This window comes from Papaver somniferum, chromosome 10 (genome assembly GCF_003573695.1).
Source record: "Papaver somniferum cultivar HN1 chromosome 10, ASM357369v1, whole genome shotgun sequence".
Classification (NCBI taxonomy): domain Eukaryota; kingdom Viridiplantae; phylum Streptophyta; class Magnoliopsida; order Ranunculales; family Papaveraceae; genus Papaver; species Papaver somniferum.
This window is the reverse complement of record NC_039367.1, coordinates 70,597,605-70,669,693: the sequence shown is the minus strand read 5'-3', so window position 1 is coordinate 70,669,693 and position 72,089 is coordinate 70,597,605. Positions and strand designations below refer to the sequence as shown.

The window sequence follows — 72,089 nt, the reverse complement described above, 5'->3', positions numbered from 1 at the left end:
AACATGAATGCCAGTGTAAATTAGAAAATTGATATTTGGTTACGGATTTTATTATGGGCGTCAGCTGTGAATAATGGTGCGGCCTTCAGTGAAGTTGGCTTTATTACATTGTTGGAAAAATGATTTTGTCTGTCTCTTGTTGAGAATTCACATGACAGACGAATTCTCCTTGGATATATATGTATATATAATACATTTAATCTCTTGCTGCAGGAAACTCCACAGCACGGAAAACCTCATAAGCAACCAGATCCAGTTTTAGATTTTGAGAAGAAATTGGACAGTGATAAACTGAATGAGGAGCACCTAGCAGTCAATCCACATTCGGGGAGTCATGCAGCCTATGAAAATCTTTCTCAAAAGACTAAAAAGGCGCAGAGAAGGTTATATACACCAACTGTGCAGAAGGCATACCAACTTTCAGATGGGAAACAGAGGAAGACAAGGTTTGGCGCGTCGAGAATGTCACAACCTGATCCATTGCATGCAGATACACCACCATCAAAAAAGTTGAAGAAAAACTGATGATTTTTGGATAAATGCTCTTTAATATTATTTTTTTGTGGACTCTTTGAAAGTTGTTTTCATTTCTTGTTTCGTTTACTAATTTTGTCATTTAGAAGAAGGTGATGTTTAAGAATTCTTTTATTATTTAGGTATTGGAATCATGAAACAAAACAGAAAATTATTTACAAGTTCACAGACTTTACAGAATGCAATATACTCTTGCAAATTTATTTATTTATGAGGTGTGCATTCTTTAGGAAAAATAAATATAATTAGCTGAAATAACGGAGGAAATGTAGAAACATACAGTTGTTCCCCCCCTGTAAACAATAATAATCAATTTATCACTTTAGGTCTGATCTTATTATCTCCTTGCCAATACTTTTAACAAAAATACGAGTTTGAACAAGTAAAGTGCTATTGAAAGTAAAGTACTGCTATACGACGATGTTAATGATAATGATCTTTGCGTGGATTTGGATGAGAATGAGGAACCAGACTAATCTGACAAAGAACCTGACTCATCTAACAAGTTCTTTGCTTTTTTTAAACAAGTTTTTTGATGTGTGAAATTTTAGTTTACGTATTTTTTAAGTACTGCACTAGATGCATGCTTCTTACGCTGATAGATAGGTTGACATTTATGTGATGAATAATTCACGCTGAATTTTTATGTTTTCTGGAAATGATGAACATGAAAATGGATGGGTTTAGTTTATTTATCTTTAGTAGCTTACTGTATGATTCGAATAATACGTTTCCTACATAGGTGCCACTAATAATTCATACGTTTCCTCCCTAAACCAAGAATAATATAGGAGACAACACAGCTTAAAATTTTTAAGGAAAATATTATTCGAAATAGGAAAGTAAATTTTTTCTATGGCTTCTTCTCGAGTTGGTTAGAGATAGGAAACTAAATTTCGAAAAATTTGGAAAACAATTTTATCGTAACTGTCTATGATATATTCTCTCATAAAATAAGGAAACTAACCATATTGGTTACACATCAAAAATTTTGAAATAAAAAAAGAAAAACACCAAAAGCTTTTGTTTGGCGGGTGATGAAAATGAATTTTACTGGGCGGGATGATTTCAAAAGGAAAATCAATTCCCGCCTGATGGTTTGGTTAAATTCCAAAAAGAAAAAGAAAGATGAGTTCGATATACTTTTTCAGTTTTTATTACTCGATTCATTCTCTCTATGAAATCATAATTCTGCTACTGTCTCTAATCTTTACAAGGAACCTACCTCTTCAGACTCGATCTTTGTTGTTGGTATTATTTCTACAACCCATTATCGAATGAATATTAAATTGATGTTAGATTTTTTATTCGATCTCATGGAATCAGATGTTAGATCATATAGGTTTACTAGTTAAAGCATGATTAGGGTTTTTATTCTATTTCTTCTTATAGGTTTACTAGTTAAAGCATGATTAGGGTTTTTATTCTATTTTTACTATCTCTAATCTTTACACAGAACCTACCTCTTCAGACTCGATCTTTGTTGTTGGTATTATTTCTACAACCCATTATCGAATGAATATTAAATTGATGTTAGATTTTTTGTTCGATCTCATGGAATCAGATGTTAGATCTTATAGGTTTACTAGTTAAAGCATGATTAGGGTTTTTATTCGGCTGTATCAAAGAACAAGTTAATGACAATCACGGGTTGTACGATGAGATGTGATTTTATTTTGATACAACAATACTGTTTTAGGCTTAATTTACATGCATGAACTATTATAAGACTTAGGTAAGGATCTTTCTTTCATGTTACTTAGTTAGGCTTTACTAGTTAGTTAGGTTTTACAAAACTTAACGATGCTAATTGTTTTCTAGGGTTTTTGTTATTGTTTGGGTTGGATTTAGATATAACTCTACTTTTATCGACGATGTTGTGTCAATCATATATATATATATATATATATATATATAAGGCTTCTCAAGATTTAATCATTTGAGTCTCTGTTACTTGGCGAGCCTGTAACGTCTGTATTTTAAGTTGCCACTTTTAATGATACCATGTTGCTGGTTGGACAATTTGACTAACATCTTCAAGCTAAAAATGGATAATCATTATGTGGTGCTTTAGTACTCTTTGCTTTTGTAACAAAAATTTATATAAGACCGTTTAACCGGTAACTTTCGCTTTGTGGATAACACAATATTCATGAGGATATTTTGTGTGTTGCAGTGATGTTTTAGCCTCAAGTTACATGTATCAATGAGTTCGTGTTTGTTTTCTTTTCATATAATACAAAATAGGTGTAACACATGTTGCCTATCATGTTAGGTTTAGCTAATATTTTCCAAAATAAGCTCAAACTCCTAACTGAGATGCACGTCCTTACACAACTTTTGTCATGGCAGAAGATAATTACAACGTGCCCCCAGAGGAGGACCAATGGGATGATGAGGTGGATTCTGATGGTGGCCATAGAATTGAATTCAATAGTTACCTAGGTTATTTGGCCCGTGATATGGTTGGCATAAAACATTTATGTTGGAAGGAAGTCCCTGCAACAACAAAACAAAATATGTGGGAGGAAATTCTGGTATGCATATGCGGTTATCAATTCGTCGTTTTTGTTGTCGAACTGTGAGTCTGTGATGAACATACATTAGTTGTTATTACAGTTTCATTATGAGGTGCCCCATGAATATAAGCGAGCGGTCATGAAGCGTCTAGCTGTTCAGCTGCGGGACTTCAGAAGGAAATTGTACAATAATCATGTAAAACCCTTCCTGGAAAGACGGACAAACTAAAAACTTTCCCCAAAAAGTACAAAACGGTAATGGACCAAGAAGACTGGGACGAATAACTTAAGTATGTACTAGAGTCGCCTATATTTAAGGTATGGAATACACATTGCTTTTTCTAATTTGTGTTTTGTTCTTATTGTCTATCCCAGCATACTAATGAAATTATTTTTATTTCCTCTGCAAGAAAAATTCGGAGAAGGGAAAAGAGGCAATATCACAATCCAAGTTCCCACATCGGACGGGACGAGGAGGATACTAGGGATTAAAACTAAAATTAGTAAGTCTGTTGTCTTAAACCAGTTACATGATCTTAAGACCATATGTATGAAATATGCTATCAACTATATGAATCATGGATGCTACGGTATATTTTGGATATCCTTGTATATTTGTTACCTATTCAATTCATCAGTGTCTTCGCATTCACAGTGGAATTTGGTATATTTGTTACCCGAATATGGTCTAAGAAGCAGTCTCCAAATCTTATGCAGAAATCTACCAGTAATTCCCAACCAAATCCTTTAATATCTCTAGAGAAGTCGTGCACATCTATGGCAGAACCTCTGGCTAAGACATCTAATGGAGTATGTTTTTATTTTATTTTATTTTCTTCGTAAATTTATATTGATAATCCTAGCATCTTTTTTTTATATGATGTTCATATGTTGTATCTCCGCAGAAAGCAAAATACGACTTTTAGAATGGATCTAGGGGAAACGTCGTTGCTAGAGGCAGTATTTTACCTACGGTGCCTAACAAGAAAATACATGGACAAGAGCTTCCTGAACACTGTTATGCTGCCAATATTCTGGAGGTCATAGATCCATCATTCGTGTTAACGGAACCAAGTGGTGAGTTTAAGTTATTAGGGGAAGCTAAAGATGGTTTTGTGGCATGGCCGAAAGATAATTGTTCCATCTCTGATGACATGGTTAGTTTCTTAGCTCTTTTGCTTTCTTAATCAAGTATATAAATTGTTTTACATAATTCGTGTATTCAGTTTGATTAAAGAATAAGTATGAGATATAAATATATTAACACCTAAATGGAACATGAATGCCAGTGTAAATTAGAAAATTGATATTTGGTTACGGATTTTATTATGGGCGTCAGCTGTGAAAAATGGCGCTGCCTTCAGTGAAGTTGGCTTTATTACATTGTTGGAAAAATGACTTTTATCTGTCTCTTGTTGAGAATTCACATGACAGAAGAATTCTCCTTGGATTTAGAATATATATATATATATATATATATATATATATATATATATATATATATATATATAATCTCTTGTTGCAGGAAACTCCACAACATGGAAAACCTCATAAGCAACCAAAACCAGTTTTAGATTTTGAGAAGAAATTGGACAGTGATAGACTGAATGAGGAGCACCTAGCAGTCAATCCACATTCGGGGAGTCATGCATGCAGCCTCTTAAAATCTTTCTCAGGAGACTAAAAAGGCGTAGAGAAGGTTATATGCACCAACTGTGCAGAAGGCATACCAACTTTCAGATGGGCAACAGAGGAAGACAAGATTTGGCGCGTCGAGAATGTCACAACCTGATCCATTGCATGCAGAGACACCACCATCAAAAAATTTGAATAAAAACTGATGATTTTTGGATAAATGCTCTTTAATAAATTTTTTTTGCAAAATGTTAGACCAAAGCTCAACATTTTTTACTGTGTTATTAATAATAATATGAATTTTTGGCATATATGAATTTCAGATTTAACCATAATTTATAAAGTATAAGAGAATTTTGATAGTGCCAGGTGGATGGTTTAGATGCGTCATATCTGAACGGCTTAGAGGCGTCACACGCATAATACACACGTTTCGAGATTAATTGGCGTGGCTAAACATAACATAAAGACACATTAAGCAGATATAAATTGGCGTGGATAAATATCATATAAATCCACGCTATATGGCATGTCTATAGGTTCTCCGATGAACGGCTCCCAACGTTACATGTGGACGGTCAACGATACATCTGAACGGTCAATATTGCATCATCTTAAACGAGATCCAATGGTTCCTAATACAACCACGTGGCTGAAGGCAATTTCAAATTGGCGTGGCAAAATATCACATATATCCACGCTATATGGCGTGTCTATAGGTTCTCCAATGAACGGCTCACAATATTACATGTGGACGGTGTAGGATGCATATAATTTAACGGTCAATATTGCATCATCTAAATGAGATCCAACGATTCCTAATATGGCCACGTGGATCAAGGTAATTGTAAATTGGCGTGGCTAAATATCACATATAGCCACGCTCTATGGGGCGTGTCTATAGGATATCCAATGAACGGCTCACAACGTTACATGTGGACGGTGAAAGATGCATATAATTTAACGGTCAATATTGCATCATCTTAAATGACATCCAACGATTCCTAACACGGCCACGTGGATCAAGGTAATTGGAAATTGGCGTGGCTAAATATCACATATAGCCACGCTCTATGGGGCGTGTCTATAGGATATCCAATGAACGTCTCACAACATTACATGTGGACGGTGAAGGATGCATATAATTTAACGGTCAATATTGCATCATCTTAAATGAGATCCAACGATTCCTAACACGGTCGTGGATCAAGGTAATTGGAAATTGGCGTGGCTAAATATCACATATAGCCACGCTCTATGGGGCGTGTCTATAGGATATCCAATGAACGGCTCAGAACGTTACATGTGGATGGTAATCAATGGTTCCTAATACAACCACGTGGATGAAGGTAAGTCCAATTGGCGTGGATAAAACATAACATATAACCACGTTAAACCTATATGGCGTGTCTATCGGATAACCAATGGTTACGCTAAAAAGTAATTTGCGTGTCTAAAGTGAACCAAATAGCCATGCCAAAAAGCAATTTGCGTGTCTATAGTAAAAAAAATAGCCACGCCAAAAGCAATTTGCGTGTCTATAGTGAACCAAATAGCCACGCCAAAACAATAAATCGTGTGTCTATAGAGTACCAGTACTTAATTTTTTGGGACACTAAATAACAACGCCTATATGGCTCTGGCTTGTCTATTTCATGCAGAAATAGACACGCATGGCAGGCGTGGCTATAAGCTACCTAAAGCCACGCCATTTTACCTAAATCCACGCAAACAGAAGCCACGCCAAGTCCAAACCAAAGTGGCGTGTCAAAACCCTATGGACACGCCAATTTGGCGTGGAAAAAGAGTCTGTTTGTACTAGTGTCCAGATTGAATACACACTGTATTAAGCCGCTACAGACACTAGCCTACTCCAAGCTAACTTCAGACTGGACCAAAGTTGAACCCCAATCAGTCTCCCACTGATCCAAGGTACAGTTGTACTCCATACGCCTCTGATCCCAGCAGGATACTGCACACTTGATTCCCTTAGATGATCTCACCCACAACTAAGAGTTGCTATTAACCAAAAATCGCAGGCTTTAACAATAAACAAATCTGTCTCACACAGACAATCTATCAAAGGATCAATCTGTCTCCCACAGAAAAACCCTAAAGTTTTTGTTCCGTCTTTTGATAATAATCAAGGTGAACATGAACCAATTGATAATCCGGTCTTATATTCCCGAAGAACAGCCTAGATTAATCAATCACCTCACAACAATCTTAACCGTATGGTAGCGAAACAAGATGTCGTGGAATCACAAACAATGAGACGAAGGTGTTTGTGATTACTTTTTATATCTTGCCTATCAGAGAAATCAAACAATCTCTAGCCAATCAATATGATTTTACTATTACGATAGAAGATGCAAGATCGGATCACACAACTACGATAAAAGTAGTATCGGTGTGGCTTCACAATCCCAATGAAGTCTTCAAGTCGTTAACCTGGTTTTAGAAGAAGAAAATCGAAGGTTAAAGGAGAACCGACTCTAGCACGCAAAATAGTAGCACACGTAAGGTGTGGGGATTAGTTTTGCAGAGTTGCTAGATGTCCCCTTATATAGTCTTTCAAATCAGGGTTTTGCCATAGTTACAAAGCAATCAATATCCACCGTTAGATGAAAACCTGATTTAGATTCAAGCTAATATTTCTCAACCGTTAGATCAAAAACTTAGCTTGTCATACACAAATGACTGTACGCTTCTAGGTTTGTAAACCGCACCTAAACGTGTACATTGTTGGTTCAATAGTAGTTTACCAAAAAGGTTAACCATAAGAGCATTTCATACCAACCATGTTCTTCTTCACCATAACTAGTTCAAATGACTCAAATGAACTAGTTAAGAGAGTTGTTCAATTGCAAGGAAATCTTATGTAACTACACAAGACACAATTGAAGCAAAGATGATTTGATTCACAAGAATCGGTTCATGAACTTTAACAGCCACGGTTTGCAAAAGCATTCCTTAGTCTTTTAAGATTAAGTTCAGAGATCATCTTTAGATATATAACCTTCTCAAGTTCGCAAACTAGGTTCGCGGACTTAAGACACCGGACAGAGTTTACAAACTCCAGCAGAAATTCTCGGGTTTGAGAACTTCGGCAGTTTGCGGACTGGGTTCGCGGACTTGGCACTTTCTATACTTCCGGTTCTCTTGATCAAACAAAGTTCGAGAACTTTGGTTCAAGGATTACATTGGTTATGTAATCTAAACTCTCATTACAATCATTGAAACATTCTTAGAGGACGTTATATATTTGTTATGCCATTTCTCGTCAAAGCAATTTTCAAAGTGATTGAAACATTCATGACTTTCGTCACTAGGTAAAGATAAACTTGGTCGAAGCGAAAATCTTACCAACACATATTTCGAGATATAGATAGGCGAGGTATACTCGGCTCGAAATACCAAATGCGTATGATCTAGTCTATATATATAACATACGACTTTTGTCTCAAAGAGTAGGAGATAGAATAGATAGACTTTTGAGTGACAGATAAGTTCAAGTCTCCACATACCTTTTTGTCGAGAAGTTCCACCGGTTCCTTGAGTAGTCCTTCTACTTGTATGATGAATCGTCATGAAGTCCTTGAGATCAACTAACCTTACTATCCTAGTCTGAGACTTAGCTATAAGAGACTAGAAATCAAGACTTATAGTTTTGATCACTAACATTGACAAACATGCTTGAGATAGAAACACATGCGAGTTTGACCGAGCAGTGCTCTAACAATAACCACAATCATTTGTAGATCAATGTGTCAATTGTTAGTGAAGAAAAAAGATTTGTCATAAATTTTATGAGACTTGTTAGAGTCTCTTCTTGCCCCCCGATAAGTGTTAAAACTCTTATTCACTCCATTTTGTTTCCAATTTTCTCATTTTTTTACATTAAAAATCTTCAAAATACTTTCAGGCACCTCTAACTCTTCACCTTTTTTCTTTTTATTAATCGGTAAAGAATTTGGTGCTGACGAGTAACTCTTCATCTTTATGTCTGTCAACATCAACATTCATATCATAGCGTGCAAAGAATGCTTCTGGGATTATGAACTCGTGAGTCTGAAAAAAAACTTACTTGAACAAAATCAATTGGGCTTCCACAGTGCTCATTTACCATATGCGCTAAAGCCATCGATTTTACTAATAAACACTAGATGTTAAAACAAGATTTTTCTGACCAAGTAATGTCTTTTGAATATCTTTGAAAGACATTAACTGCTTGTATATCTCCGATAACGGCTATTACTACAGTTCACCCGCAATGAAGAGATATTTTTGTAACACAATACTAGTAGGCTTTTGATAATTTTTCCATTTATCACTTTTGAATGCACCATTAGCTGCTCGATCAAGAAATCTTGAAAACTTCTCAAATCATAATCATAACCCTCTTAGATCCTATTTTAACCAAGTAATCAGACCTTACTTTACTAACGGCTAGATCGTCGAATTCACCATCATCCACTGGTAGTATAAAAAAAAGGACCTCATGTATGTACTTTAGCATAAAAATCACTCCTCCCGGTTATTAACAATGATGAGCATATTTCACTAGGCTTACTAAACTTTATCCTCAAGTCGGTGCAAAAGAAGGTCTCACCGGAAAGTATTTTTCGATATTGATTGTTCCTCGGAAATAATGTTTTCCCATAAGCTTACGAATGCTTGGTTACGCAGAATTTTGTTTGCATTATAATGTCATAATGTAGAAGTATACACACACTGTTGTATCATAATACTAAAATAAACTATGTTTTTTTCTTCTTAGAAATAAACTAAATGTCCACCGAATTTGTGTTGTGGTATCATAATATAGAAATAAACTAAAAAAAAATTCTCCAATATACCATATTTGCACTGTTTAAATCATAATGTGATAAAATCAACAACATATCATACAAAAAATAAAATGAACACCATAAATGGAACAAAAAGCAATAAGTAGTAAAAATAACCTAGGAGTTTTTACAGTATAGCATACATGCAGTGTTGCTTGTATCCTTATGTCTAAATAACCTATGTTATTTTCCAATATATTATTGTTAGAGCATTGCTCGGTCGAACTCGCATACGTTGCTATCTCAAGCATGTTTGTCAATGTTAGTGATCAAAACTATAAGTCTTGATTTCTAGTCTACTATAGCTAAGTCTCAGACTAGGATAGAAAGTGTAGTTGAGCTCAAGGACTACATGGCGATTCATCATACAAGAAGAAGAACTACTCAAGGAACCGGTGGAACTTCTCGACAAAAATGTATGTGAAGACTTGAACTTATCTATCACTCAAAAGTATATCTATTCTATCTCCTACTTCTTGAGACAAAAAGTCGTACGCTATATATAGACTTTGATTATACACAGTTGGTATTTCGAGTATACCTCGCCTATCTATATCTCAAAATATGTATTAGTAAGCTTTTCGCTTCGACCAAGTTTATCTTTACCTAGTGACGAAAGTCATGATATGTTTCAATCACTTTGAAAATTTCTTTGACGAAGAATGTTTCAATGATTGGAATGAGAGTTTAGATTACATAACCAATGGTGGACATAAGCATTGTTGTGGAAACACATTTATGTATAAGTCCTATTTCTTGAACCAAAGTTTGCGAACTTTGTTGATCAAGAGAACTGGAAGAATGGCGTGAGCCAAGTCCGCGAACTTAGTCCGCGAACTGCCAAAGTTCTCAAACCCGAGAATTTCTGCTGGAGTTGAAAAACTAGTGCGTGAAGCTAAGTCCGCGAACTCAGTCCGTAAACCCAGTCCGCGAACCGGCGAAGTTCTCATCCCGAGAATTTCTGCTGGAGTTTGTAAACTCTGTCCAGTTACTTAAGTCCGCGAACCAAGTCTGCGAACTTAAGAAGGTTATATATCTGAAGAAGATTTCTGAACTTAAACTTAAAAAGACTAAGGAATGCAGTTTGCAAACCGTGGCTATAAAAGTTCATGAACTGATTCGAGTGAATCAAATCATCTTTGATTCAATTATGTCTTGTGTAGTTACATAAGAATTCGTTACAATTGAACAACTCTCTAACTAGTTCATTTGAGTCATGTGAACTAGTTATGGTGAAGCAGAACATGGTTGATATGAAATGCTCATATGGCTAACCTTTTGGTTAACTATTATTGAAACAACAAGTGCATATGTTTGGGTAAGGTTAACAAACCTATAAGCGTGCATTTCAATTGTGTGTAACAAGCTAAGTTTTCGATCTAACGGTTGAGAAATATTAGCTTGAATAACGATGGATATTGATTGATTTGTTACCAAGATAACTTAATGGAAAACCCTGATTTGAAAGACTATATAAGGGGACATCTAGCATCAATGCAAAACTAATCCCCACACATTACGTGTGATACTATTTTGCGTGCTAGAGTCGGTTCTCCTTTAACCTTTCGTTTTCTTCTTCTAAAACCAGGTTAACGACTTAAAGACTTCATTGGGATTGTGAAGCCAGACCGATACTACTTTATCGTAGTTGTGTGATCTGATCTTGCATCTTCTATCGTACGAGTACAATCATATTGATTAGCTTGAGATTGATATCTCCGATAGGCAAGATATAAAAAGTAATCACAAACATCTTCGTCTCATTGTTTGTGATTCCGAAACATCTTCGTCTCATTGTTTGTGATTCCGCAACATCTTGTTTCGCTACCATACGATTAAGATTGTTGTGAGGTGATTGATAACTCTAGGATGTTCTTCGGGAATATAAGAACGGATTATCAATTGGTTCCTGTTCACCTTGATTACTATCAAAAGACGGAACAAAATATTTTAGGGTTTATCTGTGGGAGACAGATTAATCCTTCGACAGACTTGTCTGTGTGAGACAGATTTGTTTGTCATCAAGTCTTCGACTTTGGGTCGTAGCAACTCTTAGTTGTGGGTGAGATCATCTAAGGGAATCAAGTGCGCAGTATCCTGCTGGGATCAGAGGCGTAGGGTGTACAACTGTACCTTGGATCAGTGAGAGACTGATTGGGGTTCAACTACAATCCAGTCTGAAGTTAGCTTGGAGTAGGCTAGTGTCTGTAGCGGCTTAATACAGTGTGTGTTCAATCTGGACTAGGTCCCGGGGTTTTTCTGCATTTGCGGTTTCCTCGTTAACAAAATTTCTGGTGTCTGTGTTATTTCAGTTTCCGCATTATATTTTTTTATCTTTATAATTGAAATAATACAGGTTGTGCGTTAGATCATCAATTAGAGTAACCCAACCTTTGGTTGCTGATTGTCATTGATTGATCCTCGAATATTGGTTTTTGGTACCATCCGAGTTATTCCTTGTATTTGATTAGAACTCGCAGTTTCTGCTGAGTAAATCAAATCAAGAGAGAGATATAAACTCGTTGATATACTTTTAATTGATTGAGTCTTCTTGATTTTATAAAAAGTATTTCGGAGTTAGTCCATACAGATTTCTAAGCGAAATATTGGATGGTGTTGTTAGACCCACGCTTTTTCAATTGGTATCAGAGCAGGCAAACACGTTCAAGACCTTACAAGTCTGTGTTTGTAGCGATCTGACTCTATGGACAAGAGCATCTATAACGCAACATATGTTCAGAGCCACTCACGTGAATCTCAAAGGATTTCTTAGAAAAGCTCTAAAACTTGTCCAGTAACTGAATCCACCTTCAACTGGAAAAAATCTCTTGATGAACAGTTGGATGATCTTTCAGATGATAGTGATTCAGAAGAGGGACAAAGTATTGATGAGGAAGTATCTCAATATATCAAGTTGTTTGACCGTACTTTGAAGGAAAAGAAGTCAACATCCTTCTTGATAAAATATATGGGTCCTCTTTGTCAAGAAAACATAAATTTGAGAAAACTCTTTAAAGGTTACGATATTGGATATAAACTCTTACAATCTACCGTTAAAGATCATGAAGAAGATATTCACACAAAAAAATCTGAGTGTGACACTCTTTTTCGAAATCTCTTCGTGTTGAAAGAAAGACTTGCAGAAACTGAAGCAAGATATGAATCTCAACAAAAACGTCTTAGTGACAAAGAGCACAGTCTTCTCGCCAAAGAAAAATCCTTGAAGACTGATCTTGCAGCTGCTCTTAATAAAGTAAAATCACTGGAAGAGAGTCTGAGTAGATTCAATTCGAGCTCTACAAAATTATCTTCTATACTTGGAGCATGTAAAGAACACCGTGATACACGTGGTCTGGGCTATAAAGGAATAGATGCTCCAAAGCTAGTAAGATCAACTTTGTTAAAGCTACTAATAATTCTCCATGTGAAAAACCTTTGGCAGCCTTCAACGGTCCTAAAAAACAGGAGTCTACTTCTTCTAAATTTGCTCACAAGAGGACGGTTAAAAGTAATTCCTTTAACTGCTATTACTGCGGGAATAATGGACATTCTGAGCTAAGATGTCGTTTTCGGTTGAGGAATGAAAAGCTTGATAACATTCTTACTTGGATGTCTAAGGAAGTCATTAAACTGATTTCACACATTATTAGAAAAGGCACCTTCAACACTCAAGAAATGTACCGTGATAAGTCATTTCTCAATTGTGTGTTCGAAACAAAAAATGCCTACAATGGAAGAAGAAGAGTGGCGACAGGATGACTGACCCTATAAAGGAAAAAAGGCATAGGATAAAAAGGGAAAGGTTATGCTCCTCATCTCTCCCTGAAGGAAGCTGTAAATCCAAGACTTCTGCTCCAGACTTCTTGGATATCAACAATCGAGTATCAGATCTGAAAATCAACGTAAACAGACTCAAACGAAGCATCAAGAAAACATGGAAAGCAGTTGACTCAGGTATTCCTAACTTTTCTCTTGATAAAACTTCTTCAGCTTTGACGAGTAATATATCTCTAAATACCTTTAAAAAAGGAAAAGAAGAAGTGAATATTGATGAGCAAGATGCTCATCTTAATACACTATGACTTAAAGTTGCATCCTTCTTTTAAGCAAAAGATGGATGCTCTTTGTTCTCAGGATTTGCTTATCTTGAGAAAGATGTCAGAGTTGTATTGAGTTCTTTGTTAAGTTTTGTTTTCTTCCCTAGATTTCTTGTTCCTCTCCTTTTCCCGTGTCTCACATACGTGTTGACCAAGTACACGTACCAGGCCCATACGGACGTCATTGTGCCTAGGGTTTCCTGGAACACCATTTAAATACAATGTTCCATAAGGTCAAAAGATTCTACTTGATTATTTTTGTGTGGGCACAATGGATGGAAACAATAAGGTTGATGAAGTTTAGAAAGGAAATTTCTTGAGTTGAATCCTGTATCTATAACATACTTTCATGTTGTTGATCATGAAAACAAACTACCAGTTCAGATGTCATCACAACTGGTAGGAAATCTGCTTCGAGACTTTGAAGTAGTATGTGAACAACTCGGAATTGCAACAAGGAATCTTGATTTTCTGAAAAGCAAACTAAAGAAGGCAACTGATGAGCTCGTCCATGTTCAATCTCTCGTTGCTGACAGGGTTTAAGGTGTTTTAAATCAAGTTTCTTGTGCTATTTTTGTTTTGCCTAGTATGTCTTCTTTTTGGTTTAGTTGGAAGAATAACTAGTGCTTGAATAGCAATGATTGTGACTACACATAGCTATTATTTTTCATCTTCTTGTTATTTTTTAGGTTTTGGTAAAAATTCTAAAAATATTTGGAGGATGATGTTTTTGAAGTATTTAATCTTTATGATTTGTTATATTGCAACTTGTTATGGGATATTGGTGTTTACGTCCGTGAACTATGTTTGTCCCATACTTTGTCAAAAGTAAAGTCGTTTATGATCGATATTCATGTATTGGTTAAAAAATGAATGGACTTTTGACAATTACAAAAGTTAATATTGTCAATCTTTGACGGGAGATGGGTTAAAATCTTTTGTTTGCAAGGATTATGTCTATTGAATGTCTTTATGTGAATATTGATGGAAGATAGAATGAATCCTTATGTATTCCACAGTATTGATCTTTACTGATCCATATTTTATGTAATACTGTGAGGCTTCGTAATGTGTCTTATGTTGAGCACTAAACAACCAAGTTGATTATTTTTGATCGGCTTTGTTGTTGCTCCGTAAGGTACTATATGTCGAGCATTATGAACTAAATTAATCATCTTGTTTGGTTATTTAGTTATTACTCCATAATTTTTTTCTTCTGTTGAGTATATGAACGGTTAAGCTAATCATTCCTTATGGTTAAACTTAGTCGTAGCTCCGTAAGTTTACTTATGTTGAGCATAATCAATTAAATTGATCACTTTTTGTGTTTAATTTGGTTGTGTATTCCGATTAAATTAATCATGGGTTTACTTGTGATTAATTCGATTGAGTTTTTGGATATAAAAATCATTCTTATGGTTTTAGTGTCCAATAAAAATCCTTCTTTTCTTTTGAAATTAAGGTCGATGTTTTTGTTCTCTCGGGAATGACATCAAATGGGGGAGAGTTCTTTTGAACTTGTGCTTAATAGTCATATCTTGAGGGGTGTGCGGGAATTTTAGAGGGGTTATCTTGTATCTTTAAACTCCTTGACGAATGCATTTAGCTTTAGCTTTATGATTGCATCTAAATTAGTTGGTATGTATTTTTTCTTTTAGTCATGAAATATCTCTTACGGAAATTTCATTACGATTCCGTTCTTGTACCTTTGCCAATTTTATTGACAAAAAGGGGGAGAATTAATTTGTAGTTCACACTACAAATACATATGGTTTTCGGATCATTGTGTAAGGGGGAATGGTTTCCATGTGAGATGGAGTATTGACTAAGGGGGAGTGATACATATCACCATAGTATTGTTGTTGAAGTTGTGATACAATTGAACTTTGACACTGTGTAATAATACTATGACACTGTATAACAATGATCGAGAATTATGTTTTCTCATTGTTATAGCTACGGATTTTCAACAACGGTGATGCTAAACTTACAACCTTTGGGATCATTGGAGTACTTGGAAATGAAGAAGATTTCGAGGAACGATGAAGATTAGACATGTGGAATAGGAGCTACTAAAGTTTCATTATCTTTTTTGTATTCCATAGGTATTGATAGTTTTGTCACTAAAATTGACAAAGGGGGAGATTGTTAGAGCATTTCTCGGTCGAACTCGCATGCATTGCTATCTCAAGCATGTTTGTCAATGTTAGTGATCAAAACTATAAGTCTTGATTTCTAGTCTACTACAGCTACAGACTAGGATAGAAAGTGTAGTTGAGCTCAAGGACTTCATGACGATTCATCGTACAAGAAGAAGAACTACTCAAGGAACCGGTGGAACTTCTATACAAAAAGGTATGTGAAGACTTGAACTTATCTATCACTCAAAAGTCTATCTATTCTATCTCATACTTCTTGAGACAAAAAGTCGTATGATATATATAGACTTTGATTATACACAGTTGGTATTTCGATCCGAGTATACCTCGCCTATCTATATCTCGAAATATGTGTTGGTAAGCTTTTCGCTTCGACCAAGTTTATCTTTACCTAGTGACGAAAGTCATGATATGTTTCAATCACTTTGAAAATTGCTTTGATGAAGAATGTTTCAATGATTGGAATGAGAGTTTAGATTACATAACCAATGGTGGACATAAGCATTGTTGTGGAAACACATTTATATATAAGTCCTAATCCTTGAAACAAAGTTTGCGAACTTTGTTGATCAAGAGAACCGGAAGAATGGCGTGAGCCAAGTCCGCGAACTGCCGAAGTTCTCAAACCCGAGAATTTCTGCTGGAGTTGACAAACTAGTGCGTGAAGCTAAGTCCACGAACTCAGTACGCGAACCCAGTTCGCGAATCGACGAAGTTCTCATCCCGAGAATTTCTGCTGGAGTTTGTAAACTCTGTCCGGTAACTTAAGTTCGCGAACCAAGTCTGCGAACTTAAGAGGTTATATATCTGAAGATGATTTCTGAACTTAGACTTAAAAAGACTAAGGAATGCAGTTTGCAAACCGTGGCTATAAAATTTCATGAACTGATTCGAGTGAGTCAAATCATCTTTGCTTCAATTTTGTCTTGTGTAGTTAAATAAGAATTCGTTACAATCGAATAACTCTCTAACTAGTTCATTTGAGTCATGTGAACTAGTTATGGCGAAGAAGAACATGGTTGATATGAAATGCTCATATGGATAACCTTTTGATTAACTATTATTGAACCAACAAGTGCATACATTTGGGTACGGTTAAGAAACCTAGAAGCGTGTATTTCAATTTTATGTAACAAGCTAAGTTTTCGATCTAACGGTTGAGAAATATTAGCTTGAATCTAAATCAGGTTTTCATCTTACGGTGGATATTGATTGCTTTGTTACCAAGGTAACTTAATGGCAAACCCTGATTTGAAAGACTATATAAGGGGACATCTAGCATCAATGCAAAACTAATCCCCATACCTTACGTGTGATACTAGTTTGCGTGCTAGAGTCGGTTCTCCTTTAACCTTTGGTTTTCTTCTTCTAAAACCAGGTTAACGACTTAAAGACTTCATTGGGATTGTGAAGCCAGACCGATACTACTTTATCGTAGTTGTGTGATCTGATCGTGCATCTTCTATCGTACGAGTACAATCATATTGATTGGCTTGAGATTGATATCTCCGATAGGCAAGATATAAAAAGTAATCACAAACATCTTCGTCTCATTGTTTGTGATTCCGCAACATCTTGTTTCGCTACCATATGAATAAGACTGTTGTGAGGTGATTGATAACTCTAGGCTGTTCTTCGGGAATATATATAAGACGGGATTATCAATTGGTTCCTGTTCACCTTGATTGCTATCAAAAGACGGAACAAAACCTTTTAGGGTTTATCTGTGGGAGACAGATTAATCCTTCGATAGACTTGTCTGTGTGAGACAGATTTGTTTGTCATCGAGTCTTCGACTTTGGGTCGTAGCAACTCTTAGTTGTGGGTGAGATCGGCTAAGGGAATCAAGTGCGAAGTATCCAGCTGGGATCAGAGGCGTAGGGAGTACAACTGTACCTTGGATCAGTGGGAGACTGATTGGGGTTCAACTACAATCCAGTCTGAAGTTAGCTTGGAGTAAGCTAGTGTCTGTAACGGCTTAATACAGTGTGTATTCAATCTGGACTAGGTCCCGGGGTTTTTCTGCATTTGCGGTTTCCTCATTAACAAAATTTCTGGTGTCTGTGTTATTTCAGTTTCCGCATTATATTGTTTTATCTTTATAATTGAAATGATACAGGTTGTACGTTAGATCATCAATTAGAGTAATCCAACCTTTGGTTGTTGATTGTCATTGATTGATCCTCAGATATTGGTCTTTGGAACCATCCGAGTTATTCCTTGTATTTGATTAGAACTCGCAGTTCCTGCTTGAGTAAATCAAATCAAGAGAGAGGTATAAACTCGTTGATATACTTTTAATTGATTGAGTCTTGTTGATTCTCTTAAAAGTTATTCGAGTTTGCCCATACATATTGCTAAATGAAATATTGGGTGGTGTTGTTAGACCCCCGCTTTTTCAATTATATCAGCACTGTTGAATCAAAATGTGCAAGATTAATTGCATGTTGTAAAAAGTGAACTAAGCAGTACAAATGTGACATAAAATAGCTAAGTCTTTTCGGTATTGAGTGAACTTTTGGATTATATTGTCTGGATCCACATAATTTAGGTTTGTCAGTTAAGATATTAGCATTTTCGGATCATAATGTGCAAAATGAAATTGCATGTTATAAAAACTAAGTACGACGACGAATCTATGAAAAAAATAGTTTAGTACCTTTTATTGCTTTCTTGGAAATACGCCTTGTTTTTGGCATTGGTGATTCTTCAAAATCATCTTCTTCGGTTGATTTAGTGTTATATTCTTCTAATACTCCTTCTTCTGCGATTTTATTTTTTCCATTTCTTCTTGATTTTGGTATCGGTGATCATAATATTTATTGTTCGATTTTAAATATCTAGGGTTTATATTGTTTCAGTTGTGGGCATTGAAGAGATTCGGTATGTTATGGAAGTTTACCTAAATCTAGGGTTTGGTGATTTTGTTTTTGACTTTTTATTGATTTTTTTTGTCAATATGGTAGAATAGATTTAGATGTATCAGTGGCATATCGGTGTAGGGTTTTAAATAATTCGTTGTTGATCATGTGATATTTAGTGGAGGTATCTAACTGTTATAGGTTTTGACGGGGGAGAAGGAGGTCGTGTGATAATAGGTACACACTTCAACACCGGATATTATTTTGGTCATTTATTTATTTTTAAGTTTGAATCTCCTGATAAAATAAAATCAAGTTGGAGCCTACTATAACTATTTGTTTGGCCTAGACAAAACAATAAATCTCCCATATTTATCGATGCTATGTCCACTTGTGGAATGAGTATGTCGGGGATTAGGTAAAATTAATGAGATGATAAACAATAATGTCAAATTGGGAGCTTCAAGGATCGAGAAAAAAACGGAGTGGACTTAATACTAGAAAAAGAATCAAAATTCCATTCCACTACCTTCCGATGTTGATTTAATTTGTGATTTTGTCATAGTTGGCCTTTTAAATATGATTTTATTAATATGAGATCTCCTTTTTCTTTTATAATTTATTTGATGATATGTGGTATACTTGTTAGTACCAAAGATTGGCTACTAAATTCACCAGAAGGATCAATCTCATAAAATTTCTTTAATCTCCTTTTCTTTGGATCGTCTTTATTTTTCCTGGTGTCGTCCTTTGACCATGTTATTCTTCTTCTTCTATGTCATTTCTTATCTCATCCTCTCATGTTCTCTTGTTTTTTAATGTCTAAATAACTTGTTTCTTTCTCCCATGTCCTTGTTACAGAATGTTTAATCCACCATTAGTGTTTTCCATATATCAGGTTGGTCATATCACTTGTTGTTATCGTTGTTTTGCTTGTTGAAGTGATGCTTGTGGAAGATGTAGAAACCATGGTTGTTATCAAAAATATGTTGGATTTGATGGGATCGGACTGTGTCAACACCGTTTTACACAATTCAATTCAAATTTCTTCAATATGTGTACCTCACATGTACAAAACTTCAAACAACCGTTACAAAAATAGAGCCATTTTTCCTTTACTCTATTTGTTGGCATTTTCAAACATAAAGCTTACCATTTTTTCGGCCAAAAGTCATAATCAAAGGGATATACCGAAACCGTAGCAAGATATTATTCTCATGATCCCTCGAAACCATGATTTTTGAAAGAGTTTATAAAGTCAACCTGTTATTCTCAATTCATATTCAAATGAAATATTTTCAGCTATCAAACCTATCGATGGCTGCAAAAGACGAACCTGAGCACTTAATAACTGGTAATAAAATATCTAATATTACATCTCAATTCAAGAATGCAATTTGGAAGTGGGGGAAGCTTGAAAAGGAGAGGTATCAATTACAACACCAATTTTTTTGTTCGACAATGGATAAAACCTAATATAATCACAAGTAGGTCAAAATAAAGACCCTTGAATAAGATTGTATATAGAGTTTTTCTTTTTCTCTTCCATAGGAAGTATACGTTATTGCTTGGGCAATTTCCAGATGATAAACTTGAAACAAAAATAGTTTGTGAACAATAAACTGTTCCAACTAAGATTTTTAGGGATATACTAACATCCATTTTTTGAATCATATTTAGAGAGTTTAACCAAGACAAGCTTGAAATCAAAAATTCTTTTTTGCAATATTAAATCAAATAATCATACGAGATAGTCTCATAAAATAGAATGGTATATGCCATGAGTAAATAGGTAAGTCAGTCTAATACTCAACTACCATATTGTAATCCTAGTCTGAGACTTGACTTTAGTATACTAGAAATCAAGATATAGTTTTGTACATCTAACATTTCCAAAAATCTTGAGATAGTAAAACTTGTGAGTTCGGCCGAGCAATTCACAAAGCTATTGAAAGTTTTGTGTTGTATCAGACTCAATACCAGATGAGAATGAATCTTATATGGAAATATGTCTAATTGGGAAAATCATAATCGATGGTAACTATCTTTCAAAGTTGTTAAAAAGCAGGTAAAATTTACATTACCTTTTATTCCTCTTGAAGAGCTGAAAATCTTTGAATTGCAAACAAATGTCGGTACATTTTTAAGAACTGGATTCAACAAGGAGTTTGAAGAGAGACCATTGGGTATTGACGGGAATTTACTTGTGTTACATAACTACTATCCATCAATCATTCAAAAATAAATAGGAATGGGGAAACCACTGCTTCCAGATTCAATTGAAATTGAAATACATGTTACTATAACTTTTGTATCAAAAAGTGGTACACGAGATGGGTCAGATATGGGGGAAGTTCAGGCTATTAGGCCACCAAATGGCATTCCAGTATTAGAAATTTTTTGAAGGTTCATGTGAAGATTAACTTTAATCTCCATTACAGAGGGGTATAATGGTAGTACAGCTGGGTCCACAATACGAATGAGGTACTTCTATGAGAAGCATCCATGAAATATTTTCCCAAGTGTTACGTGATCAATCACTTTAAGAGAAAATGCAAGAAAATATCCATTTTTTTTAGGATGCTCACAAAAAACCGCATATTTTTGGGAGTATATGAAATATTAGAAGGAACTCTAATATTCAAATAAGAAACAATAGTCTAGCTCCTAAAAGTAGCAGTGAAAAATATATCAAGCCAACATCATTTGTCCCTCCAAAATATGGTACATATGGTATTCCATGAACTGGTTTGGAATTATGCTTAAGCTAATCAGACCGATGTCATTGTAGAGGATAGTGAAATGAATGCTAGACTGGGCCGGAAAGAGGCAAAGAAATGGTGTTGAGACTAGTTATTATGATCGTAATGATTCCAGACTTGTCAATGATACACAACCAACTTCAACATCAATAAACATGATCACAGCTGGAGAAAATCAAGTTTTTTTTTAAGGATTAAACCGAATGCTAACACTGTAAGGGAGGACCAAGTAGATCCTAGACATCACAAAATCCTTTTCACTCTCACTCATAGTCATCTTTCTTATATTAATCATTTTGGTACTATGAAAATCTTATCCAGAAATGTTTGTGGGTTTGGTAATAACGTGACTAGAAAATATTTGAAAGATCTTAGTTCAAATAAACCAGACATTATCTTCCTAATGGAATTAACCAAGAAAAAACTTAGGAAAATGATCAAGTTTGTAGCACCTTTTAACTATCCAAATACTTGGTTTTATGATCATATTGGTAACTCTGGTAGCTTACGCTATCTCTGGAAAGATGACATAAACCTTTAAATAATTGAATTTTAACTCAACATGATACAATGTAGCATTATAATGGATGCCAGAACAATTTTTTCTTTGGTAACTTTTCTTTATGATGTTCTCAATTTGGATGCTAAGAATGAACAATGGTCTTAAATGCATGATGTTTCAACTCGTTATAATTTTCCTTGGATAAGTTACTGGTGACCTGAACATCATCCTTATGCAGAAAGAAAACGAACATGGAAATCTCTTTAAGTTAGTTTCACTAAGATGACAATAATAGCCTGCTAAAGAGAAATAATTTGCATAGTTGGTCTTATATAGGCAATCCCTACACTCGGTCTAACAAAAGACGTGGGCATAAACTCATGATCCTAGAAAGACTAACCAAAGTAATAACTACTGTAGATTTACTAACCAATTTTCCAAATGCTATAATTTACCATCTGATAGCTTTAGCTAGTGATCACTGCCCTATTACACTTGTGATTTTTAGCAGGATACTACAACTCATGAGCCCTTTGTAGGGAATAAAATGTGGTTTAGAGCAACTGCAGTGGTGCGAGTATAACCAAAGACCAAAGAGGGAAAAAAAGACCAAATTTTGGGTTTAGTTTGGTGTGTGACGCTACGGTGGAAAGACTAAATTTGGTCAGACGTATATTATACGTTCGCCTGGTGTGGGGCATGAACTATACCAACGCCTGGTGTGGGACGGAGATTATACGTTCGCCCGGTGCAGAGAAATTCAAAAAAAAATTTAATAAAAAAAAATGGGGCGGAGGTATTAAGCCCGTCCCATGCAAATGCAAACTTTTAAAGAGTGGGGCGGAGGTATAAACCACGCCCCACACAGAAGAAAAAAAAAAACAGGCGAACATTATACGTCCGTCTGGGGTGGGGCGTGGACTGTATGTCCGCCTGGTGGTGGGGCGTGGATTATATAAACGCCCGACTGTATTTGGGTTTGGTCTTGGTCGCCGACCAAATTTGGTCTGGGTTTTAGTCTTTGATCAAATTTTGACCGATGGTCCATCTCACTACGCCTACCCACTGGACCAAATATTTGGGTTTAGTCGTCCATTGTGGACCCTCTTGGGACCCTAACAACAAAAAGTTGATTAAATAAAACTAGCACTCTCACATTCAAAGCTCTGCTACTTTTAGAATGACAAAAACTCTTTGCAATACTAAGTATATTTTTTAAAACTGGAACTATGTCCACTTTGGCAACATAATTACCAAATATCCAAAACTAAAAATCAACTGGAATGTGTTTTTAGGAAGTGACCCTAATGATCATAAAATCTAAAACCTATACTAGCTTATTAGTGTGATGTAGAATCTAATTTCTGGACGCAAAAAAGTAAAGATGATGAGCTTCTTTTAGGGAGAAGGAATATTGCTTAGATTCATCAGAATGCCAATTTAAGAAGGAAAAAACTCAAATTGACACCATGCAAAATGAGTTAGGAATCTCGTTAACAGATAAAGAGGAAATTGCTTCAAATCTTAAAGATCATTTCTTTAAAATGTCTAGAACTTCTAATCCTCCTCCTTTTAATGCTTATCATGATTTTATAACTCTTTGTATTTCAATTGAGGAAAATGTTATGCTTACTAAAATACTTACTCTTGATGAAATAAAAGCTGTTGTTTTTTATATGAAGGTTGGGACCACACCAGGGTCTGATGTTTTCTCCGTGGATTCTATAAGATCATCTGGGATATTGTTGGTATAAATCTTGTTAATATGGTTCAAAGGTTTTTATATTCCAAGCACATGTTGAAACAAATGAACCATAATTTTATTTCTGTGATTTCTAAAAACAACTGTTTTAAAAATGTTGTTGACTTCAGATCCATAGGACTTTGTAATACATCTTACAAGGTTATTCCAAAACTGCTAGCCACTAGAATCAAGTTTATTCTTCACAAGACTATAACTTATTTTCATACTGCACATGAGTTGGTTGATTCCATGGAAGAAAAATAAATAAATTTTGGATGCCTATTAAGTTAGATATGCCTAAGGTTTTTGATAGGACGGTGGAATATATTTTTTTTAAGTATATTAAGTAAGCTTGGATTTTGTTGAAGATTTATGTAAAATGATTCAACAATGCATTGGTATTGTCACCACTTCTATCTTTTTAAATAATTCTCCAGGAGAGATTTCACTCCACAAAGAGGCTTGAGACATGGAGACCCACTCTCTCCTTATCTCGTTGTTATTTGTACAAAATCCTTTTCAAGAGCTTTACTTAAAGTTGAACAGGAAAATCTTATTCATGGCATTAAGGACAACAAATTTTGTCATGCCTTGTCTCACCTTTTATTTGCAGATGATTAATTGGTGTTATCTAACGGGAATGTTAATTCCGAAGCTAGACAAATTAATAGAATCATTAAGTCGTTTAGCAAATTATCAGGTCATTCTGTCATCGTTCAAAAATCTGGTTTAGCTTTCAGTTCATGAACTACTAATCAAGTTAAGAATGACATTTACAATCATATAAACATTAAGAAGCTTGGTCTCAATGATAAGTACCTAAAAGTCCTACTTCTCCTTTAAAGAAGCAAAGTTCAATCCCTTAATTAGTTCACTCATAGACAAGTATGGTGATATATTAGCAAATTAGAAATCTAAGGTTCTTAATCAGGCTGATAGAATTTTGCTAGCCTAGTCAGTCCTTGGTAGCCTGGCTACCTATCATGGAAGTATTTTGTATTTTTTAGGAACTAAGTGATAAGTTGGATTCCATATAGATGTGATTCCGGTGGAATAATAAAAAAAAGGTAAAAAAGTAATTTACTTTAGGAAATGGGAAAAAGTTACTCAACCAAAATCTACGGGAGGTATGAACATCAAACGGAAATAAATTTTGAATAAAGCATTGCTTACTTAGAGAATACTGCATTCCTCTAAAGCACTATGGGTGCAAACACTGAAAGGTATGTATTTACACAATCTCAAACCTTTTTTATGGGTCTTGGATATAAAAAGGGAGTCTGTACAGGATTGGATGTTCTCAACAAATACTCTTGTTGGGAACCTAGTTAGTAAGTTCGCGAATGATTCGCGAATCATTCGCGAATTTTTCCGTATCACGAATTTTACCGTCTTATTCGCGTACGTTTGCAACTCCGAACCCAAGTCGCGTATTATGTGGCATTCCCGGATTATTCGCGAACCGTTCACGAATTTTACGTATTCCGAATGATACGTCCGCTTAATTCGCCATAAATTCTTTAGCTTTTACTTTTCAAAGACTCCACTTTTTGGGCTTTACTGCCTTCCGAGCATACACGACCGAATATTAGACGTGTTGTAATTTTTATGAAACAAAAACGACTGAAGAGATTTGAAGGTGAAGGTGAGAGAGATCTCAAACTCACTAACCAAGCATCTAAACCACCATACGACGTCCTCTTGGATAACTAATGTTGTATATATTATTGATATCATCATATTAAGTTTATTTTTTCTTTAAATAACTCACATATATGCATAAAAATTGGTCTATGACCTTATAAATACAAATTATTTGTTATATATAGATACCGAATTTTCAGAGCCGAACTCACATTTATAAATCGAATTATACACGTACGTATGCCGTTCCGAATTACTGACGAATCACGTCCCGTTGACCGAATTTTGGACCGAATCTGGATTTTACAAAACCGTATAATACTCGTACGTTTGCCGTTCCGTACGTTTGCCGAATCCCGAATTGCTAACTAGGGTTGGGAAGTGGTAGATGGAGAAAATATACACATATGGAGACACAAATGGGTCCCTTCAATCCCTTCTACTATTAGTTCTTTAAATTATTCCTCTAATATTATGTATGTTTCTCAACCAATTAATGCGAATATGAGAAATTGGAATGTGCACGTCCTTACTTCCATATTTGACAACGATACAATGAATTTTTTATTTTTTTTTACAAATTAGAGTTCATTTTAATGGCTAGGATACCCTTAGATGCAACCTAACTCCAATAGGGTTTTCTATATGAAAATTGCCTATAAGACAATCCTAAATGATAGTAATTTCGTAACTGGCATTAGTAACCAAACCCAACTATCCTGGAAATAATTCTGAAAAACTAGACTACCAGTTAACATTCTCCACTTTTTATGGAAATGCATACGAAACTTCTCGCCAACAAGTGATATATTAGCTAGGTTTTGTCAGAATATCAACACCCAAAGTTTTTTTTTTGTGACAATGATTTGAGTAGTATGCACCACATTTCTTTAACTATTCCTTTGCTAAGGATATTGGAAGTTCCAAGGTGTCTTGAATGTAAATGTTAATAGCATGCTTACAACTTATCAGTCTGCTTAAGGTGAACATTCTGAATCCCGGAAATAGCAAAATGTTTGAGTGGTTTGGTTTTGTTATGTGGAAATTTCATAAAGCTAGGTGTACTTAAATATTTTAGAATGTTAAACCACGGGTCAACAAAGTTGTGCACATGATTAAAATTGACTTTGCAGATTGGAGCAAAGACCAATTTCCTAATAGTATTTCTCCCGGGATGACTGAAAATAGAGACAGAGATAAATAGACTATTATTGTTGAACCATTTGTTAAATTAATTTTTAATGGTGCATTTAGAGATTCTACTAAGGATGTTGGTGTAGGTCTAGTTTTGTGTTTTGCTGCAGGAGATTGTGATGCAGTTACATACAGACATTCCAAAGCACTAGACCCAGAACAAGATGAGGCTAGTTGTTGGAGGCAGTTCGATAAGACAAACAGAAGGGAGGAGACACCTGCATCTAGAAGGAGATTACTCCAATGTGATCTTAGTTGTTAATGAAAGTCTTGAGTGAATAAATTGGATTACTAGGAACATTGTAGTTGATTATTTCAACATTCCGTCTGAATTTGATAGTTGGATTTGCTCTTTTAGTAGAGATTTTAACATGTGGCAGAATCTTTAGCCAAACATGGTATTTACAAAACGGCCCATAAGAATTGAGTGATAATATCTCTCTGTGGATATAAAATTATGTATTCAAGAGGATTACACTATGTGACGACGACCTTTATTGATAAAAGTCCTTTCTTATTTAAAAAAATAAAATAAAATAATGAGTTTACTGGTTTTTGGTGCTGCAAGCGGCAAAGTATCAGTCACAAAGCGCATCCAAAATGTTGCACCTGTTGTTGGTATCGAGATTCACAGTTTACAAAACCAAGTAGGGAATACCAATAAGTCCTAGGAATAATATGTTAGAGAGAGTTTGGTCCAGTTGACCTAGTGAACTGTCTGTTTGGTCCATTTTCAAAATATATATTACTATTTGGTCCTAGAAATTATAGTTTGGTCTTCGGATGACGTCATGCATGATGTAATTATCATTTGGTAGGGACAAAAATATCCTTTTGGGACCATATATATAGAAAAAATCTAGAAAATATCTTATTTTTCAGATTCACTTTCTCTCTCTTCTTTAGTTTCAGATCTAGTTTCTCTCTTTTTCTCTCTTTTTTCCATTTTTTTCTGCTAATGATGAAGAAGATAAAGATGATGATGAGCGATTCTCTCTTCTCTCCATTTTTTTCTCTGCTAGTGATGAAGAAGATGAATGATGAATGATGATGATGATGAATACGATGAAGTTTTCCGTTTTTTTTTTATGTTTGTTGTTATTTTGATGATGAAGACGATGATGTTAAAGATTCTGCTGCTATTTATGATGATGATGAACCTTTGTCATCTTCACATGCTTGGGTAAGTTTCGGATCTACAAAAGAACCTTGAAATCCTTTGATTTCTTCATCTTTTTCTTTTTCTTCATCATCACTTTGGATCTTCTGTTCTTGATTTTTGGATCTGCTGCTGTTGTTGTTCGTGTTGCTGTTGAAGATGAAGACGAAGATGAACTTTGTTGATGTTGAAGATGAAGATGAACTCCGTTGCTGCTCGTGTTGAAGATGAAGATGAACTATGTTGTTGTTGTTGTTGAAGATGAAGAATGATGAAGACGATGAAGTTCATCAAACAAAATGAACTCGTGTTTGATGAAGATTGAACTTTGATTTTCATGGATTTTTTTTGTGTGTTCATGTAAAGAATGAACTCTGTTTTTAGATCTAGAATTACTAGGTGTTCATGTAAAGAATGAACTCGTGTTGAAGATGAACTCTGTTTTTTTGTGTGTTCATATAAAGAATGAAATCTGTTTTTTTTTTGTGTGTGTGTTCATGTAAAGAATGAACTCATTTCTAGGTTTGAAATAGTCAGTTTTTGATAGGTGTTCATTTTGTCGAAGGAACTATGTTTTCTTATAGGTTCTATCAGGTGTTCATTTGAAGAATGAACTCTGTTTCCTTATAGGTTTTAATAGGTGTTCATTTGAAGGAATGAACTCCGGAGTTTATCAGACATACTGAACTGCTACAAAAAATAAGTAGGAAATTTAGTTTGGTTTTATTAGGTGTTCATTTGAAGGAATGAACTCCGGAGTTCATCAGACAGAATGAACTGCTACAAAAAAAATAAGTAGGAAATTTAGTTTGGTTTTATTAGGTGTTCATTTGAAGGAATGAACTCCGGAGTTCATCAGAAAGAATGAACTGCCACAAAAAATAGGTAGGAATTAACACAGAAGGATACTTTCGTCCATTTAATATTTTTAAATAATTATGGACGAAATGGAAAAGGTGATTTCTGAAAGGACCAAACAGACTTGGGACCACCTAAAAAAGGACCAAATGATATTTTCCCCCGAAAACAAATAGATATTTTTTTCCTTGGAAACAAAAAACTAATAGATGTTAATCGGTCTATAATCGAAAGAAAAAGCATCTCGAGGTGAAGCTGTAATGACTTCAGAATTGGCAAACATTTGAGTTATACTCAACCAGATTCCTCCGCTTACTCTGACGTGAACGATATATGGGGGACCAAAAATGTTTGATTTTTCATTTATTTTTGAACCCTTGAATTGTTTGTTGGACAACATTTGTTGAGTTCATCTTTGAGGGAAGATCCCTTCATATTTTGGACGCCTTTTTAGTGAATAAAAATCAAATGGTATCGACTTGCAGCTAATATTTTGGGTATATAGTCATCTTAGAAAGCTTTACATACCTAATAAAAATGAATGCATTCTGAAATACTAAACCTCACGATCTACCAATCTTAATTTCAATGGTTAAAAATCCGTTGATTTTCAATGACTTATTTTCAAAGTACCAAATGGAGGTGTCATGCGTCTCAAAATACGCTCATTTCCAGTAGGAACCTAGAACTTTATAAGAGTAATGTATTCACAAAATATTAGTTTCAAATCTATTAGTGTTTAGTTTTTATTCACAAAAATAACGTCCAAAATATAAGATAGCGTGAGAATAAAATCGTGAGGGAATCCACCCACTACATCTTTTGGAAAACACTTGTATCGCATTCATAGTTCAAAAATCTTGCTGGTTTTATAAAGTAACATCGACCGAATAAAATCCAATTCTTCTCGTCATGATTAAGATTGCAGCTAACTTATCATGTGCTTGGTTACTCTGAGGTGGTCGTGGTCGTGGTACTGCTGGAAGTATGGGTAGTGTTGGAGGGCCCTAAGTAATTCCAAGCTCTTTAGTCCTTGTCAACTTTATCAGTTCCGGTGTATTTTTTAACAACTGTATTCTAGGTCTTATCCATCTAGAAAATATACCTCCGTTTCTGAAAAAATATGGATTAAAATGAAAAATTGATAGTGTCTCATTTCCAGAAATTGGAAAATAATAGTATTTATTAAGGGTGTTCCTCTATATACCTCCAGAAATACTAATAGTACCCCTTTATCTACCTACCCTCAGATTTTATCTACCTACCTCATGGTCCTCATCACATCTGTAAATTTATATACCCCTGCCAGAAAGGAAAAAACAAAAACCCATGTCGTCTCCTCCGTTTGAAATTGATGAAAAAGCATGGAGTTCATCTTTTTCTCTCCTCTATTCATGGAGAAAAACCCATATTTTGAACAAGTCTAATTAAACTAATCTTAAATTTCCTTGGACCTCACAAACAGAAACTATAGAAACTTAGTTTTCATCTTGAATTCTTCTCTTCTTATTACAGCTGAGAGGAAGAGCGGAAAAATGGCATCTATAAAGGGTTAGCAGTAGCAGAGATAAAGTAAGTCAAATTTTAAAAAGCTTATGCGAAGAAAACCTAAGCAGAAACATTATGTGTCGAAACCCAAACACTATAAACAGAAGGAAGCTTAATATTAGGTGGTAATGTAATTCCAACAAGCCTAATTGTTCTCTTAATACCCGTATCTATTCTCGGTTTGGTTTTTCATCTTAAAATCATTTATTTAAAAAACCCTAATTTTACATTCAAAGATAAGATTGATTAAAATCCATAAATGGGGCATCATGTATAGACGCTTCTTAGGTTGGTACGGTGGCCATTGACTCTGTGTTTTTTAATATTGTAGCCCAATCACTCATCAAAACATCCAATAGATTTATGGGAAAACAATCAATGGTTTGTTAGTTTTTTTCTACACTTATGCCTGTACAACTCGTCATAAGTGTAAAAAAAGAAGAAGCAAAAGGCAATTCTATCTTTACTACTGATCTTCAAATTTAGAAGAAGTCTGTAGAAAAAAGAGGAAAAGGATGAAATTTTTTTGGGTCATGCGTCTTCCGTTTACGTATGTATAGGGATTTTCTGCCTGTTAAAAGAAGGGGTATCTCTATCAAAAATTTCAATTTTTTTTTACAATTTTCATGTTAATCGAAGTGCAACTAACCTAACTGACTTTTGGGGGTATCCTTAGTATTTTAACTAACTTTTGGGGTTATCTTAATATTTCTAGGGATATATAAAGGAACGCTCTTTATTAATAGATTATTTTTTTCGTGGTTTAATTAGCGTCGTCAAATATAAAGAGAAAATTCATCTTGAGATGTACAATGATTAATTATGGAACAACTAATAATGTCTTGAAAAAAATTGGAATTCTTCGAGGATACAGCATATAATAAACATTTGGTATATCATCAGGAAGAATCAAAATATTGTACTATACAATTAATATGAACAGCAAGGAAAGACCAGTATCAACTATCAAGTCTCATCAGAAGAGCTTGCTAGCAAATTCTTTAGGTTGCTCATCTCTTGAAGATGAAGACCTAGCCGCAAAGCTTCTGAGGTCAGATAAACTTCTCCCCAGCTTTAAAGCCACCATCTTTCAAATATTTCTCCATTCTCTCTTTTTTCAACTTCTTTTTCTTTCAATGTAGAATCTATAGTCTCTTCTAGTAATTGGAATGAACCAGCAGAAGCTTTATACATTTCTAACACTATTCCTACTTGTCCACCATGTTCCAATGTATTTACAAGGGTGGCCAATGCTCCAGCAAGGACGCCACAAAACACGGCTGTTGATCCCTGAGAAGGCGAGCCAATGAAAGCTGAACCTATTGCACCAATACCTGTTAGCAATGGACCTGAAATAGCTAAAATCTTGTTGATTTTTAAGACCATGTTACTTAATCTAACGTATTCTTCAGTATCTCTACTCTTCAATGCTTCGACTATGTATCTCATTTCCCTCTCAAGCTTATTACTCCAGCCGTTCTTTTCTACTGTACCATTAGCGAACTGTTTTTCTTCTTGGTCTTGTTTCCGTTGTGGCCACCAAATTGCTGGTTTGGCGTTCTTTGGGAATTTTTCAATCATTACACCTCCAAGCAGTGGAAGTGGGTAAGCTTTATCAAGAGCCAAAACACTCTCCATTGCTTGTTTCACATCCATTTGAGTAATAGCACTATTAGAAGATAGAGAAAGTTCGGTTTTGATCTGTTCATGAAGTTGTTTGAACAATCTTGTTGCATTTCTTTGTTCTTCTGCAAGTTGCGAAGGTTGAATTGTGTTCATCACCACCATCATCCCTGTTGCTGCTGAATATAATAAAGTAGAAGATATTTTAAGAGCCAAAAGGTGGGATGGTGATGATCCAATGACACCAGTTGATGCAAGTCCTGACATAGTTGTAGCAGCGATAGTGATTGCATTAATGGAGTTCAAAAGAAGGGTATTCCAATTGTTTCTCTGTTCTCCAATATTTTTATGCATCTCTATTCTTTCTGCAACAACTTCCATGATCATATATAGCTCGGCAGCCACTGTTCTCGGACTAGTATCACCACTACGATCTTTAGGGCTATTAGCACTTGTCTTCATAACTTCTTTAAAGCTAATGGTTGTGGTTTCATTTGTAGGTAGTGTAGGAAGAGACAAATGAGAAAGTGCTGGAAATTTTAGGACTCGAAGGATGACACTGACGCCATTTCTTGGCTTGGAAATCGATGAATAGGAAGTAGAACACAATAGATTTAAGGCTGTAAGAGCTGCCATATATAACTCCTTAAGTTTGTTTTTGTCTTGGTGGCTGTTTCTTGCTATGGTGGTGGGATTTTGCGGTAGTGGTTGGAATTGAATGAGATTGGATATGGTGTTTCATTTTACATTTATAGGGAGAGATGATGAGGGTCAAGAATATAGAGTTTTGACTCTTGACTTTTAATAGACTCGCTATGTTGTTCAACAATTTGATTGGTTCTTAGTCGACAGTTTCTTCATTTGGAATTGTTGTACTGGTGACTTTCAATGAAGACCGGTAAAAACCCTTGAATCAAGAAACAATAAGATCTGATTTTTTTGATTTTCCTTGTTCAGGGTTTTGGGCATAACCAAGGACTTTGGAGGAACATGGCATTTTTTTGTTTTGGATAATTTTTGAACTTACTGAAAATAGAGACATAACGCAGAAGCCACTGGCCGTTATACTACAGGTTGCAACTTTTAAAGATAAAGATAATGGGGTAGGCGGCTGCTGGTTAGGATAAGCAGACAGGCCTATATCTAGACTCTAAATAAGTTGAAACAAGGCTTTTTGAGTTAGGCGAAGAATTATAGCCACAACATTTGAATAGTAAATGCCATTGGAGCTTTCTGTGCATTCCTGTCTCCTTCCCCCTTAAGGAAACATGCACAAAGTAAAGCCATCGAAATCTCTCCTCAAGTAGAGCTCAGAGAGACTGGATAATTGATAAGCAGGGTCCATATCAAAAGTTTCCGCAAAAGGAAACCTAGTGGATGGCTCGGTGCTTTTCCACACTAAACAAATTAAGCATTTTTGTAAGAGGAAAAGGGCCAGTGGCATCTCATTAAGTAACATTTTAGTTCAGATGGCATCTTTGTACCCAAGTTGATTTGTGTGACTAACAGTGGTTGAGGCTGCGAGTCCACGAGACTCTACGTTAGATACTAATCAGACCATTGTTTTAAATGATCCGAGCCATATCTGATTTGAGCTTCATTTGTTCTCAAAACTCTTTTTCTTCTTTCGGGTATCACTTCACAATACATTGAACCTGTTTAAACAATGCAAAAACATCCCGAGGACTGACAAGTTAAAGCTCATTTCCTTACAAAGAATTATAGATTAACTAAAACAACAAAAAAGATTTGAGGAACACAGAAACAAATTACCAGCAATATGCAATGAAGCTGTGAAAGATGACGGAAATGGAATTGTAGTGGCAAATATTGGTGATATACCAATCCAACGATCAGACAACCGTTGATCCATAAATTTAGATAAATTCGGACAGTTTACAGCCAATTCTAGTGACATCAATTATTCCATTTTTATATGCTTCACAATCCCAAAATTGGTTGTAAAAGAGAAAGGATCCTTAAATACCATCCAAGATGTCAACTCTGTAAGGATGGCTAATCCTTCTTGACTTTTTTCCTGAGACAATAATCTTCCTGTATTAATAAGATAACAGCCAACAAGCCCCATATTATTACTTCTTTGTTGCAGGAAACAATAAAGTCTTTCTGATTCTCCATACCAAATGAGATCAACTTAGCCATATATTGAACACGCTACTCATGGCTACCCTCAGCAACCAATCCATAGGAAAAACAAGAAAAGAAGATTAGTAGATTATTCTAAGATGAAGAAGAAAACTGCTCAAATAGAAACTGGAAAGAACATAAGCATAGTAGACAGTACAAAATAACCATGAGTATTCCTCTATACACTTTGCGAACCAATTTCACTTTCGATTCCAGAGACATGTCTTCACTAACAATCCTGTGCTAAACTTTAACCTACTAAACTGCAAGTTCAACTTTCGATGAATGTCCTCTTGCAAAGTCTTAGAGCCATGCACCAAAATAGTTTTTGGGTGGGTGCAAAACTTGTCGGGCCATGTTTCTTGGTTCAATCTTCAAAGTCCAAATGAAGTCGCAAACAACAGAAGCAGCGGGAATAAAGAGATTTAATACAGGGAAAATACTAGACAGGCAAAACTTGACCTAAGAGGGTTGAAAAGGATGGGGTGAACAGTTAAATTTTGGGTGCATGTCTAAACTATTAGTGTCAACTTATCAACCTTAGCGTGTGTCTACAGCTAGCAAAGAAACCGAATCTGAAGAATAGAATGATTCCTCAACTGACTGAAAATCAGGCTATTTTATCTCCTCCTTATTTTATTATTTGTTTGTATATTCAAAATTCAAATCAACTCTAACATAATGTATACTAAACATTATAAAAGCTGCAAGAGCATGACTTGCAACATGCCATCCTAAGAGGTCACCTAATCGTCAGTAACAGGTTTCCCATAAGCTGAGAGAGCATCAAAAAGCTGTTTAGTATTAGAAAAAACATTGTTGCACAGTGTTGTTACCTTTCTTCAGTTGATGAAGTTCTCGACGGAAATGCAGCTGGTGAGCTCAGGTTTGTGGAGCAAATCTCTTTTCAAGAGCTTCCCATACTTCAAGAGATGTTTGCAATCCTGCAACGCAAGACATTACACTTTCAGTTAATGAAGATAACAGTCAGCCAAGAAGGATCTGCTCTTGTTCTTCCTACTGGATATATGCAGGATTAATATCAGTAGAGTCAGGTAGGGTACATGTGCGACCTGGAAACCTTCCATCAGAAGTTTATAACCTTTCAGTAAGGGCTTGAATTGAGTTATCCATAACAGATAATTGTTGTCATTGAGCTTCACATTAGTTAGGTGATTGATGTGGAGCTGTTGTAGGGTTTGTGTTGAAGCTGTTTGAAGGAGAACAGGAGAGAAAAAAGACAAGGGTTTCTGTCGTTTTAGGATCCTGGCTGATACCAAAACAAGATAGATATTTTTAGGTGCATGTCTGAACTATTAGTCCTGGCGTTTGGAGAATGATGAGTTTTAGGTGCAAAATACGTGAACTGGACAAAAGAATGCATCAAGGGTTAGTGAAAGAACCTTCTGGGCTACTGTTTCTTTGTGCTTTCCCTTGTTAATCTTATCCATTAGTGTCTGCAAGAACTGCCCAAACGGACCTCTGTAGGCATAACCAAAAAGCTGCAAGGGAATCATGTCAAGGCTACAGCAAAACAATATATACATAAGTCGGCATGCAAGGTTCAGTAACATCATTTGATTGCAGTATTTTAGAAACCGAGATAATCATGAAACACAACATTTAAGATGCTAAAGACAAAACCAAATAAAACTCCTGGACCTTTGGATTTCAACTGATTGTCAGACGTCTGCTCCTCGAGCTCTTTGCAAGAAAAATATGTCAGATACTGTGGATTAGCTAAAAATAGCACAGAACATTCCTTTAGAAAGGACAAAAATACTGATGATTCGCTCTAGGCTAACAGTACTGTGAAACAAGAGGGAACCCAGGGAAATTTATGGCAGCGAGCTCCTAAATATGTCAGACGGGTAGGCTTAATGTCCAAATATCCTGCAGAGCTGGGTTTCTGTGGGATAATCCATCTGTTAAATCTCGGTATGGAATGCATTTTCCTATCAACGTCAACAAATTAGATTATCTGTTTCCTTGTTTTCATTCAACCATATCGCCTGGAGTTTTCTTATCAATCAATTATTTCACATGCTGAGGAAGTAAAACGTTACATAGCACAAGTTCGATAACAACAGAAAAATTATGCAGTATGTATAATCAGATGGCAAACGATTTCTTTCTTCTGATTGTAGTAGATTGATTCATGGAATCAACCACCATAGCGGGTCTTGAGTAGCTCTGGAGGCTCCTCTTCCATGATTGTCGAACCTCCTTTGGTAGCCAAATACTCACGAATGGTTGTCCTCCTGTCGCCGAGGAAAGTGTGATCCAAGAAGTTGTTATAAGCGACATCACCCAGATTCTTTGCTGCCAAAACACTAAGGACAAAAAGAAATGAATAAAAGTAAGCATCTTTCGGATTTGTTTAACAAACACGTTTTAAGTTGAAAAAACTGCACAGTCATAGAATGAATTAAGATCCAAGACAATGAATTGAGCTGTAAGCACTCACACAGGCATAAACACTGGACAAGAAGTAGAAAGATGATGATGACAAAACTCAACACAAAGTACAAACTAAAAGGTAGTTCATTGCTACGCACCAGTGTCGAAGGTAAACACGGCAAGGTAAGATATCATCCCTCCATATCTTCTCAATACCATATCGTCCATATCGCTCATGATATATCTCCTTGCTTCCTGCAGATAGTGAAAGAAAGTTGCACATAGCAAAGTAAGTCGACCATAAATAGCCCTCGGGCCCTATACATAACAGAGGGAATGTGTAATCCTCTAGCTAAATACATAACAAAGTGAAAGCGTCAATGGCCCTCCATAACAAAAAAAAAAAAATCGCATAACAACTGCTAGAATGCGCCTATATACCCCCCTAGTTCTCCAATAGCCAGAACTTAAATATAGAGAGAGATTATAAAACAATAAAGAAGCAAGAAAATGCTGAAATTTAAATCCATTGAATCTTGGCTGAATATGGTCCACATTTAGAATGTGAGCTAATACAAACCAATATACCTACTCTCAAACCGATGAAAAAAACATTTCAAGTTGTTGAAGATATTATACCTTTGCATCTAAACTCAAAATACTCTTTGTCACTGTAACGACCACAAAGCACCTGACAATGTCGAAAACGCAAGAGTTAAATCAAATGATCACCGTATGAACCCATAAAGAATTAGCTCGAAGAGGTATAGTTCTAGTGAAACTTACAGCGGGTTGATGAAACAAGGTCCCTTCTAGTGTTTGAGGTACCACCTAAACATACAATTCCACTCAGTTCCATTATTTTACTATCCAAGCATCCATTATAAACGAAACAGTGAAGTAAGAATACTTACAGCTAGAAACCGAAATTCGTGTTCTCTTTCAATAAAAGATGGAATCTACATTAAAAGTGGAGAATGGTAATTGATGTAAAACATGAACAGTAGTTACAACTAGTAGTATCCATCATGAATGTAGAGAAAATTGAGTTTACCTCGGATTCTTTGATTTCGAAGACAGTTACTACAAGTGTTTCACCTTCACATGGTTCTACACTTAAACTCGAAATCTCCTGAAATTAATTCAAATTTCAGTCTAGGAATAAATCAAATGCGAAAATGCTCGTTTCTGCTAACTCCACATCTGGATTTGAGTCCCAAGGTTACACAGACACACTAAAAGAGGGAAAACTGAGATGAACTGTAAACCTGGGTTTGAGGATTGGCGATTCCGCGTTCAAAGAAAATCGGAGCAGTGTGAGCAAATACACGTCGAAACCCGATTAATTTAGCAATCCTGAAATTGATGAGATCCGGAAATGTACTCCTGGAACTTCTCTCGGAGAGAAGAGAACCAAATCCACATATGGAGAGATAACCATTATCATCCGGGGAGATAAGAGATTTGAAGTCGGACTCGGTATTGAGTTCGATTAACTCTTTGGGTTGACTGGGAATTTCCATGGCACAATACGGTCTGATGTTAATTTTGTTCTTCTTGTTAATTTGATGGTAAGGACGGAAAGAAATTTGGGTTGGGATTTCGTTTGTGAAATGACGATGACTGTGTCTGAATGTGGTTAGAGATGATGAAATTGAAAGTTGGGTAGCAGAAAAAGAAGATATCATCATCAACAACAATTCATCATTCCCTCACTTACTCACTCATCATACTACTAGAGTTAAACTACTGGAGTTAGAGTGAACTAGAGGTGTCGTATATTATCTGAGTTTGGTTTTATTTATTTGCTTCCACGAACCCCAGAGTAACTTGGTTGCTGCAGGGTGCCAATTTGCTTAGAATCCTATTACCATTGGGCTGGTAAGGAACGATTTTTGGAAGGACGGGGACCATGATTTTCATTTTATTAGGTCATTTGGAAGTATTTTGAAACACCCCTTATCCACATATTTCAGTTAATGGCTACAATGCCTTATATTGTTTTAATTATTTGTTTATTATTTATTTAACAAAATGTTATTATTTTATTCGGAAATGCTATTCTTCTCACCTTCTAACGCTCTAATCACCACTCAACCAACGTGTCACAAAATCTGGACGAAAACGTGGGAGAGAAAAAACTTACTCGGTCAAAATATTCTCTGCAACTTTTAATATTATATTACTATATATTCACCGTCTCTCTATTTATTAACGTTGTTGGAGAGAGACTCTTGGAGAGATAACTAAGGGAACAATAAGTGGAACAATTCTAAATCTATGAACCAAACTAGATCTCACTTCTGAGTCTACATTTGAGCCCAGAGAGAAAATATGCGAAAAGAGTACGATTATGTTGAAATTTTCTTTCTTTATTTGTTGAAGGGTGATTGAAATCAGTAAGTAATTCTACCGATTTTTTTAGATTGATATCTTGTATTTCATTTACAATAAATAATTCTACCGAGTTTTATTAGATCCATAGCTATAATTGAAATCGTTTGATAATCTTTTCATCATGGAAACTTGAAGAAGAAGAGTTGGGTTTCTTAAATTTGATCAACATAGTCGAAAATTAAGCAAATCTTAAATTATTTTATCTGTGCCTTCATGTATATTTCATTCATTTTCTTTAGTGCTTAATTATTTCTCACTGTTTTCGTTGTTTTCGTTGATTTAGCGCAAGAGTTTCATATTTTGTTGACAATTATGAGAGATATCATGTGTTCCTGAATCCTTTTATGATGATATGCAGATATGGATGTAGATGTGGGAACAATTAATGAATATGAAGATGTTGAGATTTTGGATGTTATTAACAGCAAAGACCAAAAATTTGAAGTTATTGAAGTTACAAAATGTCAGAAAGTTGAAATGAAAATTTGAGTGGAATTTGGTAAGGTAAAGCACAAAACGGGAATCAAAATCCACAAAAGATTCAATGCATCAGTGGTTCAAGCAGCTGGATATAAGAAAGATGTGTAACTTATACAAATCTTATTGTTACCAATAATTAAATTCCTTTATTATAATTTTGAATGTAAATTGTAAGCTTTGCTTGTAGACTTTGAGTAAGTTCTTTTGTATTCAAATTCAGAGATCTTTGTTAGCTACTTTCCGCATATTGTTTGTACATTAGTGCGTTTCCGTATACCAAATGTCATAAAACATAATTGAATTCTGAAGCAGTATTCTAGAAAATTACAGCGAGAACTTACAAAAAAGAGCTGCATATTTCCAAAATAAGATTGTAAGTGTTCAATCCACATTTAGTCCAAAACAAAATGCAGATGGGTTTTACATTTACTCCATTTTCCCAGTAAACTTCTGTCAGTCTAAAAAAGATGTAGTTGAGTATACATTATACATTTACTCTATCTACTCACTAAACATTATACATTTACTCTATCTACTCACTAAACTTCTGCAGTTTGGTAGTTGTACTGCCAAATTGAGTTACACATTTACTCTATTTAACCAGTAAACATCTGCATATTAGGCGTTGTAAGCAGTACGACAATAGACTCTTGCATATGGAAAGAATTTACCCCATTTAAACCCTACGACAGCCATAACGACAAATTAATAACCGAGATAAGTCGCAATATGATTAAAGATCTTCGTGGAAACAAGCCGTAAAAAAATTACCAAATTTACTTACCATCGGCAATCCTACATAATGAGGAGGTGGATGCTGATAGAATCCCCAAGGTTGGTACATAGGCACTTGGGGTGCTAATAGATTAACTTGATACTGATGAGTTTGTCCTGCTACTCCATTATATTGGCACATAGGAACTTGAGGATATAAATGTGACGGTGGTGCTATTCCATTAGATTCTTGTTGTGGCACAACTTAAATATCATTCCAACTATATTTGTCATTCCATTGTGAGATCAGGAAAAAAAATGAACAGTAGAGATGATGGAAATAAGTTACCTGCACACTTTTGTTTTTGCTGCCTAGTGGTCTGCCTCGTTTCTTAGTTTTTGGAATAGGCACATCAACAGCTACTAGTCCAGCTTCATTACATGCATTCCCATTATTGTTAGTTGTAGGATTCTTTTTGGTACTTTTCCATATAGTTTTATATGTATTAGTTCGTGGTCTGCCTAACGTGATTCTATCGTTAGGATTCAGTACATCCACGACATCCATGGGTACAATATCCATAATCTCATCTCCTGCCGAATCTTTTTCGTGTACTTCAGGAATCTTCGCTTCAATCTGAATCGCGTTATTTTTTTAGTAACTCTAACTGTAAAGCTAATAATTGCTTAACATCATTGAAAATAGGTTCTGATTTTACTGCCATATCTGCAACCTCGCTGAAAAGAATATTTAAATTATTATAACGATCACGCTCAACGGTGTTTCACCAAAATCCCTTTTTAGCTTTCATACTTGTGTGAGACCTTTTCAAATCTTTCCTCCATCTTTCTTTTATGTATTTATCAGGAACCAACTTAAATCCATGTCGGATTAATACATTAAGAGCATGTCTACATAGTATCCCTTCAAACTCAAACATCCGGCAACTACAAGAAACTTCGCATTCATTTGAATAAAAAAATCACATCGAAGTTCATCTGTTTTTGAATTCTTTGCTGATCAACCCCCTCAATCCACACACTAGCACGAGTAACATACTTAAATGTTCCAAGAGGATCCTCTTCTTGTTTGATAAGTTCACAATACATTTTTGAAGTCAATTTATTTTGAAACTCTTTAAACCTTGACAGAGTATACAGTCCTTGCATCTGTTTTTCCATTTCAAAAAATGTGGCAGTTGGAATCAGTTTGGAACACGATTATGTATCAGCACTAGTCTCTTTCTCTTCCTTATCCCTTGATGCTCGTTCATATTGCTCTACAAATTGCTTCAAAGTTGTCTTCGGACCAAGATATCCATCGAAAAATGAGTTCATACTTTCGCTTCTTTGTGTAGATTGCGTTCCAGCCCAAAAAATGTCATTTAGATAACAAGGTACCCGACGCGGACTTTCTTCATATAATCCTCGAAGCCATTCATTTTATAACAATTCATACTTTTGTAACATCTCCATCCATTTTGTTTCAAATTCTGATGGATATTGAGAATTATAAACAACGTTTTTCATTATATATGTAATTCTCAAATACTTACTATGACTCTTAAACTTCTCTGGCAATTTTTTCATCGCATGCCATATGCACCACCTATGTCTATTGTTCGGGAATACTATTTCAATGGCGTTTTGCATAGCCTTGTCTTAGTCAGTAGTTCTTGCAGGAGGAGCGCATCCAGACATACAATCAAGCCACTTCGTAAACAACCATACAAAAGAATCTTCATTTTCATGTGTTACCAACCCACATCCCAATAATATTGATTCTCCGTGGTGATTTACACCAACAAATGGAGCAAACGGCATATCATACCGATTAACCAAGTATGTGGTATCAAAAGAAATAACCTCGCCAAACTCTTTATATTCTTCTCTTGACCTACCATCTGCCTAAAACACACTTCTGAAATGACCAGTCTCATCTATATCGACACTTGAATAAAATCCAGAACCTTCTGAAGTCATCTTTGCAAAATATGTTAGAATGGCAACTGCATCTCCTTCTCCTAATCGTGAATTTCGCAACTTATTAATTAGATTTCTACAATCTTTTTTAGAACACGTCATATTCTCATGACCACCATCTTCATTTACACAAACATCATAACCTTTACACAACCTCACACCAGATTGATCAAGAAGATCAAGTTGATTCTTTACCCGGGAATTAATGAAGCGATTACAACGAAAATATCTAGCGTTTTCCGGCTTCTTTTCATGATTATGTTCCAAATTGAGCTGGTGGATTACATAACCAACTAAGCAATCTAACCGTAATACTAGCTTGGCTTGACATCCACATTTTATCGTTGCTTGAGGCCTTAATGGATTTTCAAAGACGGAGTTACACTTACCTGCTCGAGCACAAGTAAATGTGTAACTTCTTATATGCCCGGCAGCATTCTTCACAGATGTGCTTTTCACCACAGGAAATCCAGTCGCTTTCCCAAATGCCTTGTAAACTCCCATGCATCATCTATAGACTCAAACCCCATACCAATAGCAAGTTGTATATTAGGTTTGATTCCACTACTATCAAAGCAATCTGAATTTTGAATTGTATCCTCCTGCAACAACAAAGATAATTCTTAATCAAATACTTCATATAACATAAACAAAACTACTTTTGGTCACTGACAACTTTCATCAAACAACTCTTAAGCACGATTTGTTTCATATAGTTAGCAAGAAATAACATTGTTCTATGATACTACAAATTGAGCACACAAATCCCCAAAACCAAATTTAATTTATTTTCAAACAAAAAGAAGAATTAAGGATTTTAGATAGGTTTCACACCATGCCATTTACATTAGAGGACTCTTCTTCTACTTCGTTTATATGCATCTTCCTGTGGGTTGACTATTTATTTCCCAACCTTTTAAAGAACCATTTTGGTGAAAATGTACCCAAAAAGTTCCTATAAAATTTATTTTAACTCTATTTTCAAAATTCCAAAATTCAATTTTCCCGCGAATTTTCATTAGAAAAGCCAAAGAGAGGGAAAATGTTATTTAAATATTATATTGAAGTTGCAGAAGTGATTTTGACCGAACAGTTTTTCTCTCTCCCACGTTTTTATCCAGATTTGTTGACTCGTAGGATGAGTGGTGAGTAGTGCTATATATGGTGAGGGGAATAGCATTGTCGTTATTTTAAATTTCTTTTTTAAAATTATTTTATTACTTTATTAAAAAAATTCCATTTTTTTTCTTTTTTTTACGAGGCTCTGATTCTATTAATATGTAAAGTCGCGGGTATTTTCCCACAAACCCATTATTTTTAATTTGTTTTTGATTAAAAAAGAAATAGAGTGAAAGTTATAGTAGTAAGTTCGGTTTGTAGAAATTTTTAAAAAACCCTAATTTGGTAGCCGAACTTTCTGAAACCAAGAATACGAAGAACATTTTGGTTATACTGAATCTTTTTGTGCATAACCGAACTTTTGTATAGAACACCAAATGCAGAGTTCGGTTAGTTCACAAAAAATTTCTCCTTAGCGGAACTCTTCTCTGCAAACCCATATGTTGAGTTCGGTTAGTTCACATTTTTTCCCCTAACCGAACTTTTTTTTCATGTAGTTCCGCTACGTTTTATTTATTTTTTCCTAACCGAATCTCAAGTCGACTAGATTTGTTTTGTTTTTTTTCTGCTTAGCTGAACTCTTCTTTGTAAACCCATATGTTTAGTTAGGTTAGTTCACCTTTTTTTTCTCCTAGCCGATCTTTTCTGTTTATGTAGTTAGGGCTAACATAAACAAAAACTACGATTTTTAGAGTATATATATGTTGTACTGAAAGTACTTATTGGCAGTACTAAAAAAAAATATTGTCAAATTTGATAGTCAAATGTCAGTACATATCAACTGACAGTATGTATTCACCTTATGAAATGACAGTATATATAGGACTGGGAAAAAAAAAGATTAACGTTGATAAAAACTAGATCGAATTTGATATTATCAAATTTCAATACATATTGTCTATACTGAAAATATTAATCAACTTATTATAAACTGACCGTACATAGTGGTTGTACTGCACACAAAAATAAGTAACTAAAATAGATATTATCCACTACCTGAACATATTGGTGTTTCTACTTGATGGATTGGAACATCAAGGGAACTCCTCTGCCTTTTTCCTTCCCTTTAATCATTCAAAGTGTTTAGAATAAACTAAAAATGACATGCTTCAAAAGAAAGAAAAAAATGGCAATTCAAAAATTTGGCTAATATGCCAAGTTCAAGCTTGTGTGCTTATCAGATGATTTGCGAAATTCTTTAGATAATAATTCCTACATTTTAACGACTGAGTTTTTTCCTGCGATGAGATTTACATCTTTTAGGTGAAACTTCGGGGGGATATGCGGTTGATTTTTCTCCTTGAGTGTCTTTAAATGCTTAAATTAGCAACCAAAAGGGTATGTCGAGACTTCAACACTGGATTTCATCTGCAATATCGAGTACATATCCGCTACATTCTTACAAATTTGAGTACATACCCCTACAAATCAAGTACATATACCGATATCTGCTGCACTGCTTACAAATCAAGTACGTACCCTTACAGTGGTTACGAATTCGAGTACATATCCGCTTTACTGCTTACATATTCATAGTAGTCCTTACAAATTCAAGTATATATCCATTCACAGTATCAATGGGTAACAAACAAACTAGATATGGAGATATCCATACCTACGAACAATCCACCTTCCATGCAAACTTGCCTATGAGACTTAAAATACATGAAAAGTTACAACCCATCTTGTTGCAGCTTCTTGATTGATCCAAGGTCACTCCAACCATAAACAAGACTGAAATGACGAGGGTACCAAGTACACCACAATTTTTTTGATATCAACCTATAAATCTGATACCTTGAGTGATCGTCTATGAACAAAGTCGAGACAATACAACACCAAGGTAATCACTTGATAATAGTTGCAGTACAAGACCAATATACTATAGGATCAATATCAAGTACTTTGGATTAACGTACAATGTTATTTACTTTATTATAACTAAACAATTATAATGCGGAAGTAAAGTAAATGACACAACAATATTTTTTAACGAGGAAACCGCAAATGATGAAAACCCCCGAGACCTAGTCCAGTTTTGAATACTCTCAGAATTAAGACGCTATACAAAGACACTATCAACGTCGTATAGTTGAGACCAAGTAAACAACCCTTAGTTACTTAGTTTCCTTATTGTCCCTGCGCCTACAACCAATATGGCAAACACACATGAATCCTAAGATAAAGTCCATTATCTTAAGTTGCTTCAGTCTCTCTAAAGACTTTAAGCACACAACCCTTTGGATCGTCTTCCAAACAATAAAAGACTAATCTGTTTGGTAACCAATATTCTATCTCAAGAAATCAGAGATAATAATGTTGAGTGTGGCAAAGGTGTTAGAGCATAGCTCGGTCAACCTCGCATGCGTTGTTATCTCAAGCATGTTTGTTAATATTAGTGATCAAAACTATAAATCTTGATTTCTAGCCTACATAGCTAAGTCTCGGACTAGGATAGAAAAGTGTGGTTGAGATCAAGGATTTCATGGCGATTCATCATACAACGACGAAGATCTATACAAGGAACCGTGGAACTTCATCGAAAAAAAGGTATGTGGAGACTTGAACTTATCTATCATTCAAAAGTCTATCTCTTATATCTCCTACTTCTTAAGAGACAAAAGTCGTATGCTATATAGACTAGATCATACACATTTGACATTTCGAGCTGAGCATTCATTGCTTATCTTTTATCTCGAAATCGTGTGTTGGTAAAGCGTTTCACTTTGATCAAGTTTATCTTCACCTAGTGACGAAAGTCATGAAAAGTTTCAATCACTTTGAGAATTGCTCTGACGTGAATCGGTCTGTGAATAACGGATACATAGCATCCTCTGAGAATGTATCAATGATTAAAATGTGAGTTTAGATTACATAACCATGTATTCCTTGAACCGAAGTTTTCAAACTTTGTTGATCAAGAGAAATCGGGAGGATTGTGGAGTTGGCTTGCCAAGTCCGCGAACCTAGTTCGCAGACTCAGTCCGCGAACTGTCGGAAGTTCTCGACCGAGAATTTCTGCTGGGATTTTCCAAAACTCGTTTGTGTGCTAAGTCCGTGAACTCAGTCCGCGAACTGGCGGAAGATCTCTTTTCGAGAATTTCTGCTGAGTTTGGAAAACTCAACCGATTAACTTAAGTCCGCGAACTTGTTTGTGAACTTAAGAGGTTATAATCTAAAGATGTGCTCTGAACATGAAACATTAAATTACTAAGGAATGCTTTATGCAAACCGTGGCTATAATGTTCATGAGTCGATTCAATCGAATCGAATCATCTTTGTTTCAATTGTGTCTTCTGTAGTTACATAAGATCTCATAGCAATTGAACAACTCTGTAACTAGTTTGTTTGAGTCAATTGAACTAGTTATGGTGAAGAAGAACAAGGTTAATATGAAATGCTCATATGGTTAACCTTTTGGGTTACTATGTTGAACCAACATACACGTACACGTTTGGGCATGGTTTTCACGAACCCAGTAAACGTCTACCCAAGTGTGTGTGACAAGCTAAGTTTTCGATCTAACGGTTGAGAAATATTAGCTTGAATCTAAATCAGGTTTTCATCTAACGGTGAATAAGGATTGCTTTGTAACTAAGGCAAAACCCTGATTTTAAGGCTATATAAAGGAGACATCTAGCATTGTGCAAAACTAATCCCCACACGTCTGTGTGCTGCTAGTGCGCCCGCTAGAGTCGATCTCCATTAGCCTTTGATTTTCTTCTCTAAAATCAGGTTAACGACTTAAAGAATGAATTGGGATTGTGAAGCCAGACCGATACTACTTTATCGTAGTTGTGTGATCTGATATAACATCTTCTATCATACGAGTACAATCGATTGATTGGCTTGAGATCGTGAGAGTTCTCCAATAGGCAAGATAAAGAAGTCACAAACATCTTCGTCTCACTGTTTGTGATTCCTCGACAATCCGCGTGTGTAGTCAGGAAGGATTGTAGAGAGGTGATTGATTAATCTAGGCTGTTCTTCGGGAATATAAGACCGGATTATCAATTGGTTCATATTACCTTGATTTTATATCCAAAGACGGAACAAAACCTAGGGTTTATCTGTGGGAGACATATTTATCCTCTTATAGACTATTATGTATGAGACAGATCTGTTTATTATCAAGTCTGTGATTTTGGGTTACAAAAAATCTTGGTTGCGGGTGAGATCAACTAAGGGCATAAGAGGCGTAGGAGTACAAATGTACCTTGGATCGGTGGGAGACTGATTGGGGTTCAACTATAGTCCAGTCCAAAGTTAGTTTGCAGTAGGCTAGTGTCTGTAGCGGCTTAATACAATATGTATTCAATCTGGACTAGGTCCCGGGGTTTTTCTGCATTTGCGGTTTCCTCGTTAACAAAATTTCTGGTGTCTGTGTTATTTCTTTTCCGCATTATATTTTATATAATTGAAATAATACAGGTTATACGTTCGTGATCATCAATTGGAAATCCAACCTTTGGTTGTTGATTGATATTGATTGATCCTTGGACATTGGTATTTGGTACCGTCCAAGTAATCCTTGTATTTGATAAAGAATCGCTATTATTTTTAGCTTGAGTAAAAATCAAATTAAGAGAGAGATATTAACTCCTTGAGATACTTTTATCCAGATTGAGTCTGACTGTCTAGTTGATTCTCTAGCAAAGCATTTCGGAGTTAGTCCATGCAGATTGCTAATCGAAATATTGGGTGGTGTTGTTAGACCCCCGCTTTTTCAATTGGTATCAGAGCAGGCAAACACGGTAAACCTAATAAGTTTGCGTTTGTTCGTTCCATATAAGTTGCCCTGTGGGATATTTCTTTGGAAAACTTGCTCCTGGCATCTGTAACGCACGCCAGAATTCCGTTAAGATTTTTCAAAGATTGTTATGGTTAAAACCTCTGGGTTCTCATGATAATCTTACTTCATCTAAAAGGGGAGATTTAGATATTAAGAAGCAATCTGAAGGAAAAAATAAAAAGAAGGAACAATTGGGAAAACGTTCAATACACTCAAGGATATGGAACCTCACTAGATTAACTCTTGATCTCTATGAGGAATACTATCGTAATGGATCAATTGATAAAGATCTGTTTAAAGCGTTCGAAGGCGTTTTCAAATTCTTAGAAAAACTTAATTCGGTTAAGTCTAAGAATCATTCCGAAAAGGGTTTCGTATGTATTAAACTTGTTGATACTGTACAACCCAGAAATGGGAAGAATCCTTCTTCTAGCCAGAATAAACAAAGGATAGGAAGCTCTAACTGCCCTGACTATCATCATTATTTTGATTATACTACAGGGACTGTTCATACTTATCAACCAGACATATCGCATGAGAACTCCTCTGCGCATTATGCCTCTTGGTAACAAGATTGGCATTTACCCCATTTGTACATATATTGAAGTGGGGCAAGAAATAGTTTGTGTTGTGTACAGTTGTGTTGTGCTTAGTTAGCTTTATATTGCTTCTGTTAGATATTGGTTGCATACCCTTAATGTGAAAAGGGCTAAGAATATCCCCTAAGTCTTGTGGGTCACCGTTCGTGTACACACCAAGCCCATGAATGAGGGATATATATATATATATATATGTTGGTGGTCCGCGAACCTTTGTCTCTGTCTCATATTCCGTCCGCGTACGAGAACTAGGGTTTGTACTTCTCCACCATTAAAGCTTCTTTGAAGAAATCAAAAGGAAGGGTGTTTGAGGTTCTCTTCAAGTAAGTAATTTTTCTCTCGTATATCTCTTTATGATGGGTTCTAGAAGCATGAAAAAGAGTTCTAAAAGCTGAAAATCCTCTAGTTTGAATCCTCCTTGTGATCAAAATTCTCTTAGAATTAGGTTTGTGAATGATTCTTGTGCTAGAACTTTTGATAGAATTGCTTCCAAAGGTTTTATTTTAGAAAAGAAGTTGGAAACCTTTAGTGGACATGAAGAAGATTTAGGTTGCTTCAAAAAGTTCAATCTTGGGAATATCTTTAATGGTCTTGGTGAAGGTTTTGATTCTCTAACAAGGATTTTCTATGCCAACATTCATGATGTTGATTTTAAGAAGATGGAATTTAAATCCATGATAAATAGAGAAAGGTTCCTCGTTAATAGAGAGTTAGTTTCAAGGGTCACCGAAATTCTGTTGGGGAACGTACGGTTACCTAGACCAAGTGATGAACGTCCATCATATGATGATATCTCTATTGGACTTTGTGGAAAGAAGGTTGTTTGGAGTCAAGGAAAGTTTCCTACTAATGATCTTAGTATTTCTTTAATGGCGTTTGGAAAACTCGGTATCTCTAACCTTTGTCCCTCCACAATTGAGAATTCTTGGTGGAATTATGAATTTGCGGAATTAGTCTACTTCCTTGAATCCGGCAATACAAATCTTGACATTTGTGGTTTTATCATCTTTCAAATGATGACGATGACTTCTCACATCAAGATGCTAGGCTATCCTTGTTTGATTAGCCAAATTTGTTGTGATCGTGGACTTTATTTTATTGGAAATGCTCTTGGGGACCCCAAACTTGTTCGTCCATGTACCTTTCGGCATATAAGGGAAAATGTTCGCAAGCGACAAAGAGGTACTACTCTTGATGTTGAAGACCCTACCACCTTGAGGCTTATTCAAAAAGTTTACAAGGGTGTGTGCAAGGTATAATGCAAGAGTAAAGTGCTTAAAAGATCAAGTGTCGTTAATTGGAACCAAGTGTCCTGAGATCAAGGAAGAGTTTGATTCAATTCAAGCTACTTGGAAATTGTCCGATGATGAAGGTGATGAGTAATGCATCTTTTTATATGCCTAGTAAGTCTTCTTTTTGGATTAGTTGGAAGAATAACTAGTGCTTTGAATAGCGATGATTGTGACTACACATAGCTATTTTTGTTTTCATCTTCTTATGTTATTTTTTAGGTTTATTGGTATTTAAATTCTAAAAATATTTGGAGAATGATGTTTATTGCAGTATTTTAATGGTTTGTGATATTGCAATATTTTTATGGGATATGTATTGTTTACGTCCGTGAACTTGAAGGTCCCATATTGCGGTCAAAAGTAAAGTCGTTTATGAATCGATATTCGTATTGATGAAAGGACGAATGGACTTTTGACATATACAAAAGTTATGCCTATGCAATCATGTATTTGATGGAAAATAGGATAAAATCTTTTGTTCTACAAGGATAAAGTCTATTATGTCGTTATGATGGAAAATAAAATAGATCCTTGTATATTATCCACCGTATTGATCCATCTTATTATGTTTTACCGTGAAGGCTCCATTGTGTGTCTTATGTTGAGCACCTTACAACTAAGTCGATTTACCTTGGCTTTGTTGGTTGTTCCATAAGATGATATATGTCGAGCATTAAGAACTAAATTAATCAACCTGTTTGGTTATTTAGTTTGTACTCCATAAGTTTTCTTTCTTATGTCGAGTACATGTACGGTTAAGGTTGTCATATTCTATGATGAACTTAGTCGGGGTTCCATAAGTTCTTTTATGTTGAGCCCAAAATAATTAAATTGGTTACTTCGGTGATTAGTTTGGTTATTCGTATTCCAATTAGATTAATTATAGGTTCTCTTGTAATTAATCTAGTTGAGATTTCATATATTCCACAAATTCTTGTGTTGAGTATATGAAAGGCTACACTATCATGCTCTTTGATTAATGTAGTCATATATTCCGTAAGGTTTTCCTTATGTTGAGTATTTAAACGGTTAAGTTAGTCATCTCCGTGTGATTGACTTAGTCGTAGCTCCGTGAGTTTACTTATGTTGAGCACTTTCAGATAAATTGATCACTTTTGCGGTTTGATTTAGTTGCGTATTCCAATTGAATTATTCATGGGTTTACTTGTGGTTAATTTGGTTGAGCTTTGGATATAGAAAATCATTCCTATGGTTTTTGGTGTCTAATAAAAAATCCTTCTTTTCTTTCGAAATTAAGGTCGCTCTTGTTGTTCTCTCGGGAATGATTTCAAATGAGGGAGAGTTCTTTTGAACTTGTGTTTAATGGTAATATCTTGCGGGGAGTGCGGCTATGGAATTTTATACGGGTTATCTTGTATCTTAAAACTCCTTGATGAATGTTGTTAGCTTCGGCTATTAGATTGCATCTAAATTAAGTTGGTATGTATTTTTCTTTTAGTCATGAAATGTCTCTTGTGAAAATTTCATTATGATCCTATTCTTGTACCTTTGCCAATTTTATTGACAAAAAGGGGGAGAAATATTGTAGTTCACACTACAAATACATATGGTTTTCGGATCATTGTGTAAGGGGGAGTGGTTTCCATGATCGAGATGGAGTATTGACTAAAGGGGGAGTGATACATATCACCGTAGTATAATTGTTAAAGTCGTGATATAATTGGACTTTGATGTATAATTGTTATAATACTATGACACTGTATAATAATGATCGAGAATCTCAATTTCTCTCATTGTTATAACTACGGATCTTCAACAACGATGGTGCTAAACTTACAACCTTTGGAATCATTGGAGTGCTTGGAAGGACGAAGATTTCAAGGAACGTTGAAGATTATACTATGGAATAGGAGCCACTAAAGTTTATCTTTATTGTATTCCATATGTGTTAATAGTTTTGTCACTAAAATTGACAAAGGGGGAGATTGTTAGGGCATAGCTCGGTCAACCTCGCATGCGTTTCTATCTCAATCATGTTTGTCAATATTAGTGATCAAAACTATAAGTCTTGATTTCTAGCCTACATAGATAAGTCTCGGACTAGGATAGAAAAGTGTAGTTGAGCTCAAGGACTTCATGTAGATTCATCATACAACGACGAAGATCTATACAAGGAACCGTGGAACTTCATCAACAAAAAGGTATGTGGATACTTGAACTTATCTATCACTCAAACGTTTATCTCTTCTATCTCCTAATTCTTATGAGACAAAAGTCGTATGCTATATAGACTAGATCATACATATTTGACATTTCGAGTTGAGCATTCATTGCTTATATTTTATCTTTAAATTGTGTGTTGGTAAAGCATTTCGCTTTGATCAAGTTTATCTTCACCTAGTGACGAAAGTCATGAAAAGTTTCAATCACTTTACGAATTGCTCTGACGTGAATCGGTCTGTGAATAACGGCTACATAACGTCCTCTGAGAATGTCTCAATGATTGAAATGTGATTTTAGATTACATAACCATGTATTCCTTGAACTGAAGTTTTCGAACTTTGTTGATCAAGAGAAATCGGGAGGATTGTGGAGTTGTCATGCCAAGTCCGCGAACTGTCGGAAGTTCTCGACCGAGAATTTCTGCTGGGATTTTCCAAAACTCGTTTGTGTGCTAAGTCCGCGAACCCAGTCCGTGAACTGGCATAAGTTCTCTTTCCGAGAATTTCTGCTGAGTTTGGAAAACTCAACCGATTAACTTAAGTCCGCGAACTTGTTTGTGAACTTAAGAGGTTATGATCTAAAGATGTGCTCTGAACATAAAACATTAAATTACTAAGGAATGCTTTATGCAAACCGTGGATATAATGTTCATGAGCCGATTCAATCGAATCGAATCATCTTTGTTTCAATTGTGTCTTGTGTAGTTACATAAGATCTCATAGCAATTGAACAACTCTGTAACTAGTTTGTTTGAGTCAATTGAACTAGTTATGGTGAAGAAGAACAAGGTTAATATGAAATGCTCATATGGTTAACCTTTTGGGTTACTATGTTGAACCAACATACACGTACACGTTTGGGCATGGTTTTCACGAACCCAGTAAACGTCTACCCAAGTGTGTGTGACAAGCTAAGTTTTCGATCTAACGGTTGAGAAATATTAGCTTGAATCTAAATCAGGTTTTCATCTAACGGTGAATAAGGATTTCTTTGTAACTAAGGCAAAACCCTGATTTGAAGGCTATATAAAGGAGACATCTAGCATTGTGCAAAACTAATCCCCACACGTCTGTGTGCTACTAGTGCACCCGCTAGAGTCGATCTCCATTAACCTTTGATTTTCTTCTCTAAAATCAGGTTAACGACTTCAAGACTTCATTGGGATTGTGAAGCCAGACCGATACTACTTTATCGTAGTTGTGTGATCTGATCTTGCATCTTCTATCGTACGAGTATAATTGATTTATTGGCTTGAGATCGTGAGAATTCTCCGATAGGCAAGATAAAGAAGTCACAAACATCTTCGTCTCATTGTTTGTGATTCCTCGACAATCCGCTTGTGTAGTCAGGAAGGATTGTAGAGAGGTGATTGATTAATCTAGGTTGTTCTTCGGGAATATAAGACCGAATTATCAATTGGTTCCTGTTACCTTGATTTTATATCTAAAACGGAACAAAACCTAGGGTTTATCTGTGGGAGACAGATTTATCCTCTTATAGACTTTTCTGTGTGAGACAAATCTGTTTATTATCAAGTCTGTGATTTTGGGTTAGAACAACTCTTGGCTGTGGGTGAGATCAGCTAAGGGAATCAAGTGCGCAGTATCCTGCTGGGATCAGAGGTGTAGGAGTACAACTGTACCTTGGATCGGTGGGATACTTATTGGGGTTCAACTATAGTCCAGTCCGAAGTTAGTTTGCAGTAGGCTAGTGTCTGTAGCGGCTTAATACAGTGTGTATTCAATCTGTACTAGGTCCCGGGGTTTTTCTGCATTTGCGGTTTCCTCGTTAACAAAATTTCTGGTGTCTGTGTTATTTCTTTTCCGCATTATATTTTATATAATTGAAATAATACAGGTTGTGCGTTCGTGATCATCAATTGGAAATCCAACCTTTGGTTGTTGATTGATATTGATTGATCCTTGGACATTGGTATTTGGTATCGTCCAAGTATTCCTTGTATTTGATAAAGACTCTCTATTGTTTTTAGCTTGAGTAAAAATCAAATCAAGAGAGAGATATTAACTCCTTGAGATACTTTTATCCAGATTGAGTCTGACTGTCTAGTTGATTCTCTAGCAAAGTATTTCGGAGTTAGTCCATACAGATTTGTAATCGAAATATTGGGTGGTGTTGTTAGACCCCCGCTTTTTCAAAAGGCTCTTCTTGTTTAAAATAAATTAAGCCTTCTTTGTCGGGTTAGATCTTCCAAGATCTGGATGATACTAGTTAACCAGATCAAGTCAAACAGAACTACCAGATTCAGATACTGAAGAGTACCACCAAATGATGGCTTGTCAATCTAAATACGACTTTTCAGTAATCAGTGTATCAAAAGACAAACCAGAGCTAGTCGGATCCCAGTCAATCAAGTTTGTGCACGAAGATACAAAACCAATAAGAAAAATCTTCTTGTCTTCAATCTTCAATAGTCTTCTATACCTGCACAATAACAAACTTGATTCCTGACTTATGATCAATCATGCACACAAAGGAGTCTGTTAATAATGAATGATCACGTATAACAAAAAAAAAATAGATGATCACAAGTCACGTTAAGCTCTTGATATAGTTTGAGTGAATTTATATCAGAAGAGAAGGTTCTCAAGAATAAACAAACTAGGTGCAGTCAAGAGTTAACAACCGTTAGTCTATCAAATCAATAATCGAAAACTAAAATAACAATACAATTCTAGTTTCCCACCAATGGTACTAGTCGACGCTTCTTGATCCCAAAGAAGTCTTTAAACTAGTGGACGTAAGAGATTTCTCCTAATTATGTTACTCTCCTCTCCAAGATAGTATTACGAGAGTACTATTAGTCGTCTACACCAAAAACATCAAAGATAAAGTTTTCCTATAGCTCAAGCTAAGTTCTTAAGAAGAACAAACTTAACTATTTATAGACCAATGTAGTTTCGACACCAAGGAATTTCCATAATCCAAGATATTAAAAAGATATGCAATAAAGCACATATATTCAGTTTTATGTATTCCAACCAATATCCAACTGTACAACCGATATTTCAATAGAAAACTCAATATTAGCTAGAAATTAACTAATATATATTTACAAAGATATGTTTTGACTGCTGGTAATACAAAACATATTAAATTTTGAAAATCTGAAAAATATCCTCTACTAATTTCAGTTTGGGATCTCACCTTGAGTATCAAGGAATATCTTTAAACAATTAAGAAATAAGATTTTAGCACATGTTCAAAATACTCATTATGTTGACATCTTGAACTTTCCTATTTTGCAAACCCAATTTCCAAATCTTACAAACCCTAAAGTGTACGTGACTTATAGAAATCAGTTTTTCCTATTGGTACCGGTTTTACCATGATACCTAAATAAAGTTAGGATCTACCTTAACTCCCAATATAGGTTGGGATCGGTTCTACCTTCAGTACCAACATAAGGTAGGATCTGTCTTACCTTGATTCTCTATATATGTTAGGATCGGTCATGCATGAGATCTTCTATGAAAACCGAGATCATAATCCTTTTGATTTCCTTTCGACTATGAAACAAGTTCACACGTCTACTTCCTTAAACTTATGTAATTAAACATAGTTTTCTAGGTATGAAATCAAACCTATGTTCACTACATAATCTAGTAACAAGTTACAAATATTATGTTCATGTTGCAATTATGAAGTTCAAAGGATAAACATTATACTTCATAAATCAATATACCAATATAAAACGCTTATTACTTATTGATATATTGTTCCTTGACACTTTGATCACGATATGATGATCAAGTCTATATATTATACTTGAGTTTCACATATATAACTTTGTATGTTATGTTTTAATCAGAAATGACTTGAAAGCAAACGATATAGAAATGGAAACAAGTCAAGTCATATATTACTAACCTCAACTGGAAATATGATTTATCGTCGTTGTCGTACGTCTTCAGAATCTTCAGGTCTTCAGAGTAATACTTGTATGTCTCAACATTTCGGTTAGAGCATTTCTCGGTTGAACCCACCAAGCGTTAATATGCCAAGGTTAGTCGCCATATTTTAGTATTAGGAACAAAAAAAGTACCAAAAATTCCTTTCCCCCAACTTTGAGGAACATCATACTGATTTTTTCACATACCTACATGTGGTAAAAAAACAAAAAATATTTGTTAAAATATGGCATTTCAGAGATCTACCTTGCTTACTAGACAGATAGATAATTAATTAATACAATGACACAAGTATACAAATCTAGTAAAAAAATATGACATAAAAAATAAGACAACATTTCAAGTATAATAAAAAAAATGTTGGGATATTGCAACAATGAACAACACGTTAGATGTATCAAAAATAATATGTAAATAACTAATCCAAAACTACTCTACCAAAACATCTTGATGAGGGCAGAATCACAGGTTCAACAAGTTTCCCTTAACACATTAGTTCGCGGGTATACTCGAGTTGAGTAATGTTAAACCCCTCACAGCGAAGATGTGTCCAGGATAAGACTGCCCGATATAACTTGAGTTAGCACAACGAAAGTTACCCACTCTTGAACTCAGCAACGGGGATGGAAGTAAAATGCCGCACAAACAAAGGTAGAAGATGATAAAAAGAATTTCTTCTTGTGTGTTTTTTATAATAGAATTTCGAGTTGAATTTATAGGATGAAATGCTTGTAAATCAAGTTAGGTTTTGGTTTTCTTCAAAAACAAGTAAAACAGGTAAAAGGAATTTACCCATAAATAAAACTCTTAAGAATTAATTTCCTAAAGAAAACTCGCCAAAAAATAAATTCATGTAGAAAAGGGACTTGGTGCATAGCATACGCGCATATCGCATGGGTTAAAACGTGTATTTTTGCCCACCCGCTATTTACAGTACATACATAAGAGTATGATTATATAGTGGAGCTCCTCTTTAGTTTTCCATAATGTGGGACTAAAGGTTCCATTTTATTCACCCAAAAAATGATTAAGTATCCTTAGACCCTTAGGTCATTAGATCAAACCACACCAAGACCATAAAACCTTTTTATTAAAACTCATTTTCTCCAACAATCCCCCACATGAATGAAATCTCGGAAAACGAAAAATCAGAGTAAGGAAAATACCATTTAGGCAAAGGTGTCCATGAGGTCTTGAACCCTTACTTAGTGAGAAGTTACCGGAACTACTTGCTAAACAGTGAACCTAGTCTTAAACTGATAGCGTTGGTGTAATTCGCGACAACAACCACACATGATATTCTCCTGGTGTTGCTAAGTTCGGTCGTTTTGTCCAATTTTGCCCTGGACATATCCTGTTTCTCAAAATGCTCTAGAGAATCAGCTCAATTCTCATAGGAAGCGACCCCACTTCCTCATTCAGATAGGTGAGTTCCATCAAGAGTGTTTACTGCTACACCCCACTTCAATCTTAAATTGAAACTATGGAACTCATTAAGACTTATTTAAAAGTCATCCTCCACATGCAGTCACGCTATCACATCAACACCATAGGGAAGGGACAGAGAATGAATTTCTCTGATAGTGTTTACCTTTACCCACCATAAATTAGTTGTCTCATTCGAAACCTTGATCTTGGGATCTCCAATCAGCAAGGTTGAGTATCCTTCATGGAAAGTTTAATTATTGAGCCTAATCCCCATCCCCCTTGATGCTTTACTAACTATCTCTTTGAACAAACCTTTCGTCAAAGGGTCCGCGATATTCTCCTTGGACCTTGTCCAATCTATGGAAATAACGCCAGTTGAGATTAGTATTTTCAAAGAATCATGTCTTCTACGCATATGTATAGACTTTCCATTGTAGAAGCTATTCTTAGCTCTACCTATCGTAGATTTGCTGTCACAATGTATAATATAGCTGGCACAGGCCTATGCCAGAGAGGAATATCTTCTAAAAAGTTTCTTAGCCATTCGGCCTCCTCTCCTGCTTTATCTAATGCAATAAACTCCGACTCCATAGTGGAACGAGCTATACATGTCTGTTTGGAACTCTTCCAAGATATAGACGCACCTGCTAGAGTCAAAACATATCCACTCGTAGACTTAGACTCCTCTGAGTCTGCTATCCAGTTTGCATCGCAAAGTACCCCAAGGACGGCAGGTTACCTTTCGTAATTCAAACAAAAGGTCATTGTGAACTTTAAGTACCTGAGCACTCTAATAAGTGAATCCCAATACATTTACCCTAGATTACAAGTATACCTTCTTAACCTACTCACAACATAAGCAATGTCTGGTCTCGTACAATTCATCAAATACATCATACTTCCTATGACTCTCGAGTATTTAAGTTGGTTAACTCCTACACCCTTATTCTTCTTAAGATGACACTTAGAATCATACGGACTACACACAGGTTTACAGTTAAACAGATTATATTTCTTAAGTATGAATTCAACATAATGAGACTGACTCAGACTATAGCCATTGGAATTTTTTCTAATCTTCATCCTTAATATGACGTCAGCGGGGCCTAAGCTTTCATGTCAAAGTTCTCATTCAACAATTTCTTAGTGGAATTAATAACATCCATGTTTGTACCAAGTATAAGCATATCATCAACATACAAGCAAACAATCACACAGGCATCCTTGACAAGTTTAGTATAAACACACTTATCAGATTCATTAATTCTAAAACCACTAGAAATCATCACATGATCAAATTTCTCATGCCACTATTTAGGTGCTTGTTTCAATCCATACAAAGATCTAACCAGTTAACAAACTTTCTTTTCACAACCTTTAACTACAAAGCCCTCAGGTTGTTCCATGTAAATTTCTTCATCTAACTCACCATTAAGAAAGGTTGTCTTTACATCCATTTGATGTATCTCTAGATTATGGACAGAAGCTATAGCAATTAACCTCCTGATGGAGCTAATTCTACTCACTGGTGAATAGGTGTCAAAGAAATCTATACCTTCTTTTTGTCTATAGCCTTTAGCTACCAACCTAGCCTTGTATTTTTCAATAGTTCCATTTATATTACGTTTTCTCTTGAAAATCCATTTACAACCTATGGCCTTAGACCCTGGAGGTAAATCTACAAGTTCAAAAGTACCGTTTTCTCGAATGGAATCCATTTCACTAATGGAAGCTTCTTTTCACAAAGAAGCTTCAGGACAAGTCATGGCTTCTTTATAAGTCTGATGATCAGACTCGGCTAGGTATGTAATGCAACCAGGATATGTTTTCTCAGTTCTAACCCTTTTACCTCTTCTAGGTTCTACTTCTGGTTCATCTTCCTCTAAAGGTAATAACTGACTAGTTGAAGGCACATATAGGGGATCATCTAAACATCTCTTTCGAGAATCACGTTTCAAAGGAAAAACATTCTCAAAAAAACTCAGCATCCCTAGACTCCATGATAGTATTCAACCCTATGTCACAAATTTCAGAACTCACAACCATAAACCTATGAGCACTAGAATGCTCAGGATACCCTATAAAAACACAATAAACGGTTTTGGGTCCTATCTTATTTTTCTTAGGAGGAGGGATGCCCACCTTTGCCAAGCACCCCCACACTTTGAGTAACCATAATATGGTTGTCTACCTTTCCATAACTCATATGGAGTTTTATCTGATCCTTTAAAGGGTACTCTGTTCAGGATGTAACTGGTGGAGAGGATAGCCTCCCCCCACAAATTCGAAGGTAATCATGAACTAATCAACATGGCATTCATCATATCCTTAAGGGTATGGTTCTTACGTTCAGCTACACCATTGGATTGAGGTGAATAAGGGGTTGTAGTCTCATATATTATGCCATGTTCTTCACAGAAATCTCCTACGGGAATTTCATACTCACCACCACGATCAGACCTAATAGTTTTAATGGTAGTATTCAATTGGTTTTCGACTTCACTTTCATATATCTTAAAGGATTCTAAGGCATCGTCATTCCCTCCAAGTAAGTAAACATGACAGTACCTCGTACAATCATCTATAAAAGTAATAAACTATTTCCTACCACCTGTTGTTTGAACTGACTTCATATCAATTAGGTCTGAGTGGATTAAATCTAAGCGTTTAGAGTTTCTATGGATATTCTTATTGAATGATTTCTTAGCATGCTTAGATTCTACGCAAATCTCACACGTATGATTTTTATCTAAAGTGAATTTGGGTATGCAGCTTACGCTAGCCAATTTATGCATTGATTTATAGTTTACATGACCAAGTCTACCATGCCAAACGTTCAATGACACACACATGTAAGCAGAAGAATCATTCAACTTCAATTTAGGACAGGTTACATTAAGTTTATATAGACCCCCAGTCTTATAACCCTTACCCACATAATCATTGCCCTTAGTTAGTATAAGTTTTCCAGACTCAATTGTAACTTTAAAACCCTTATCATCTAAAACAGAACAAGAAACAAGATCTTTGCAGATGTCTGGAACATGAAGAACTTCATTCAATGTGAGAGTCTTTCCAGATGTGAGCTTCAGACCGACCTTTCCTTTTCCTGCAACCTCTGATGCAGACAGATGAGTTACCCATATTGAGTTTCTCGCCTTCCCCTACCCTCTAGTAGGAGGTGAACAGGTCTATGTTCCCACAAACATGCTTGGTAGCTCCAGAGTCTACCCACCTAACCATCACATTGGTCACCAAGTTAACTTCAGACACCACAGCATAAAACTCGTCTTTGTTCTTCTCAACTAAGTTAGCATTATTCTTCTTATCCTTACGTTGTCTACAGTGAACTTCCAAATGACCAGTATTTCCACATACCCAACAAGGACCTTTAATTTTAGTAATGCCAGAATATGGTTTACGAAACATACCTTTCTTGTTAGGTCCATGCTTCGAGTTGTGATTGTTGTTGTTACCTTTTCCAGCTTTGGATGACTTGTGTTCAGACATATGAGCTTTGTTCTCCATGTCCCTTGCAGATGAACGTTCTTATCTTTGGTGCACAACATCTCTTCCACTTGAATCTTCTTTCCCAATTCAACCATGTTGATCTCGCCAGTTTCATGTCTCAGCTTTTTCTTGTACTCCGACCAAGAAGATGGTAACTTCTCAATCACCGTAGACACTTGAAAAGTCTCATCAATGACCATACCTTCAGCAAGAATGTCGTTAATGATTTGCTGAAGTTCGAGAAATTGATCAACAACAGACTTATCATTCGCCATCTTGAACTCCATAAACTTTGCTACCAGAAATTTCTTGCTTCCTGCAGTCTCAGCTTGGTACTTTTCTTCTAACGCAGTCCATAACTCATAAGCAGTCAAGTTATTTTTAGCATTGTAAAAATCATACATCACATCTTCCAAACCATTCATGATATGATTTTTAATTATATAGTTACCCCTTGTATAAGACACTCTATCTTCATCAGTATTATCTTCAGCAGCCATCAAAACATCAAGAGGACCTTGCAGTACTGCGTCCAAATCATGATTGTTCAGAAAAAACAGCATCTTGGATTGCCATCTCTTAAAATCCTTTCCGTTAAACTTTAGTGGTCTTTCAACATCGATATTTGATGTCGTTGTTGCTATTGTTACAAGGAATACTAATGTGTTAAGATTGTTGGGATCTTGCAACAATGAACATCACGTTAGATGTATCAAAAATAATATGTAAAGAACTAATCCAAAACAACTCTACCAAAACATCTTGATGAGGGAAGAATCACAGGTTCAACAAGTTTCCATTAACACATTAGTTCGCGGGTATACTCGAGTTGAGTAATGCTAAACCCCTCACAGCGAAGATGTGTCCAGGATAAGACTGCCCGATATAACTTGAGTTAGCACAACGAAAGTTACCCACTCTTGAACTCAGCAACGGGGATGGAAGTAAAACGCCGCACAAACAAAGGTAGAAGATGATAAAAAGAATTTCTTCTTGTGTGTTTTTTATAACAGAATTTCGAGTTGAATTTATAGGATGAAATGCTTGTAAATCAAGTTAGGTTTTGGTTTTCTTCAAAAACAAGTAAAACAGGTAAAAGGAATTTACCCATAAATAAAACTCTTAAGAATTAATTTCCTAAAGAAAACTCGCCAAAAAATAAATTCATGTAGAAAAGGGACTTGGTGCATAGCATACGCGCATATCGCATGGGTTAAAACGTGTATTTTTGCCCACCCGCGTTTTACAGCATATACATAAGAGTATGATTATATAGTGGAGCTCCTCTTTAGTTTTACACAATGTGGGACTAAAGGTTCCATTTTATTCACCCAAAAAATGATTAAGTATACTTAGACCCTTAGGTCATTAGATCAAACCACACCAAGACCATAAAACCTTTTTATTAAAACTCATTTTCTCCAACAATCCCCCACATGAATGAAATCTCGGAAAACGAAAAATCATAGTAAGGAAAATACCATTTAGGCAAAGGTGTCCATGAGGTCTTGAACCCTTACTTAGTGAGAAGTTACCGGAACTACTTGCTAAACAATGAACCTAGTCTTAAACTGATAGCGTTGGTGTAATTCGCGACAACAACCACGCATGATATTCTCCTGGTGTTGCTAAGTTCATGTCGTTTTGTCCAATTTGGCCCTGGACATATCCCGTTCTCAGAATGCTCTAGAGAATCGACTCAATTCTCATAGGAAGCGGCCCCACTTCCTCATTCAGATAGGTGAGTTCCATCAAGAGTGTTTACTGCTACACCCCACTTCAATCTTAAATTGAAACTATGGAACTCATTAAGACTTATTTAAAAGTCATCCTCCACATGCAGTCACACAATCACATCAACACCATATGGAAGAGACATAGAATGAATTTCTCTGATGGTGTTTACCTTTACCCACAATAAATTAGTTGTCTCATTCGAAACCTTGATTTTATGATCTCCAATCAGCAAGTTTGAGTATCCTTCATGGCAAGTTTAGTTATTGAGCCTAAGCCTCATCCCCCTCGATGCTTTACTAACTATCTCTTTGGACAAACCTTTCGTCAAAGGGTCCGCGATATTCTCCTTGGACCTTGTCCAATCTATGGAAATAACGCCAGTTGAGATTAGTATTTTCAAAGAATCATGTCTTCTACGCATATGTATAGACTTTCCATTGTAGAAGCTATTCTTAGCTCTACCTATCGTAGATTTGCTGTCACAATGTATAATATAGCTGGCACAGGCCTATGCCAGAGAGGAATATCTTCTAAAAAGTTTCTTAGCTGGCACATGCCTATGCCAGAGAGGAATATCTACTCTCCTGCTTTATCTAATGTAATAAACTCCGACTCCATAGTGGAACGAGCTATACATGTCTGTTTGGAACTCTTCCAAGATACAGACGCACCTGCTAGAGTGAAAACATATCCACTCGTATACTTAGACTCCCCTGAGTCTGCTATCCATTTTGCATCGAAAAATCCCTCAAGGACGGCAGGGTACCTTTCGTAATTCAAACAAAAGGTCATTGTGAACTTTAAGTACCTCAGCACTCTAATAAGTGCATCTCAATGCATCTGCCCTGGATTACAAGTATACCTACTTTACCTACTCACAACATATAGGGGGTTAGTCCACGAGTGAGTTTGGGGGAGTTTAATGTATTTTGAATCTTGGGGATTTTGAGGGAGTGTAAGAGAGTGTGGGGAGTTTGAGAGAGTTTGGTGTTTTGAGTGTGGGGAGTTTGAGAGACTCTCCAGAAATCTCTACTTTTTTGAGAGATTTGGAGTGAGGAAAAAATACACTATAAACTCCATAGAACTCCCCAGAACTCCCCCAAAAACACCAACTCCCTAGCATTCTAATTTTAACGACTAACAGGGAGTTTGAGAGTTTCTTTCAAACTCCCCCACGACTAACAGGGTTTTTTAGGGAGTTTGGGAGACTCTTCTAAACTCTCCCACGACTAACAGAGATTTCGAGAGACTCCTTTGAACTCCCCCACGACTAACAGGAAAAAACCAAACTACACCAAATTCCCCCAACTCCCTTGAGGACTAACACCCTGATAATCAATGTCTGGTATCGTAAAATTCATCAAATACATCAGACTTCCTATGACTCTCGAGTATTCAAGTTGGTTAACTCCTACACCCTTATTCTTCTTGAGATGACACTTAGAATCATACGGAGTACACACAGGTTTACAGTTAAACTGATTATATTTCTTAAGTATGGATTCAACATAATGAGACTGAGTCAGACTATAACCATTAGAAGTTTTTCTAATCTTCATCCCTAATATGACATCATCGGGGCCTAAGTATTTCGTGTCAAAGTTCTCATTCAACAGTTTCTTAGTGGAATTAATAACATCCATGTTTGTACCTAGTATAAGCATATCATCAACATACAAGCATACAATCACACAGGCATCCTTGACAAGTTTAGTATAAACACACTTATCAAATTCATTAATTATAAAACCACTAAAAATCATCACATGATCAAATTTCTCATCCCACTGTTTAGGTGCTTGTTTCAATCCATACAAAGATTTAACCAGTTTACAAACTTTCTTTTCACAACCTTTAACTACAAAGCCCTCAGGTTGTTCCATGTAAATTTCTTCATCCAACTCACCATTAAGAAACGTTGTCTTTACATCCATTTGATGTATCTCTAGATTATGGACAGAATCTATAGCAATTAACATCCTAATGGAGCTAATTCTACTCACTGGTTAATAGGTGTCAAAGAAATATATACCTTCTATTTGTCTGTAGCCTTTATCTACCAACCTAGCCTTGTATTTTTCAATAGTTCCATTTATATTACGTTTTCTCTTGAAAATCCATTTACAACCTATGGCCTTAGACCCTGGAGGTAAATCTACAAGTTCAAAAGTATTGTTTTCTCGAATGGAATCCATTTCACTAATGAAAGCTTCTTTCCACCAACGAGCTTCAGGACAAGTCATGGCTTCTTTATAAGTCTGAGGATCAGACTCTGCTAGGTATGTAATGCAACCAGGATATGTTTTCTCAGTTCTAACCCTTTTACCTCTTCTAGGTTCTACTTCTGGTTCATCTTCCTCTAAAGATAATAACTGACTAGTTGAAGGCACATCTAGGGGATCATCTAAACATCTCTTTCGAGAATCACGTTTCAAAGGAAAAACATTCTCAAAAAAACTCAGCATCCCTAGACTCCATGATAGTATTCAACCCTATGTCAAAAATTTCAGAACTCACAACCATAAACCTATGAGCACTAGAATGCTCAGGATACCCTATAAAAACACAATCAACGGTTTTGGGTCCTATCTTATTTTTCTTAGTAGGAGGGATGCCCACCTTTGCCAAGCACCCCCACACTTTGAAGTAATCATAATATGGTTGTCTACCTTTCCATAACTCATATGGAGTTTTATCTGATCCTTTAAAGGGTACTCTGTTCAGGATGTAATTGGCGGAGAGGATAGTCTCCCCCCACAAATTCGAAGGTAATCATGAACTAATCAACATGGCATTCATTATATCCTTAAGGGTACGGTTCTTACGTTCAGCTACACCATTGGATTGAGGTGAATAAGGGGATGTAGTCTCATGTATTATGCCATGTTCTTCACAGAAATCTCCTACGGGAATTTCATACTCACCACCACGATCAGGCCTAATAGTTTTAATGGTAGTATTCAATTGGTTTTCGACTTCAATTTCCTATATCTTAAAGGATTCTAAGGCATCGTCCTTCCCTCTAAGTAAGTAAACATGGAAGTACCTCGTACAATCATCTATAAAAGTAATAAACCATTTCCTACCACCTCTTGTTTGAACTGACTTCATATCAACTAGGTCTGAGTGGATTAAATCTAAGCATTTAGAGTTTCTCTGGATATTCTTATTGAATGATTTCTTAGCATGCTTAGATTCTACGCAAATCTCACACGTATGATTTTTATCTAAAATGAATTTAGGTATGCAGCCTACGCTATCCAATTTATGCATTGATTTATAGTTTACATGACCAAGTCTACCATGCCAAACGTTCAATGACACACACATGTAAGCAGAAGAATCAGTCAATTTCAATTCAGGACAGGTTACATTAAGTTTATATAGACCCCCAGTCTTATAACCCTTACCCACATAATCATTGCCCTTAGTTACTATAAGTTTTCCAGACTCAATTGTAACTTTAAAACCCTTATCATCTCAAACAGAACAAGAAACAAGATTTTTGCAGATGTCTGGAACATGAAGAACTTCATTCAATGTGAGAGTCTTTCCAGATGTGAGCTTCAGACCGACCTTTCCTTTTCCTGCAACCTCTGATGCAGACAGATGAGTTACCCATATTGAGTTTCTCGCCTTCCCCTACCCTCTGGTAGGAGGTGAACAGGTCTATGTTCCCACAAACATGCTTGGTAGCTCCAGAGTCTACCCACCTATCCATCACATTGGTCACCAAGTTAACTTCAGACACCACAGCAAAAAACTCGTCTTTGTTCTTCTTAACTAAGTTAGCATTATTCTTCTTATCCTTTAGTTGTCTACAGTGAACTTCCATATGACCAGTATTTCCACATACCCAACAAGGACCTTTAATTTTAGTAATGCCAGGATCTGGTTTACGAAACATACCTTTCTTGTTAGGTCCATGCTTCGAGTTGCGATTTTTGTTGTCACCTTTTCCAGCTTTGGATGACTTGTGTTCAGACATATGAGCTTTGTTCGCCATGTCCCTTGCAGATGACACGTTCTTGTCTTTGGTGCACAACATCTCTTCCACTTGAATCTTCTTTCCCAATTCAACCATGTTGATCTCGCCAGTTTTATGTCTCAGCTTTTTCTTGTACTCCGACCAAGAAGATGGTAACTTCTCAATCACCACAGATACTTGAAAAGTCTCATCAATGACCATACCTTCAGCAAGAATCTCGTTAATGATTTGCTGAAGTTCGAGAAATTGATCAACAACAGACTTATCATTCGCCATCTTGAACTCCATAAACTTTGCTACCAGAAATTTCTTGCTTCCTGCAGTCTCAGCTTGGTACTTTTCTTCTAGCACAGTCCACAACTCATAAGCAGTCAAGTTATCTTTAGCATTGTAAAAATTATACATCGCATCTTCCAAACCATTCATGATATGATTTTTAGACATATAGTTACCCCTTGTATAAGAAGCTCTATCTTCATCAGTATTATCTTCAGCAGCCATCAAAACATCAAGAGGACCTTGCAGTACTGGTCCAAATCATGATTGCTTAGAAAAACAGCATCTTGGATTGCCATCTCTTGAAATCCTTTCCGTTAAACTTCTGTGGTCTTTCAACATCGATCTTTGTTGTCGTTGTTTCCATTATTATAAGGAATACTAATGTATTAAGATTGTTGGGATCTTTCAACAATGAACATCACGTTAGATGTATTAAAAATAATATGTAAAGAACTAATCCAAAACAACTCTACCAAAACATCTTGATGAGGGCAGAATCACAGGTTCAACAAGTTGCCCTTAACACATTAGTTCGCAGGTATACTCGAGTTGAGTAATGCTAAACCCCTCACAGCGAAGATGTGTCCAGGATAAGACTTCCCGATATAAAATGAGTTAGCACAACGCAAGTTACCCACTCTTGAACTCAGCAACGGGAATGGAAATAAAACGCCGCACAAACAAAGGTAGAAGATGATAAAAAGAATTGCTTCTTGTGTGTTTTTTATAACAGAATTTCGAGTTGAATTTATGGGATGAAATACTTGCAAATCAAGTTAGGTTTTGGTTTTTTTCAAAAACAAGTAAAACACTATTATGAGTGAAAACTGTTTCTGCGGTTTTTGGTAAATGTGGGTGTGTGGATGAGAAACGAATCTAAATCCTAAACAAATGCACTGCATGAGAGTGCTTTTGATTCGAGAAATCAATCTATACAACTCTGCCTAAACCAAGAAATGGCCGTTCCAGACTTGCTTCGGTCACAAAGTGAAGGAGATGGGGTTGATCTTAGGGAGGAAAGCGAAGAAGGTGTTGAGATTGTGAAGTTGTTGGCTGTGTATGACTTATATCAGAAAGCTGAACTGGCTTGCAGAATGTAAGCTATCAGTTCTGTTGTTTGGATACGGTTGTATCAACATTTGGTTTCTGTCTTGGAAATAGCGAGGAGAACCTATTTATACAAGTCATTGAGCCTAACCCACGTCTCTCATGGGAAGTGGAGAAAGTGGAGTGATGGAGTAGTGGAGTTGCGTGTGTTAGTGTCACACGATCAGTCTTGCCCACTTCTCCCATCATCACTAACTGTCCATGTCTTCCTGACACGTTCTTGTGATGGCGCGTTATGCGCTGCACGCTGTTAACCGCCAGACCAATACCCCAGTAAGTATCCCCCAGTTTGTGACATGTTTGATGTCTCGAATGTGTGGATCGTGGGACCCACAAAAAGTAGCATGTGATGCTAGATTTAATAACTAAGTTATTTAGGAAGTCGATACTTGTGAAGTATCGTGTGTATTTTATGTAGGTAATGCATCGAATATATTCAGCATGTGTGAAGCATCGCTGTTTTAAGGCTTAACGGAGTAAGTCGCGGATTAAGCATCTTAAAATAGCATCACGTCCAGCCATCTTCGAGTGACTGTTTGGAGGTTGTACAGATAAGTCCTGACTTGGCCGATCACTTTGTGTGGAAGAGTGGTGGACGGTGATCGTGGTGATGCCTCACTGGTCGCCTAACTCCTGTATTAGGTTGTCCGTCCAAGCTGGTGAAGTTGGACGGACGATATGGCTTGCGACCCACATCTGCGACCGTCAGATTAGGGTTTAGGAGGTACTCGAACACCAACCTTTAGCTTGGTAGAATCCAAGCATGAGACACGTTTTTGGCAGGGCTGGTTGGGCATGCGTGTAGACGGCATGCTGATGTAGGTGTCTGTACCTTACTGTCCCATGGAGATGCGATCTAAGCCACTCAATTTGTCTGGCAAAGAGGAGCGGTTGAGATTGATTTCCGACAGAAATCCCATGCCGCAAAGGAATAGACCACACGTCGTGCCTGCTTCGGGTGCGCGTTTCGAGACGACCAACCATGGTCGGTCTTGGCCGATCAGTCAGGTGTGCAGTCGGAAGGCCAGTGTACACGTACGTACCTTACTGTCCCGTGAAGATGTGATCTAAGCCACTCAATTTTTCCAGCAAAGTTGAGTGGTCGAGATCGATTTGCAGTTGAAAACGCGTGGCCATGCCTATTTTAGGCGCACGAATCGAGACGACCAACCATAGTTGGTCTTGACCGATTAGTCATGTATGTAGGCGGGCCCACGGTGATTGTGTTGACATGCTCTGGTCCCTTTGAATCTATAACTACACCCTCCATCTATGCATGCGAAGATGGATGGTTGAGACTGATTTGCGACACATGTGATGTGCCGCAAACCCTAATTAGGGTTTCACGTCCACACTGCTTTGGCTGGAAGAATTGGTAAGCCACGCTTATTTCTTGGGGAGGCCGACCATGTGGGGCCCACGTTGGGCCGGTGGTGAACTCGCCAATACCTGCTTGGTGGCTATGGGTCCGATCTAAGCCATCCAATCATGCCGGTGAAATTGGATGGTCTTGATCAATTTGGGACCTTTAGTGGAATTCCAACGACCCTCAATTCTTCACGCTGACACAACTTCGGACAATCGTATATTGCAATCTGGTCAGGTTAAGGAAGAGTCGGTCATGCAGGTAGGAAGAAGGTCCACCGGTGTACACCACGACTCTTGTTCGACCGACTTTGGGTTGATCCACGCCGTCCAACCACGTCGGTGAAGTTGGAGGACGTGATGAACTTGAGACTGCCATAGGCGTCCTTTGTTTGTACGAATCCTCCAAGCTGCTCCATACCAGTCTGGACATCCAACTTCATGCTGGTGTTCGGTGGTAGTTTGGGAGGCATGGTAGGTATTCGACCGACCAAGGCATAAGTGGGCCCGCTGGTGGTCATTAATGTAGTAGCTTGCTCCTGCTGAGGATCATCTAGGCTGGTTAAATCGTGCGGCCAACTTGCATGGTCATGATTGTTTCTGAGACTGATATGGACAGTTCATATTCAAATACGTTCAATCGGGTCAGTATAACACACCGAGAGATGTAGCATGTACGCGTATTTCGTGCATGCGTCACTATTAATACTTGGAGATTCGTGTTACTCTGTTGAGAGTAACACTAAGTCGTCATGTCGCACTAATAATGAGAGTTCTACAGGAACAACACAGGAAATACAAGGCTGGTCATGCATTAATTGATAATGCTATAAATTCATAGGGTATATGGGATTTGTTGCTACATGCTCCATTCTAGGTAAATTAGCGAAGTGAAGAAGTATTCATCATTTTATCAGTGGCTTTATCCTTTGCAGGATGTCAGCGCATAAATTTGGTTTCATAATTTTAACCGTGAACTAAAATCCACCATCAACATTAAGTCCAATGCCTAGCACATAATGGTTACACTATTTTGGGGTAGGCATTAGATGGTGACATATATAGATAAAACTTATGATACAAAGTTAGATGTTACCAGGAGAAAAGAGTCGTCCTGTCTTTGGAGCATGTCACGTTCAAGAGGCGTCCAGGCTAGCGTTCCCCTAGCACATAATGGTTGCCTACTTCGATCGACCTTGCTATGCCTGCTTCGGTCGAGAGCCTGCTTCGTGATTGCTCCGCTCGAGCGTGGGGCTGATGTGCTTACTCAACGGACTTTTGCGCCTGCTTCGCTCGATCGTGGGACTCATCATGCGCCTGCTTGCTTGAACCTGGGCTTGTTATGCCTTCCTTGATCGAACGTGGGACCCACCGCGTGCCTGCTTTTCTTGGGGTCGGCTGTGCCTGCTTCGACTAATCTGGGTTGGCTGCGCCTGATCAAGCAGGACCCGTCGCATGTCGGCTTTGTTTGGGGCCGGTTGTGCCTGCTTCGACCAATCTGGGGCTGGTTGTGCCTGATCAAGTGGGACCCGCCGAATGTCGGCTTTGCTTGGGGCCGGTTGTGCCTGCTTCGACCAAACACCATACCTGTTGCCTCACCCCAACACCAGACTTGCCCCTTGACCAACACCGGCCTTGCTGATTTGACGAACCCCGGCATTGCTGACGGACATCGCTGCTTCGATCGACACCGGCCTTGTTGTCTTGTTTCGTTCGGCCTTGTGACCTTGATCAACACCGGCTTCGTGGAATTGACCAACACCGACTTTGTTTGCTAACGTGGCTCAATACCAGCCTTGTTTGCTGATGTGGACCAGTACCAGCCTTGTGACCTTGATCAGCCTTGACCAATACCGGCCTGACGTGACCCAATACCGTCCTACTTGCGTGACATGATATCAGTCTTGCTTGCGTGACGGGATATTATCCTTGCGATCTCGACCAACACCGGCTTTGCGGACTTGACTAACACCGGCCTCGTTTGCTGACGTGGCCCAATACCAGCCTTGTTTGCTTTGCCCAGCCTGGTGTATTTTAACGTGCATGTATGTCCTGTCGTGCGTGACTACACATCCCATGCGTTTTCATACAAGTACTGACTCCCCCGCTTTTATTTTATTGTAGGATGAACAAAAGGGGTCCTGCTAAGATGTCTTCTGGGGATAATGCTGATGCCAAGTCAGGGAGTGTTGATAGATTCAAAGATATGCCGAACATAGATGATGAGTTGTTCACCGCGCCCTTTCAACTATCTGAAAATATCTGTTCCACAAGATAACCCTTCTCCTATCAACTTCAAGGTTTGTCATGCTCCGCTGGGCCCTTATGAAGGATGGATGAGATGTATGTTGAGCAATGAGTACATAAAAGATAACTTGACCAAAGCGCAGATTATTGAATGTAGCTTGCGTGTTGAAACGGCTCGAGAGGATGTTAAAGTGGCTTCTGGTGCGAACGTTAAACCGGCTCCTGGAGAGAGTTTTGAAGCAGGATTCTGAAGCGAACGTGGGTCCCGGAGAGAGCGTTGAGGCATCTCTTGAATAGACCATTGAAGAATCTTCTGAAGCAAATGTGGAGGTGGCTCCTGAAGAGAGCATTGAAGCAGGATTCTGAAGCGAACGTGGGTCCCGGAGAGAGCGTTGAGGCAGCTCTTGAATAGACCATTGAAGCAGCTTCTGCTGGAAGGGGAGTTGAAGTGGCTTTTTCTTCAGTTTGATTTACTTTTGTGAATTCCATGCTTCTTGATTGACCATCTCTCTCGTGTTGAAGAAGTCCTTGACTGACGGTGAAGGAACTTCATGCTGAGCCTCAGTCCCCAAGCGTGGTTTACATGGTTCTATCTTGTATGCCCGATGGGTCTTTTGTACGTAATGGTCGTTGTTATGGTGAATCTTTGGATGGTATCAATCGACAAGCAACAACAGTTCTTGGCAGCAGCTGTGATCAGAA

At 36.5% G+C, this 72,089-nt stretch overlaps 2 protein-coding genes and 1 long non-coding RNA gene across 5 annotated transcripts; 1 reads left to right on the top strand and 2 right to left on the bottom strand.

The window, feature by feature from the left end:
- Window positions 1–31,014: 31,014 nt before the first annotated feature.
- LOC113315073 (probable F-box protein At4g22030) lies at window positions 31,015–32,385 on the bottom strand. The gene has a single exon (XM_026563385.1). The coding sequence runs from the start codon at window positions 32,323–32,325 to the stop codon at window positions 31,141–31,143; it is 1,185 nt and encodes a 394-aa protein (XP_026419170.1). The 5' UTR covers window positions 32,326–32,385; the 3' UTR covers window positions 31,015–31,140.
- A 1,119-nt stretch (window positions 32,386–33,504) lies between these two features.
- LOC113318617 lies at window positions 33,505–38,041 on the bottom strand. Of its 3 annotated transcripts, none has more exons than XM_026566804.1 (10): window positions 37,506–38,038; window positions 37,292–37,369; window positions 37,152–37,196; window positions 37,024–37,068; window positions 36,877–36,928; window positions 36,396–36,492; window positions 35,241–36,170; window positions 34,911–35,107; window positions 34,674–34,781; window positions 33,505–33,874 (listed from the first exon to the last, which is right to left on the bottom strand). In XM_026566804.1, exons 1-7 carry the CDS (start codon window positions 37,926–37,928, stop codon window positions 36,002–36,004), a joined length of 909 nt encoding a protein of 302 aa, XP_026422589.1. In that variant the 5' UTR covers window positions 37,929–38,038; the 3' UTR covers window positions 33,505–33,874; window positions 34,674–34,781; window positions 34,911–35,107; window positions 35,241–36,001. The 3 variants fall into 3 exon arrangements, with proteins under 3 accessions (XP_026422589.1, XP_026422590.1, XP_026422591.1); XM_026566805.1 differs by lacking the exon at window positions 34,911–35,107 and having other exon boundaries at window positions 35,241–35,339; window positions 35,500–36,170; XM_026566806.1 differs by lacking the exon at window positions 34,911–35,107 and having other exon boundaries at window positions 37,506–38,041.
- Window positions 38,042–38,474: 433 nt separating this feature from the next.
- On the top strand, window positions 38,475–39,300 carry LOC113317688. The gene is made up of 2 exons (XR_003343843.1): window positions 38,475–38,636; window positions 38,993–39,300. It is a non-coding gene; the product is annotated as an uncharacterized LOC113317688 (long non-coding RNA).
- The last annotated feature ends 32,789 nt before the right edge of the window (window positions 39,301–72,089 follow it).

Coding starts and splice junctions, on each gene's coding strand:
- LOC113315073 (XM_026563385.1), bottom strand. CDS start 32,325: ATGGCAGCTCTTACAGCCTTAAATCTATTGTGTTCTACTTCCTATTCA.
- LOC113318617 (XM_026566806.1), bottom strand. CDS start 37,928: ATGATGATATCTTCTTTTTCTGCTACCCAACTTTCAATTTCATCATCT. Junction 37,069..37,151: donor ACGAATTTCGGTTTCTAGCT/GTAAGTATTCTT, acceptor TTGTATGTTTAG/GTGGTACCTCAAACACTAGA. Junction 36,171..36,395: donor CGTGTTTACCTTCGACACTG/GTGCGTAGCAAT, acceptor TTTTGTCCTTAG/TGTTTTGGCAGCAAAGAATC.